At 38.4% G+C, this 72089-nt stretch overlaps 4 protein-coding genes and 1 pseudogene across 11 annotated transcripts; 2 read left to right on the forward strand and 3 right to left on the reverse strand.

The window, feature by feature from the left end:
• The first annotated feature begins 14909 nt into the window (after positions 1 to 14909).
• Positions 14910 to 20417, forward strand: LOC107811126 (cytochrome c-type biogenesis CcmH-like mitochondrial protein). Its single transcript, XM_075256278.1, has 4 exons — positions 14910 to 15067; positions 15278 to 15478; positions 19703 to 19834; positions 19934 to 20417. Exons 2-4 carry the CDS (start codon positions 15335 to 15337, stop codon positions 20132 to 20134), a joined length of 477 nt encoding a protein of 158 aa, XP_075112379.1. The 5' UTR covers positions 14910 to 15067; positions 15278 to 15334; the 3' UTR covers positions 20135 to 20417.
• On the reverse strand, positions 17485 to 19695 carry LOC107770806 (squamosa promoter-binding-like protein 3; annotated as a pseudogene).
• Positions 20418 to 20839: 422 nt separating the features above from the next.
• On the forward strand, positions 20840 to 23792 carry LOC107811125 (protein PLANT CADMIUM RESISTANCE 8-like). The gene is made up of 4 exons (XM_016635997.2): positions 20840 to 21153; positions 21636 to 21707; positions 21807 to 22019; positions 23593 to 23792. The coding sequence occupies exons 1-4, from the start codon at positions 20988 to 20990 to the stop codon at positions 23673 to 23675; spliced, it is 534 nt and encodes a 177-aa protein (XP_016491483.1). The 5' UTR covers positions 20840 to 20987; the 3' UTR covers positions 23676 to 23792.
• A 5113-nt stretch (positions 23793 to 28905) lies between these two features.
• LOC107785189 (ASI1-immunoprecipitated protein 3-like) lies at positions 28906 to 36147 on the reverse strand. 7 transcript variants are annotated; one of them, XR_012711093.1, is made up of 9 exons: positions 36009 to 36147; positions 35244 to 35306; positions 32855 to 33616; positions 32614 to 32745; positions 32365 to 32443; positions 31460 to 31514; positions 30070 to 30103; positions 29933 to 29996; positions 28906 to 29339 (listed from the first exon to the last, which is right to left on the reverse strand). XR_012711093.1 is itself a non-coding variant. In XM_075256283.1 (9 exons), exons 1-8 carry the CDS (start codon positions 36021 to 36023, stop codon positions 29952 to 29954), a joined length of 1212 nt encoding a protein of 403 aa, XP_075112384.1. In that variant the 5' UTR covers positions 36024 to 36147; the 3' UTR covers positions 28906 to 29339; positions 29933 to 29951. The 7 variants fall into 7 exon arrangements, 6 of the variants coding, with proteins under 6 accessions (XP_075112384.1, XP_075112385.1, XP_075112386.1 ...); XM_075256283.1 differs by having other exon boundaries at positions 29933 to 29988; positions 32365 to 32478; XM_075256284.1 differs by having other exon boundaries at positions 32365 to 32478.
• Positions 36148 to 40835: 4688 nt separating this feature from the next.
• On the reverse strand, positions 40836 to 46488 carry LOC107785192 (uncharacterized). 2 transcript variants are annotated; one of them, XM_016606432.2, is made up of 3 exons: positions 45802 to 46488; positions 41367 to 42049; positions 40836 to 41218 (listed from the first exon to the last, which is right to left on the reverse strand). In XM_016606432.2, the coding sequence occupies exons 1-3, from the start codon at positions 46062 to 46064 to the stop codon at positions 41169 to 41171; spliced, it is 996 nt and encodes a 331-aa protein (XP_016461918.1). In that variant the 5' UTR covers positions 46065 to 46488; the 3' UTR covers positions 40836 to 41168. The 2 variants fall into 2 exon arrangements, with proteins under 2 accessions (XP_016461918.1, XP_016461917.1); XM_016606431.2 differs by lacking the exon at positions 40836 to 41218 and having other exon boundaries at positions 41236 to 42049; positions 45802 to 46486.
• Positions 46489 to 72089: the final 25601 nt, after the last annotated feature.

Here is a 72089-nt window from a genome sequence, read left to right on the forward strand (position 1 = left end):
TTCTAGACTCTTCTTTGGAACAAAAAATAAATAAAAAGACCCTAAGGACTTAACACAAAAAGACCTAGGGAGTAATTGGCAAAATACACAAAATATAAACCTAAAACCCCTAGACTTGAGGACATCAGCCGCAGAACAAAAAGAGAGGAGACTCCTCATCGCCATTTTTCGGCTTCCCTTCTTCAACATCAAGAACAATAGCGTTCCCCACCCCTCTTTCTGATATCTTCTTTGTTCTCAAAATCAAAGAGACACACACACAAGATGTGGACAAAAAGAAAGCCAAGAGGGAAAATGGGTTAGGCTAATATAGTGATAACATAAACATAGGCCCTTTGGTTATTTGTTGATGGAATCGGAAAGGAGGAAACAGTAAGGTTTAAAAATATTGATTTCAATCTTCTTCACATCATCTCATCTCCACCATTAAAATACCTTATGAACCTCCATTAAACAAGCTCCAAATTCACTGCTGCGGGTTTTTGGATTTACCGATGAGATTTTCCGTTTGAGATCGTCATTCACTGTTTTCCAAGTTGAGGTCTGTCCGGCATCCGTGGTTCAAGTTTCGTTCTTCGTCTCTCGTTATAGCGATTCTGCATCTAAACATAAATTGTAAAGTTGGGAGAATCTCATTAATAGGCGGTATTCTGTTTGAGGTCCACTTATATTCCCTTTCTTTAATTAATTCAAGAAGTTTTAGTGTGCTACTGTAGTACTTTTGGTTTGATTGAATTTGCGTTCTTGATGAGTTTGTTGTTATCTTTGGGTTAAATTTTCATGTTATCCTAAACTGCATCAATTTCAAGAATCACTTCATCAGTAGCTGCAACATCTATTAGACACTAGAAATACAGGAGAACGTTTGAGCATTACTCGTTGAGTTAGTTCTTTGGTTGCAAACAGACAAGTCGGTGCTTACTATAATGTGTTGTTAATTATTTCTTGTTTGTCAAATGCTTTTTGCTGAGAGGTGAAATATAGGCTTTCATATTGAGGAGTAAATCACGTTCTAGTATTCTTATTTGGTTGATGAAGTAATATGGAACTTTTAGTCCATTTGTAAAATTGAAGGGAGATCTTATTTTGGAACACATAATGCTATGTTTCACCTCCTTGCATATTGCTTAGATTTTTGAATTATGTTGATTGATTTGCCATTTGGTTCCTTGTATTTCTTAATAAAGCTGTAATTCTTCATGTAATGCACTAGAAGTACAATGTGAAAATCTGAGGTTATAGGGCTTCCATCTAAATTTTAGACCCCCTCCCAAAAAAAAAGAGAAGAGGGAACAGAACGATTCCGGTGGTGCGGAAATAGATGAACGAGGTTTTCACTTTTCAATGGAAGGGAGCAGGGTGTGCATTTCATGTGATCCGACTTCTAATTTCCAACGAGGTTAAATAGAATGTGACGTGAACCACGGGTGCATTTCATGTAGCATGGCTTGCGATGTGTTTTAAATAACCTTGAAATAATTCCTTAAATAAATAAAAGTGGTTTTAAAGTTAAAATGCACATATATTTTTAAAATGTTTTAAAATCTGATAATTAGGCCAATAATAATAGTTTGAGCGACCGTACTAGAACCACGGAACTCGGGAATGCCTAACACCTTCTCCCGGGTTAACAAAATTCCTTACCCGGATTTCTGTGTTCGCGGACTGTAATACAGAGTCAATCTTTTCCTCGATTCGGGATTTGAACCGGTGACTTGGGACACCATAAAATTATCCCAAGTGGCGACTCTGAATTTGATATAAATAATCCCGTTTCGATTGTCACTTAAATTAGAAAAAACTCCCTTACACCCTTTCGGGGGTAGTAAAAGGAGGTGTGACACGTGGTGTAGCCAGAGCACCCGCGTGAGCTCCGCCAAGGTACCACCAGCAGTTCCAGCCAGAGTTCAGGCACCTGATACGCCTACTGCTACTACTACTCCAGCACTTCAGGAGACTCTGGCACAGTTCATGAGCATGTACACCACTTTGGCTCAGGCAGGGTTGCTTCCCCTTGCTGCAGCTACATCTCAGACCAAAGGAGGAGCATAGACTCCCGCCGCCCGCACTCCTGAGCAGTGAGTGCATCAATGCAGGTCCCTAAAATTATTCCTGTACAGCCTGTAGCCCCAGGTCAGCTCGAGGACAGGGCAGTGGCTTCAGAGGATGAGCAGCGAAGACTTGAGAGGTTCAAGAAGTATGATCCTCCTGTATTCAGTGGGTTAGCCTCCATTGATGCCTTGGGATTTCTGGAAGAGTGTCACTGTATCCTCCGCACCATGGGTATATCAGGATCGAGTGGGGTTTCTTTCACTGCCTTCCAGCTTTGAGGAGCCGCTTATAAGTGGTGGCGCACCTATGAGTTAGACAGTCCAGACGAGGCAACTTCACTGACTTGGACTCAGTTTTCAGATATGTTATTGAGAGATTTTGTTCCTCATAGCCTTAGGGACGCATGGCACGCAGAGTTTGATCATTTGCGCTAGGATGCTATGACTGTCACGGAGTATATTGTCCGTTACACTAGCTTGGCTTGACATGCCCCAGCCTTGGTTTCTACTGTTTGCGAGAGGGTTCGCCAGTTTATTGAGGGGCTTATTCCCAGCATCAGGTCTAGCATGGCTCGAGAGTTGGAGATGGATATTTATTATTAGTAAGGTGGTGAGCATTGCTAGGAGTATTGAGGGTATGCATACTAGGGAGAGAGAGGAGAGGGAGGCCAAGAGGTCTCGAGAGTCGGGCCATTATTCTGGTGCTCTTGCCCCAGCAGCAGGTCGTCATGGTAGGGGTTATATGAGTCTCCCCATTCATTCAGCTCTTCCAGCAGCCAGTGGTGTTCCAGCTCCTCCTAGGCCCTAGAAGCCTTATTATGAACCTCCAGTATTTAGTGCGCTTCCTGTGCGAGGTGCTTTCAGTGGTCAGTCCAGCAGACTTGACCCGAGCCAGTCATAGCCATCACGTCCTCCCAGAGCTTTTTTTGAGTGTGGTGATACACGCCATATGGTGAAGGATTGCCCCAGACTTATAAGGGGTGCACCTCCACAGACTTCTCAACCATAGTGTGCCCTATAGAGTTCTTAGGCTATGGTTACAGCTCCAGTTGCTACCCCACCTACTCAGCCAACTAGATGTGGAGGTCAGGGAGGTAAAGGTCACCCTAGAGGGGGAGGTCAGGCCAGATACTATGCCCTTCATGTTTGTACCGAGGTTGTTGCTTCCAATTCTGTCATCATAGGTATTATACTGGTTTGTCACAAAGATGCATCGGTTCTATTCAATCCAGGCTCCACTTACTCTTATGTGTCTTCTTATTTTGCTCTGTATTTGGGTGTACCTCGGGATTCTTTAGGTTCCCCTATTTATGTTTCTACTCCTATGGGAGATTCTCTTGTTGTGGACCGCGTTTATTGGTCATGTTTGGTTGCTCTTAGTGGTTTTGAGACCAGAGCCGATTTATTGTTGCTCAGCATAGTAGATTTTGATATTATCTTGGGCATGGACTGGTTGTCGCCCCATTTTGCTATTCTTGATTGTCACGCCAAAACCGCGACGCTGGCTATGCTAGGTGTCCCGCGTGTTGAGTGGAGGGGTACTTTAGATCACACTCCCAATAGAGTTATTTCTTTCCTTAAGGAACAGTGTATGGTTGAGAAGGGGTGTGGTGCGTATCTAGCTTATGTGAGAGATGTCACTATTGATACCCTTTCAGTTGATTCAGTCCCAGTAGTACGGAATTTTCCTGATGTATTTCCAGCTGCTCTTTCGGGCATGCAGATTGATAGAGATATTGATTTTGACATTAATCTGTTGCTGGGCACTCAGCCTATTTCTATTCCTCTGTATCGTATGTCTCCTCTTGAGTTAAAGGAATTGAAGGATCAGTTGTAGGAATAGCTTGATAAGGGTTTTATTCGGCCCCGGTGTATACCTTGGGGTGCTCCTATTTTGTTTGTGAAGAAAAAGGATGGTTCTATGCATATGTGTATTGATTATCACCAGTTGAACAAAGTTACAGTGAAGAACCGTTATCCTTTGCCTCGTATTGATGATCTGTTTGACCAGCTCCAGGGCGCGCGGGTGTTTTCTAAGATTGAATTTCCCTCTAGCTACCATCAACTGAAGATTTGGGAGCCAGATATCTTGAAGACTACTTTCAGGACTCGGTATGGTCATTACGATTTCCTTGTTATGTCATTTGGGCTGACCAATGCCCCAGCAACCTTTATGCATTTGATGCATAGTGTGTTCCGACCGTATCTTGACTCGTTTGTCATTGTCATTATTGATGATATTCTAGTATATTCCTAAAGTCAGGAAGATCATAAGCAGCACCTGAGGACAGTGCTCATGACTCTGAGAGAAAAGAAGTTATATGATAAGTTCTCAAAATGTGAGTTTTGGTTGGATTCCGTGGCATTCTTAGGCAACGTGGTATCGAGTGAGGGTATTCAGGTGGATCCGAAGAAAGTAGAGGCAGTGCAGAGTTGGCCCAGACCATCCTCAGCTACAGATATCCGCAGTTTTCTTGGCTTGGCGGGTTACTACCATCATTTTGTGGAGGGGGTTTCATCGATTGCAGCCTCTATGACCAGGCTGACCTAGAAGGGTGCTCCGTTCCAATGGACGGAAGAGTGTGAGGCGAGCTTTTAGAAGCTCAATATAACTTTGACTACAACCCCAGTTTTGATATTGCCTACAGGTTAGGGGTCTTATACGATCCATTGTGATGCCTCGAGGATTGGCCTTGGAGCAGTATTGATGTAGGGCAGTAGGGTGATTGCCTACACGTCCAGACAGTTGAAGGTACATGAGAAGAATTACCATGTCCATGATCTAGAGTTAGTTGCCATTGTTCACGCCCTGAAGATCTGGCGCCATTATTTGTACGGTGTTCCTTATGAGATTTATACTGATCATCGGAGCTTTCAGCACCTGTTCAAGCAAAAGGATCTTAATTTGCACCAGAGGAGGTGGTTAGAGTTGCTGAAGGACTATGATATCACTATTTTGTACCACCTGGGCAAGGCCAATATAGTGGTCGATGCCTTGAGTCGACGGGCAGAGAGTTTGGGGAGTTTGGCTTATTTGCCAGCAGCAGAGAGGCCCATGTTGATGGATGTTCAGGCCTTTTCTAGCCAGTTTGTGAGATTGGATCTTTCGGAACCCAGTCGGGTTCTAGCTTGCATGATTTCTCGGTCTTCCCTATTTGATCGTATCAGGGAGCGTCAGTATGATGATCCTCTTTTGCTTGTCCTCAAGGATAAGGTTCAGCATGGTGATGCTAGAGATGTGACTAATGGTATTGATGGGGTATTGAGGATGCAGGGCCGGATTTGTGTACCCAATATTGATGGGCTTCGGGAGTTGATTCTAGAGAAGGCCCATAGTTCGTGGTATTCCATTCATCCGGGTGTCGCAAAGATGTATCAGGATTTAAGGCAACACTATTGGTGGAGGTGGATAAAGAAAGATATAGTTGGATTTGTAATTCGGTGCCTCAATTGTCCGCAGGTGAAGTATGAGCACCAGAGATGTGGTGGGTTGCTTCAGCAAATAGAGATTCCGGAGTGGAAGTGGGAGCGGATCACCATGGACTTTGTAGTTGGTCTCCCGCAGGCTTTGAGAAAGTTCAATGCTACTTGGGTGATTGTGGATTGGCTGACCAAGTCCGCTCACTTCATTCATTTGTGTACTACTTATTCTTCGGAATGGTTGGCGGAGATTTATATCTGAGAGATTATTCGTCTGCATGGTATCCCAGTTTCCATAGTTTCAGATAGGGGTACTCAGTTCACATCATGGTTTTAGAGGGCCGTTCAGCATGAATTAGGTATTCGGGTGGAGTTGAGTACATCATTTCACCCTTAGACGGATGGACAGTCCGAGTGCACTATTCAGATTCTTGAGGATATGCTCCGTGCATATGTGATTGAGTTTGGAGGGTTTTGGGATCAGTTCTTGCCATTGGCGGAGTTTGCCTACAACAACAGCTATCAGTCCAACATTCAGATGGCACCGTATGATGCTTTATATGGTAGGCGGTGTATATCCCCGGTGGGTTGGTTTGAGCCGAGTAAGGCCAGATTAATGGGCACAGACTTAGTTCAGCATGCCTTGAAGAAGGTTAAGATGATTCAGGATAGACTCCATATAGCCCAATCCAGACAGAAGAGCTACGCGGACCGGAAGGTTCGTGATGTTTCCTATATGGTTGGACAGCGGATTCTACTTCGGGTTTCGCCTATGAAGGGCGTCATGAGATTTGGAAAGAAGGGAAAGTTGAGTCCGAGGTTTATTTGCCCTTTTGAGGTATTGTGGCGTGTTGGGGAGGTTGCTTTTGAGCTTGCCTTACCTCCCAGCTTGGCAGGAGCTCATCCAGTATTTCATGTTTCGATGCTCCGGAGGTATCACGGGGATCCGTCGCACGTGTTGGATTTCAGTTCAGTCCAGTTGGGCAATGATCTATCTTATATTGAGAAGCTAGTGGCAATATTGGACAGGCATGTTAGAAAGTTGAGGTCAAAGAACATTGCATTAATAAAGGTTCAGTGGCGGGCTCAGCCAGTCGAGGAGGCGACCTAGGAGACCGAGCAGGATATGCGCAGCCGTTACCCACATCTTTTCACTACTTCAGGTATGTCTTTATGCTTGTTCGAGGACGAATGAATATTTAAGTGTGGGAGGATGTAACGACCCGACCGATCGTTTTAAGAATTTATGCCTCGATCCCCTATTAACTACTTTTTCCGTGTTTATTTCTACTATTTTGATTTGTCGGGATGTTTGGTTTTGAGTTTCGGAGAGTTTTGGGACACTTAGTCCCTAGATGAGAGCTTAAGTTTTGAAAATTTAACCGTAGTCAGAACAATGTGAAGACAACCTCGGAATGGAATTCTGATAGTTCTGTTAGCTCCGTTGGGTGATTTCGGGCTAAGGGGCGTGTTCAGATTGTATTTTGGAGGTCCGTAGCTAATTTAGGCTTGAAATGCCGAAAGTTGAATTTTGAAGTTTCCGATTCGATAGTGACATTTTGATCTGAGGGTCGGAATGGAATTCCTGAAGTTAGAGCAGCTCCGTAGTGTTGAATGTGACGTGTGTGCAAAATTTCAGGTCATTCGGACGAGGTTTGATAGACTTTTTTATTGAAAGAGTATTTTGAGAGTTTTTGAAGTTCTTAGGCTTGAATACGATGCTAATTGATTGATTCGATGTTGTTTGAGGTGGTTGGAAGATTGGTACAAGTTTGAATAGTGGTATATGACTTGTTTGTATTTTTGGTTGAGGTCTCGGGGGCCTCGGGATGATTTCGAGTGGTTAACGGGAAGTTGGAAAGTTGGAGTTTGCAGCTTAAGTCTTTGGGCTGTTGTCATAACCGCATCTGCAGTTGAATGGCCGCAGATGCGACTCCCGCAGATGCGGAGTAAAGCCGCAGAAGCGGCCAAAGGAGAAGTAGAGCAGGGACCGCAGAAGCGTATGGATTAACACACCTGCAGGACCGCAGATGCGGCATCTGGGTCGCAGGTGCGGAGATGGAACTTTTAAGTGAGAACCGCAGAAGCAGTTCCACCAACTGTAGAAGCGGTATCGTAGATGCGATGGGTGGACCGCAAATGCGGGATTGCTGGGCCGAACATAAATAGTTGTCTTCGCGAATTTGAGCTATTCTTTCACCATTTTTATCCGGGAAGTGAGCTTTTGGGGAGGTTTTTGAGAGGGAATTCAAGGGAGCTTCGAGGAGGTAAGATTCTTGGAACCTAAACTCATTATTATAGTGATTTCTATCATTCTAAGCATGAGAATTTAAGGAAAATTAGTGGTAATTTGGGGGTTAGGGCTTGATTAATTAGAGACCTTTGAGTGATAATTTGAGGGTCCATTTGGGGTCCGATTTTGGTACTTTTAGTATGACTGAACTCGTGAGAGTATGAGAATTCTGAAAATATAAATTTTACCTGATTCCGAGATGTGGGCCCGAGGGGCATTTTGGTCATTTTACCTAATTTCGCGTAGTAGTTTAGAATTTCTTTGTAGAATCGGTTACTTGAAGTGTTATTAATATTATGCAATTGAATTGAATAGATTTCGGCCATTTGGAGTCGAGTACTCGTGGCAAGAACGTGGTCTCGGGTTGATTATTGAGTTGGTTCGAGGTAAGTGGCTTGTCTAACCTTGTGTGGGGGACCTTCCCCTTAGGATTTGGTGTTATTGATAATTGAAATGCTTTGTACGTGAAGTGACGAGTGCGTACTTGTGCTATTTTTTGAAAAATCTGGTTTTCATTAAGTAATTACTAGTATGTTTCCTTCCTATTTATATTACTTGCAATTTAAGCATGTTGTTAGCTTAGGAAAGCATGTCTAGTTGACTTAATTGTCTTACTTGTTCAAACTGCCTTATTTGGATTACGTGCAGCATGCTAGGTTAGAAATACCTGTTTTACCTTGGTATGGAACTTGAATTTAACTGTGTACTCTTCTTGCTATTGTTGTGTGTTTACTTTGGGACTACGGGACGGTATCCCCGGAAATCCCCCTGTATGTTTATTTTGGGACTACGAAATGATATTCCGGGAGATCCCCCTGCACATTTACATTGGAACTACGGGACTGCACCCGGTAGATTCCCCCTGTACTGAGTATTTACATTTGGGACTACAGATCGGTATTCCGGGTGATCCCCTCGTATTATGAGTTGGACTACGGGACGGTATCCCGGGAGATCCACTGGATTTTTTTTATATTTGGGACTACAGGACGGTATCCTGGGAGATCCCCAGTTGTTGTCTTTGTGTTGAGCTGTATTTCTTTCTGTGTTTACCTTGCCTTTATAATAGTTGTTGTTGCCATTTGTATATCCTGTGTTACTTTGACCGCTGTATTTATATATACTATTCTGTGCTACACTGTCAACTTTATATATTATTTAACCTCAGTAGGGCCCTAACCTTCCTCGTCACTACCCGACCGAGGTTAGGCTTGACACTTATTGAGTACCGCTGTGGTGTACTCATGCCCTTTCAGCGCATGTTTTTCATGTGCAGATCTAGGTACTTCTACTCAGACTTATCACGCTTGAGACGAGGCATTTGAAGAGACTCCGAGGTATATCTGTCGCGTCCTTAGACCGAAGAGTCCCTTTCTACTCTCCATTTATATTAGCCCTTCTGTATTTTTGTTTTTTTGTTAGACATTCTGGAGTTAGATACTTGTAGACATTCAAAGGCTTGTGATCATGAGATTCCGGGTTTTGAGAAAAAAAAATGTATTTAGCTTTGATATTGTGTATGCCGAGCGACACTTTTAAACACTGTTTTATTTCACTATTTCTGTTTTAAATTGTTTTTTTTTCGCAAATTGGTTTATCTTCCGCATTTTAGGCTTACCTAGTCGTAGAGATTAGGTGCCGTCATGATGGTTCACGGAGGACAAACCGAGATCGTGACAAATATAGACCACAAAAAAAGCCAAAAAATCACTTAAAGTGAATAGGGGAAGTACTACGTAGTTACTTTTATTTATGATTCATTTATGTGTTCTACGTATGTTCATTACATGTATTTGCGGAAAATTAACTAAAGAGAAAAGACGTGCATTTATGAAGAAAATACATGTAATTTTGACTTAAAGGAGAAGGTTAGCTGAGGAAAAGTAGATGGGGAAGTGGGGGAATGTTAGTTTTGGAAGACAGGTGAAAAGTAACTATCAAAAATAATAATGGTGAGGAGAAAGGCACTAAAGTTGATAATAATGAAACACAAAAATAAAGTGTAAGAAAACAAAAGGTCTCATGATATTGTTGGTTTGTTGAGTCGAAGACAAGAGAGAAATTAAAGATATAGGGCCCAAAAAAAAACCTAAAAAGAGACTTTGATGAGTGTCCGGACACTTTCTTTTAATGTGGTTCGTTGATGAATGCCATTGCTTGTTAAATCAGTTTAATGTATTGACAAATTCAATACCCATTTTACAGATTATCCCACTTCTATTTGTCTCTTCTCCCTTATTGATTGGGGCGAAGTTGCAGTGTTGTTATTGGGTTCGGTTGAATCTAGTAGCTTTTGTTCGAACTTTGTATTTGTATTCAGAAATACAATAAATATATATAAATCAGTAACTTAAAATGATTTTAATCCCGAATCAATAAGGTTCAAATTCTAGCTTCGCCTCTGTTTATTGAACCGTCCCTAAAAAAATTTCAACATATATACTGCGTTCTCTGCCTATCTATTTATCCATCTATCTATCTATTTGACACATTATTTATTTCAGGCTAAAAAAATGTCCCAAATCCAGACTGGAGTTATTGAATTTATTATGAATGGACATAACCCGACACTCCAAAAATGGATGGGATATTTAAAAAAGAAATTAAGAAGAGAGAAATTATATAAAAACTAATGTTCTACATTGAATAAACATTTTACACATGATTTCTGATTTGAGACACGTCTAGTTGTACACACACTTCTCTAAGTTTGGTAAGTTAGTATTTCATATTGCTCCAGGGTAAGTATTGTTTTCTAAGATTTTTGCTCATTCATTTAAAAGTTACTTTCTCCGTTCACTTTTACTTAGCACGTTTTGACTTTTCACGTCCTTTAAGAAATAATAAATAAAATGTATAATTTATCATGATACACATATTAATTGATGCATATTTTATTGGATTTGAGAAAATGATTTGAAATGAGTAATATATACTGTGGGTATAACAGAAAAAAAAAATTGTCTTCTCTTGATATGCGTAAAGTGACAAGTAAAAATAAAAATTTATTTTTAGTATACATGCCAAATAAAAGTGAACAAATGTAGTATGTAATAACATTAATCATAACCGTTATTTGATTAAATTACCTTGGTTCTCCTATTACTTTCTCTCTCCTGAGATTAATTTTTTTAAAAAAATCTTTTTTCGAACTTTTTTAACCATTTCTTGAAACAAGGGTAGAATTGAAAAAAGATAACATTTCTTAATTTTCAATGGCGATAATTATTTTGGATCAAAATCTTTTGGCTCAAAGACACTTATCTTGAATTCATAGAGACTAATTTTTTATGACACAACTTCCCTTTTAAACAATTGTCAGCATCTTTTTTTTCTTTCTTTCTTTTGTTTGACAACCAACCGGTAGAATTACATGAGAAGGTATCGATTTATTTTCGAAAGTGAAGGATGGAGACGAGTGTGCTTTTATTTGTGCACGGATTGCTAACAGAAAGTCATGTTTCTATGCTCATTTACTAAGAAAATATAATGTGTGCACTAGTGTACAAAGGAAACCGACAAATCGCATCAACCTGATAATCCGAGCCAAATTGAGAAAAAAAATCCGATTATGGTTTGGTTTGATTTGGTTTGGTGTTGGAAAAAAACCCGACCATAATTGGTTTGGTTTTGTTTTAACTAAAGAAAGTCGAACCGAAATCAAACCAATCCGACATTACATATATAGAAAATTTAGATATATTTCATATATAAATATACTTATTGGTGATGTAATTTATAAATATTTCTTAAAAAATTTCATAATTTTATCTTTTAAGGTATTATTTCAAGGTTGGACTTAAAACTTTTGAATGTTCCAATAAGTTTTATAGCCATTAATATTAGTAAATTAAATAATGCTAACAAAAGCCCAAACCAAAAACAAATCAATAGTAATGTTAACAAAAGACATTCAATTCAATACTACGAACGGGAATGTATTGAATATCTATTTTTTGTTTTGCAATAATTTAGATAAAAATACATAACCTATTTTTATTTTTTCTTTAGCGTTTAGTCATGTAACTAATATTCCCTTATTAGTCTATTTATTTTAGCATGACTTAGTACTTTTAGATTATGTTTATTTTTATTATGGCTTTTAATTAGCAATATTTATATTACATAATTTTGTTGTCTTTATTGTTGAATATTTTAGGATAATGTCATGACAATCTTATATTTTGTATTGTTTTCTTGAAAAATACTTTATATAGTTGTATCTTACTAGGATTAAAGAAATATTTTCAGCACAAGTTATACGTTTTATTTTACGAAGATTTTGTCGGGAAAAAAACCAAAAAAAAAAAATGAAAACCCGAGTTTTATTAGTTTGGTTTGGTCTTTAGATTTAATAACCCGGCACAATTAGTTTGGTTTGGTAATTGTAAAATCCGAATCAACCCGACCTATGTACACCCCTAGTGTGCACTATACTCTAGAGTAAAATTTAATATACCCAACATTTACATCAAATAAAAAAAATTAATTTTAGAAACTAAAAATTGATTAACAAATATACTTATAAAATTTTTGAGATGAAGTACCGGCCGAAAGTGAAATCCCGAAACGCCAACTTGTGACTTGAGATAACAAAAGTAGTACCCGGGGCGGATTTAGGGGCGGAAGGGTGTTCATCCGAGCCTTCTTCGCCGAAAAATTATACGATATATGTAAGGCAAAATCTATTTTTTATCTTTATATATTATGTTTTAATTTTTTTAACACAGTTCAAAAATATAACTTAGTGATTAAGGGTGATCAGACCTTTTGTAAGGTCATTGTTCTATTCTCACTAGCTATGATTTTCTTTTTTAACTTTTTTCTTTTCGTGGGATCTACTTTTCCCATTCTTATTTTCTTCGTATTTACCGTATCCACTAGCAGCCGCTGCGTAGTATGAGCTTTCGGGCTTTCTCCGGAAAAAAGTATTGAGCGAAAGTGTAAATATTATTACGGGCAAGCCACTTTGTGCAGTGGTCTTTGAAAAATCCGGTTTTTTAAAAACCAAAAAAACCGAAAGTTCGAGAAAAATCGAGATTGAAAAATCCGAGTTTTATTGGTTTGGTTTGATCTTTAAATTTAATAGCCCGACATAATTAGTTTGGTTTGTTAATTATAAAATCCGAACCAACCCGACCTATATACACTCCTAGTGTGTCATACTAGTAATTACTTAATGAAAACAGAAAGGAAACCTACCCAGTTAGATTTGACTCCTCTCCATTTCTCAATTTCTCCATTTTCCCAAGTCTCTGTTTAAATTTGTGACACTTGTCTTAGTTACATATTAATGGTCCAGATTTATTAACTGGCTCATAGCCTTAATCATAGTTAATATACCTTTATTTTAGGGGGGGAAAATACTCTCTAACTTAAGGATGAAATCGCCATCTCCAAAAATAATATTTAAAAAAATATAAATCCTAGATGAAGATAATCATATATAGCTTCTTTTTTTTCATTGGCGGAGGTTTTAGCCACAAAAGAAAAAGGTTGAATAAATTGCTGCGATTTTATAAGAAATTTGACACTATCATCTCTAGTTTGTTCTTGTTTTTGCTGTTAACAATCTCACCGGTTGTATACCATTGCATAAAAAATATAAAAGTAGGTAATTTTGTGAACAAACAGAAACTGAATGGAAGTCCTCGCCATATATTAACATAAAGATTAAGTGTATAAATTTATTAAAAGCCAAAATCTGTGTTTCTCTATTTTATGCAAATTCTTTAGTATTACTAATATTTTTGGAGATGAAGATTTCTTACTGTAGTTAGAGAGTATATTCTCCTAAAATAAGGTATATTAGCCATGGTTAAGACTGTTAGTTACTCAAATAAATCTAGACCATTAATAAGTAAATAGGACAAGTGTCACAAGTCCAAATAGGAACTTTGGGAAATAGAGAGAATGAGAAATGGAGAGGAGCCTAATCCATTTCAAATTATTTTGCATCTACACCCATTTTTGTCTTAAAATAAGTTCAAAAGTACTACTTTTATCTTCGTCCCTAACACCTTTGGGTAATTTATTGGGCTCAGTTATTTCGCATAGGCCCATATATTCTAACAGGCCTAGCCATTGATAAAATCGTAAAAATTGCACGGGGCATCCTATTTGGTTGCCATCATTTAATTTATACACATTTTTTAAACTTTTAACTTGTACTCACTTTTTAAACAACTTCAGCCCCCTTTTTCCTCCTCCTCAAAGTTATATCCGCCTCTTCTTTCTCAAACTTCTCCTTCTCCCTTTTCTGCAAAAGTAAGGTATCAAACGGGTCGCATGAGGTTATAAATAATCCTTAATAAAAAGGACTAAGAGATAGCAACGAAGATCCAAGTTGATATACAGTGTTCTAACACTGTGGTTGCACCATTTCTAGCTAGAGAATGATACACGAGATATTTGCAGTAGTTGTGTTAGTTGGATATGAGACGAAGGAGATTGCAGATTATGCTATGAAGCTTTTCTCTGGTTCAGTGACACTCTACAGTAGAACATAAAACTCTGCTATTTCTAGACCAAGGCCTTATCCTGTACCTTGTACCTGTCAGGAGATCATCCACCTCTTTCCACTGACGTTGCCACTTATACGCTTTCAAGTATCCGTTGGACTCCAGTTTCATATATTTAAAGCGGGCGATAATATAAAAAGCTTATTTTTCCAGAAAAAACTTCAGCTCTAGAGCTGAAGTTCGACAGTTACAAAACAAAAACTTCAGCTCTAGAGCTGAAGTTCGATAGTTAAAAAATAAAAACTTCAGCTTTAGAGCTGAAGCTTACAAACAAAAATTTCAGCTCTAGAGCTGAAGTTCGATAGTTAAAAACAAAAACTTCAGCTCTAGAGCTGAAGCTACAAACAAAAACTCCAGCTCTAGAGCTGAAGTTCGGTAGATAAAAACCAAAAACTTCAGCTCTAGAGCTGAAGCTTACAAACAAAAACTTCGCCAATTACAAACAAAAACTTCGATAGTTACAAAACAAAAACTTCAGCTCTAGGCCTGGCTACTAGAATGCTGAAGTTTTGCGCGATTGTCTTTGCTATTTCAGCCCGTATGTTGAAGTTATGCGAAAAAGCGGGTACGCTTACAATTTTTTTTGCAAAACGGGCACAAATTAAAACGTGACAAAAAAACGGGTATAGATGCAAATGTACCAATAAAATCTCGATATTTCCTAACGACAATTTGGCCCACAAACTCTATAACAGTCGAACGAAATAGAATTGGGCCAACTTCCACCACACAGCTCGTGAGTTCGCTGTGATTGCACAGTTCGCAGTGACTCCTCCGCAAAGGTATCAGAATTCTAAAGCATTCTTCCCTTCACTCCCTGTTCGTTCATCTCGCTACTGCTATTACACTTGCTTGGTTGCCACCCTAGAAAAACGACGTGTTCCTAGTTATGTTTTGCACGTGGGGTGTTCGATGAAATGCTTAGCTGAAAATTTAGGTGTTAGACGTCTTGGATTTAACACTTAAATGGTTTCTCCATAACTTGTTTGCAGCTTTCTTTGGGAAATTTTGGTGTTGAGAGGAAAGCTTAACTTATCTGAAGACTATCTATGGAGGGGGAAGAGGATTCGGTGAAGAAGGAGAGGGTGGTAGAGGCAAGAGCAAGAAATATCAGCCACAATGTCAGGTGTACAGAGTGTGGCAGCCAGTCCATTGAAGACTCTCAAGCTGACGTTGCCATTCTCCTCAGGAAGGTATATCTTCTGTCTTACATTTTCACTCCTTTGAATCACTAGTTTCCACAACAACAACAATTCTAAGCTAGTTGAGGTCTAATTCTCACTGATAATGTCGCTCCATTAGGCCCTTATCTGTCAAATATTTAAAAGTTATGTTCTTTATGACCTATTTCCACAGTTCTACCAAAAATAAATTTTAAAAAAAAAATATAATAACAAACTAGCTCTGACCAACATGTGTGTGCTGCTGATGGGTATTTAGGCTAGTCGAGTTCCTGTATCCGGCATTCTGCATATTCCTACTCTCTTGCTGTTATCATTGGCTGTATGTGATGAGGTAATTTGTAGAAAGAAAATGCAGCCAGATGCACTTTTTAAAGTTAGTGGATTCAGAGTTAGTGCATGCAACCTTATATATATAACTCGAGTAGAAGGCAGTGCACGTAAAATTATAACGGTTTGGCATAGGTTGATGCAAGAGCTAGAGTTAGGTAATTATAAGTTACAATGTCGAGGATTAATTTTCATACAGAAGATACTTGATAATTTAGGTCTAGTTTCTATTTAGCAGTTTTACCAATCATTTCAAAAAAACAGTCAAAGAACAATTTTCAGCACAGCTCTCCATAAAACTTCACATACAGTCCTTAACAATCAAAAATAAAAATAAAAAATCACATACAAGCCATTATACTCCCCTCCTGCCACTATATCCACCTTTTATGCTTCTCTATTTCATAATAGATAATCAGCCATTTCAGGTAGAAGAAAAGGAAGACAAGACAGTTATGAGCTGCATCCTGTATATCTTACGTTACTTTTAATATTTCTTTAGTTTATTCTCCTCTTAACAGAAATATCTTACCAAATATGTGCAGCATTCACTGCTCAATAATAATGACACCCTCTCCACTTCCACTAACTGTTCATAAACATGAATTTTTATCTACAGAGTAATGCTATGTGTCTGTATCCATTTATACATATCACCACTACACATAAAGAGACTGTACATAGGAATCAGTAACTTCTGTGTTCCAGCAAACAGAGTTTATATTGCCTGATTTTCTCTTTTTGTTCTTTCCCATCAAATTAAAGGTATTTTCCAACTTATGTCTTGCATGTAAATATAGTCTGGACAGCGTTCTTTTTTTTTTTTTTTTAACGCTGAGAGTCTATCGAAAATAGTCTCTCTGCCCTTCCAGAGTAGGGGTAAGGAAGGTAACCCCCCTCCCCCCCCCCCCCCCCCCCCCGCGTTAAATAGGCATGCATTATGATAGGAATCCCCAATTCTCTTTCAAATACAGCTCTTTTAATCATTTCTTAGCATGTACCTGCAATAGTATTCAAGTTCACGTTGCTATGCAAGCTTAAATACGGCTGAGCTAAACGAAGAAGCTATGTATGGTATTACCCTTTTGAAGGTGTCCTGTTCTTCGTTTTACATTTAAGACAATAATAGGTTTCCCATATTACTGACGTTTATTTTTTCCCCTTGTTCTTTCCCCTGTTCTCTCTTAATGAGTAAACTGACTCTTTCAGTTGGTCTATATCGCAATTGACCTCCTCTGCGGGTCTAGTTTCTTGAACCGATTGAATTTGCTATATTCTGGATGTCCTTCGTTTTTGAAAGAAAAAAGCTCTATTCTGGATTGTCAAGTAACTATTTCGTTTGTGTTATAGTAAATATGCATTTATCATCTCTTCGATGAGAGGGGGATAGCAGGGAGCCAAACACAGAAAACAGCTTCTGCATGGTAGGTTAGTCTTTTTTGTTTTGTGGGACTAGTTTTTGAAGGAGAAAGAGTTAATCCTGGAGCAAAAAACATGACTTCCTGAGTTTGATGGTTGATATCTTTTTTTTTTTTCCAGTCAGAAGTCGGGGCCTGTGCAGTTATGTTCCAAGTTGCAGAATAAAGGAACTACAGTTCTTAAGAACCCTTGTCAGTTGTCACTGCCTAAATTAAGCAAACAAAATTTACTGCATAATTCAGAATTTAAGACTTTGTTGGAGTTTCAAAGGCCAACCTATATATTATATACCAGTACTAATTTAAGATGGCAAACAAACTGCTTGAAATAGCCTACTAATAAACCTCCTGCTTGATCCAAGTTTATCGTGTCAAAAAGCAAAAAGGGGATCTGGCCAAAGTCCTGAAAATCCACTAAAGACATCAGATGTTGGCTTCAGTTCAATGCATTAAGATAAAAGTCAGTGTCAAATGGAGGTTTGAACAGCTCGATTCGCTGAAAGCTACCGCAAGCATGACTATTAGCAGCCAATGTATGGTCACGAGGATCGGATGAAGGTTGTCCACCCTGCCAGTATTCACAGGACATAAGTGGCACACCTTGTGGAATTGCCTGCATCATCTGCTCGGGCATGCTGCTCTGATTTGCATGTGTTGGGTGGTTCAGTGAAACAGTCTCAGGCTCGGATGAACCCCATGAATTAGTTGACAGAAGAGAGAGAGCACGAGGAAATTCCGGTCCTGTACCCATTTTGAGCATGGATTCCTTGGCACGTCGATTGAAAACCTCGGCTGTGTGGCCCTTGGAGGGCAAGAGCAAGCAATACATTACTGTGTGCACCCACGGCCCGTGAAAACTGGATCCCCGGCAGTAATGACTGCCCATTTGTACTGCCAGCTCTTTCAGGCTTTGGAGTAGACCCTCTTGTTATACTGAACTTAGTTTCTTCAGTGCTTTTTGCAGCAGCTCTAGAGTGAACCAGTTGGGTGTGGTTGAGAACAAGATTCATAGGTTGCCTGCTATCATAAAACAATGAAGAAAGCCTTGCCGAGTTGAACTGGACGTGCATTGTGATCAGAGAGCCTCCTGTGACAGCTTCTCTTCTTTTCATCAAATTCAGACAAGCTATGGAACCTGCTACATTGTTGACAAAAGCGGCGTGCTACACCTGCTATAGTGACCTTTGGGCATTTGGAATGACTGTCACAAACTCGATGCTTCCAGTAATATTCAAAGCTGATGAAAGATTAAGGTTGCAGCCTTCAACCTGACAGCGAGGAGTTGGCGCATTTTGAGTAGATGATTTTGTTTTCTTTGCTGCAGCAGCAGATGATACGGGGTTCTCGGGGAAGGATGAAATCTTAGCACCACCGATGGTCTCAAATGTCCGCTTACCAAGTTTCAGACCTATAAGTGGTTCAACAGAGCCTACCAAAGCCTCCATGGGGGGTGAATTTCTAGACCAAGGTTTCACTTTCTTACTAAGATCCTCAGGAGAGCCATCGAAAGAAAAGTTGGATGCTTTCAAGCCCTCCTTTGGTGAAGAGTCAGTAGAAGCTGATATTGAGCTCTTGATCGAAGAACCACGCCCCACATCAGAGACATAACCACCTGTACCACTACCACTACCACCACTCGACAAATTGAAGGATCCAGCATCAAGTTCTCCATCTTCTTCAATTCCCCAATCTGTTAATTGTAGTTCTTTTGGACTTTTGGCGGCCTTTGAACCAAACATTATCAGGTTTCCCCAGTCCCACTTTGCATTCCACTCCGTCTTGGGAAGAAGCTACGAGATGGCATTAGTAAAGTTCCACACTCATGGAATGCAAAAAAAGTAACTAGGACTCAGATCTTTATCAAACAGAGCTGTTGGATTCCAGTAACAGACAAAGAACCACTAGTAGACAAAGAAGTATATTAAAACTATTCAAATAACAGAATCAGAGCTCAAGCCCTTCCAATCCAAGGCCACAAAATGCATCTCCCCATCTATCGCATCCCTTAACTCCACCACATCATTTTCAGCTACTTGTTGTTTCCTCACCTATGAATATGATAGAGAGAAAGACAATTTTCTTGGAAAACTTTAGAGAGTTTACACTTTACCGACGGTTGATATCTCGTTTTTTACTTAGGTTGGCTCCTTTGTGAGTGTTATATCGTAATTCTACTGTCTTCTGGAGCAACTTACTAATTACTTTGATTGTCATACTTCAGTAGAATGCTATGCACACAGAACTGCATTTTTACCTTTAGAAGATATGCCACAAGTCCTTGTTGCTTTGCATCATGTGGCTATGGGTCTTTTCATTTGTCTAATCCAGATATTCTCTTTGCTAATTGTATGTTTGTTCTACTTCTCAAAATTTTAAAAAAAATAAATGAAAAAATGGAGTATATATATGTTCGTCTAACTTTCCTTGCATCCATGCCTAAGTTATTCCAACTTTTGCGCGTGGTTACTGACTTGGGTCTTCTTTTTAGCTAATTAGGGATGAAATTCGAGATGGGAAGTCTGACAAGGAGATCTACAGAAAGCTTGAGGATGATTTTGGTGAGACAGTACTTTATGCCCCCAAATTTGATATGCAGACGGCTGCTTTATGGCTCTCTCCGGTCAGTTAAAGTTTGCTCTCTACCTCTGCCTTGCTCTTTCAAAAATTATATTTTAATAGACAGAGGTGCTAAATTTGTTTGAATTTTTTTTTGACACAGCTACTAGTTGCTGGGGCTGCTGGAGGCATGTGGGCTTACAAGAAGCACAGGCAGAAGACTAACGTGCACATTATGGCTCTGAATCTCGTTCGAGGAGTCCCATTAACGCCAAAGGAGAAGGAAACTATGCTCGAAGTCCTCACACCACCTCCTGGAGGAACTTCGTCCTCCAGTTGGTGGAGTAAATGGTTTCAGCAGTGAAAGTTTCTTTAACCTACCATAACTTGTAGTCTATTTTTCTGCTGTAATATCTCAAACTGCCAGCTAGTCGAGATGCCACCCTATCCATGTCATTTTGCATTGGCGTGTTTGAATTGGTCATTGTGATTACACATTTTTCTCAGGGGGTATTCCCTGAAATAAGTGATCGACATCTTATTGTACAAAAGGTACAAATTGATCATGAGCTGACTTCACAATAATGCTGCTAACATGGTGGTTTGTGATAGAGTATCTTAGTATATATTATTCCATTTGTCTTCCATTCCTCTTAACTGCAAAATAATCTCCTCTATCAGAAGTTGACTTTTGTATAACCAGCATTTAATCGCAATCTCTAGATGCTGTTGGTCTTTCAACTACTACGGAGATATTGAAGTTATTCACATTCACGCTACGGAGTGTTAGAAAGAAGTTGAAAAAAGAATGTAGTCGCAGTTTCTTGCTCATCTCTAAATTATAAAATGAGCAAAACAAAGACTAATTGACTTAATCATAGCAACGACTTTCCAGTGTGCACTTGCCCAGAAAAATCGGCTAGTTGCATGTGACCTTAGCCAACTTGGCTTTAAAGATTATAGTAATAGCATAGTGTTGATTCGAAATCAATACAATGGAAATCCTTTTCCAATTCGGTGATTAGATAAAAGTCTAAATGGTAGTATAATTATGGTGAGTGCCATTGACTACAGCGGATTTGAAGTGTCTAATCGATTAGTTTTTCAAAGTCTACGTAAGCTTTTTTCTTGCTTATCAAGTATATGACCAAATCCTTCAAAATATATATGGACTTCATTTCTCTTCTTCTTACTCAGACTCCAAAGCTTAAGATACAATGGGTAGAATTGATTCCTCTAATGAAGTTGAAAGTCCTCAGCCAGTGGCCGATGTGCCAGCTGCCTCGTATCCTGCAAAGTACCAAGGAGCTGTACACACACCAACACCAACAGGAGCTCCATGGAGCACTGGCTTATTTGATTGTCATTTGGACCAAACTAATGGTAAATTATTTACACTTTTCTCCTTTACCATGTATAATCTTAGTTTCGGAAACAGCCTCTCCTCCTTCTTGAAGGTAGGGGTAAGGTCTGCATATGCACTACTATCCCCAGACCCCATTTGTGGGATTACACTGGGTTTGTTGTTGTTGCATGTATAATCTTAATGTCAATCAAGTCTTACAATGGAGTAGTATATCATCGTAAAACTTCCTCTGCCATAGGGTATGGTGGAATGATAAGGATTCCTCATAGCTTAACCAGATGCCTCAGTTCGAGTCCTAGGAATGGGGTTCTTTTTGGTAGGAAGCGCTAATTACTCCATAGTGGACTTTTAAAGCACGAGTTTGGATTGGTCGGACCAATGAGTACCGGATGTCCGAAGGCTGAAGCAAAAAAAAAAAACAGAACTTCCTGGAAAGAATATTAATCTCTCTTTATCTGGCGGAAGTAATAGCGATATTAACATTCTTGTTTGTGTGCAGCTACAACGACATCATTTTTACCTTGTTTGACATTCGGGCAGATAGCTGAAGTTCTAGATGCAGGAGAAACAAGTAATTAAATCCTCTTAAAAATCCATTTGAATTCTGTTCAATTGCCTTGTAAAAGAAGTGTGTAATTAACTCTTTATGATTTCTGGATGGTGGTTGCAGCCTGTCCATTGGGGACTTTCATGTACCTCTTGATGATGCCTGCTGTTTGCTCTCAATGGGTCTTGGGCTCTAAGTATAGAACAAAACTGAGGCAGAGGTACAATCTGGTGGAAGCTCCCTATTCAGATGTAGTTTCTCACATCTTTTGTCCATGTTGTTCACTTTGTCAAGAGTTCAGAGAGCTTCGGATTAGGGGACTTGATCCAGCTCTAGGTATGAAATCATCCTTCCTATTATGGTTCTACTTAGTCACAGGCCAATCTAGGAACTAGAGTCATGTTCCCAGTGAAGTCAAAATGAATGTGTTCTAATTATGCATATGCATTTTGGATGCTTTTCATTATACATAATTCAGGTTGAAAATACTGGTTCACTTGAATCCACATAACCCGTCCTAATAGAGGCGGATCTAGGATTTCAAGAATATGGTGCACTATTACAAAGAGGTGAATTTAAAAATTTTACGGTTCAATCTTTTGAGTTCTTATCATAAATTCATTATCATTTAGAAATTACAGGTAAATTAAAAAATTTCTTGTAATTTTAGTGATTTTTAATATACATACTTACACTCTATATAAAAAATATTGAAATTATTGTACTTGTTGACTATATGCTACATCATCCACTGCTATGAGTTTTATAATAGATATTTGGTTTAACTATATAAGATTTTGCGAGGACAAAAGGAGAACAAGTATTGTTAGATTTAGAGATTTTGAATCAATAAACTAAATAGAACAATAAACTAAATAGAACAGAAGAAAAAAAAAGTACTGCTTAATTAAAACACAAAAGGGTACACTAGACATGCCTAAAAATATAGAGATTTGAACCCCGAACTACACTTAAAAAGGTGCACCTAATATGATTGCACCATAGGACTTTTTGAGCTTGGGTGCCCACATTTATATTTTAGTACTAGATTTTAAGAAACATAACATTATTATACATAGTATACAAAGAGAAATATGAGTTTACGTGCACCATGCTCCTTCACATAAACAGAGGCAGAACCACGTGGAGGGGCATGAGTCACGTGCACCCATGCTCCCCTCCTTAGGCTGTATATCACAGGGATGTTTTTCAGATAAAGTATTTAATTTTTCGCGTGGGAACCCATGGTCAAAAGAGCATTTGGTGTAGTGGTAGCTTTGTGCGTCATTGACCCCTAGGTCCAGTGTTCAAATCTCGCTTCTATATTTTCCATCTCTTATCCATTTTTCTTTTCCTTTTCTATTTCTCTTTTTCGTTCTTTTCTTTTCTGTTCTGTTCAAATTTCATGCCCTATCTTTCTTTTCTTTTCTTTTTCTCCCATGCAATTCTTATGTTTTTGGGTTCACCCTTTGATATATCCTTGAATTAAATTTTTATTTTTATTGGATTCTTTTCTGTGTTTTCTTCATTCTATTTTTTAGTTCAATCATTGAGTTTCGAAAACTATAAAAAATAAAATTTAAATCATTTTGAATCTTTTCAATTTCAAATTTCCTCTTTTTTCATTTATCACTCTCTTTTTGATTAGTTATTTAATTTTAAATATATTGAGCTTTAGTACTTGTAACTATAAATAATGATGCTATTATTGATAGTTCTCCAAGGTAAGTTTTAGAGAACCAAATCAAACGGTGGTCGGATAGTGGTGCACCCATCCTTCTGAAATCCTGGATCCGCCTCTGCACATAAACATGCCTTTGCGTCCTAGATTTGCCTATGTGCATATTACAAGTAACATTTAAAGAGAAGCAAACAATTTTTTAACATGTGTGTGTAAAACTTACTGCAGGTTGGAATGGCATACTTTCTCAGCAGCAGTATGGGAACCAGCAAATAAATCAAGCTCCCTCAGTACAATCCATGTCCAAGTAAATTGAAGAGTGATTTGTTATTGTTTAATTTAAGTTTGTAGTTTTTAGTTTTGACTCCTTGTTTCCAAATTCTATTCATGTTTGAAGTTTGTATCCGTTAATTCAAGCACATTTGCTATTGTGGTATTTTTCCCATATCAATTGGATTCTTGATTTTAATGAAAGAAATGCCTCTATTCGTTGTGTTTGCAAACAAACCATGTTAAATGTACTAAGGCCGGGCAAAGCAAGGTTGTGACCAGTGTTTTAAAGGGCTTGGGCGTAAGGCGAGACATTTTACATATTACACCCTAGTACGTCGTAAGTCAATTAATATAAGCTTGAAAATAAGATCCTCTTTGAAAGTATATAAAGTGATCTAATGTTCCGCATCACATGAATTTTCTTGTTAAGTCGAGAAAATTTATGGATAGGTCAGATTTTTCAACTTTGGTGAGTACGCAGCTGCCATCGCCTATAGTCTATAGATAAAGATTCCTGCCCAATTCGTCTATTTTTTCTTCACGTTCCTTGATTGCACGTTCTGATAGATTGCATGAATGCATGTCCAAAAGATGGACCAAGTCAGTAAGGCACGTAAAGCAACTGTTACTCCACATAAATCACCTCACGTTAAGGTGAAAAATAACTGAAACTATAATGTAAGATAACACACATCAACCTTACCCTACACTTACAAGTGTGCAGATTGTACAGTTCTTAGAAACTAATGCTGTATTCTGGCCCGGGCCCGGGCCTTAGTGGGCCTAACGGGCCGGGCCTTAGTGGGCCTAACGGGCCGGGCCTCGTGGCCCCGGTCTTCGTGGGCTCAATGGGTGGAACCGGCCCGTGACGGGCCTAAGCCCACATGGTCTTGTGCTTAACGGGCCGGGCTCGTGGGCTTTGCGGGTCTAGCGGTTTTTTTTTAAAGGCAATTTCTTGTAGTATCATGGCTATATTAAAAATATATATGTAGTATATATGTATATCTAATTATTAAAGTGCTTGACGAAAAAGAAAATAACAAAACAATAGTAAAACACTAAATTGTCATGCATAATATATTTTCTTGTAGTATATTATATTGTATCTTATGTATATATATTTCTTATATATTTTTTTGTAGTATATATATTGTATCTTATGTATATATATTCACATAATATATTTTCTTGTAGTATATATATTGTATATTATGTATATATTTTCGCATAATATTTTTTCTTGTAGTATATTATATTGTATCTTATGTATATATATTCTCTTATATATTTTCTTGTAGTATATATATTGTATATTATGTATATATTGTAGCATAGAGTGTGAATATTTCTACGGCACAATAGAGTGAGACTATCCAGTTAGGAGTTAAACTAGGAATGTCATTGGTCGTCTATTGACGCAAGGCTTTACCTTCTAGTTGTATTATACCGGCCATCTATTTCGTATTTCGTATTCTGTATTTCATATTTCATATCTCTTATATATTGTTGTTATTTTTAATACGCATTTTTATGGTACTAATATATCATCTCCTATTGCTTTTTGAGCCGAGGGTCTCCTGGAAACAGCCTCTCTACCCTTCGGGGTAGGGGTAAGGTCTGCGTACATATTACCCTCCCCAGACCCCACTTGTGGGATTATACTGGGTCGTTGTTGTTGTTGTTTTCAAGAAAATAATTAAAAGAGAAAACTCTATATTATGTATATATATATATATTCGCATAATATATTGTCTTGTAGTATATATATTGTATATTATGTATATATATTCGCATAATATATTTTCTTGTAGTATATTATATTGTATCTTATGTATATATATTCTCTTATATATTTTCTTGTAGTATATATATTGTATATTATGTATATATTTTCGCATAATATATTTTCTTGTAGTATATTATATTGTATCTTATGATGGGTAGAAGCAATAAATTTTATTACCAAAAAATGACATATCTTTCTTAGTCATCCTTTCCCCAATGGAATGAGCACAACAAGGTACTAATACCACCATTAGAAGGAAAAAAAACTAAGGAAGATGTGCCAAAATACAAGTTACATATTATTCTATGTATTATCTCTAACAAATCTCATAAATCCTTCAAGGTTCGGAGGAGGTTGCGTTGGTGGTGGTGGAAAAGAAGCTTGTTCATCACCACTTACGGGCGAAGCCGAATCCTCCGCAAGTTCCGCTATCATTTCTTCATAAGCTTCATCTATCGCCGGTTGTGCTTCTGCAATTCCAAAGTTTCTTCTTTCCGAGCGGATCCAATCTCTAAACAATACTGATTTTTCCAAGCTATCACTCATAGACGCTCTATGATCACCTATTTGCAGTCTTGCTTGACTGAAAGCGCTCTCTGATGCAATAGTTGAAGCTTGAATTGATAAAATATTCCGAGCCATCCTTGCAAGAACAGGAAAATATTTTTCCCTTGCCTTCCACCATTCCAAAAGATCAAAAGAGCCGTCTGGATTCTCCTTTTCAAGTCTCTGAGACAAATAAACTTGAAGCTCATTTAGATGTGAAGTTTCATCATAATTTTCACCTTGAGACCCCCTGAACTCCGTCCAAGATTTAAGAGCTTTTAAGCCCGCAACTCTTTTAGAGGATTGTGAGCTAGACGAAGTAGGGGTTGGAATAGTTGGCCTAGCATGCTCTAAGGCAAGTTGATAAGCATTATAAACTGTTTGAGCATTAATCTTAATTGAAGCTTTTGCATCTGCAAGTGTCGCAATTTCCTCATTTGAAAGATCTAAAGCCTTATAAATATTTGAATACCAAAAATGAGGACCTCCCAATTTCATTGTAGGATTTAGCATTGCAGCAAGACCATAAATAGGAGGGATAGGAAAAAAATATTTTTTAAACTTTTGTTTCATTTCATTTATAGCAAGTTCATAAATATCCCCACCCTCACTAAATTCAACAAACAAATCAGATAGTGCTGCAATATAAACTAAACAGTTTGAAATAGTAGGATAATATTGCCCAGAAAATGCATTTGTAGCAATTTGAAAATGTTCTAAAAAATCTAAAAGAATTTTAACATTAGTTCAATCTTGAGTGGTAAGTATTTCATCATCATCCTCACCACCTACCCGAGAATTAAACGTTGCATTAATTGGGTTTCTATATTCATATGCTACTACTAAACTTTCGTACATACAATTCCATCTAGTCGGGCAAGGTTTAGGAACTTTTCTTTCTCTAAGGCTATATTCATCACATTTTTTAAAATACTCTCTAAGTCTACTTCTACGGTTTGAATAAAAAAGCCAATTAAGAGCCATTCTAACCTTTTCGATTTCTATGTTTAATATTCGCATACCATCACCGACAATTAAATGATAAATATGACAAATACATCTAACATGGAAAATATTAGTAAATGCAGGATTTAGTGTTGTTGTAAGCATGCCTATAGCACTGGTGTTACTAGAAGCATTATCCATTGAAATTGCCATTATTTTATCGCTAAAGCAAAAATATCTACAAATATCTGCAACAGTGTTAGCTATAAACTTACTTGTGTGACGCGAATTAATTATTCTATATGCAATTATACGTTTTTGCATTATCCATTCCTCATCTATCCAATGACTTGTAACAGTTAGATAATCACAATCATTACCACTTCTACCAATATCAGTAGTAATAGAAATTCGATTAGGTATATGAGTAAATAAATACCGCAAATATTGTTCATATTCATGTTTGAATTTATAAATATCACTCTTAACTGTTGCGCGAGGCCAACCTTTATAAGTAGGATTAAAAACTCTTCTAATATAATGAACTCAATTAGGATTAGATGCAAAAGTATAAGGTAAGCACATAACAGTAATCATCTTTGCTAATTCTTCACGATCTCTATTTGGATCGTAATATAAAATACCTCCGGTGACAGTGTTAATTCCTGGTTGAACTAGATTTGAACCTGTACTAGGGTTAACCGCAGAATCTACACTTGTCCCCTCTAGTTGCGCTTTCATTTGAAAAAATCTAGCCTTATCTCTAGGGTGTGTTTTTATGTGCCTAGTCAAACTACCCGTGCCGCTACGGTCTCCAGTATATTTATGCACCATTAATTTCCCACAAGTTTTACACTTAGCCTTATTTTGTTCTCTTACTTGAGTAAAAAAATTCCAAACTAATGATGTTTCTAGGCGTTTAGCAGGTTCTCTATTAAAAGTAGGAGTTTCTACAGGTGGGTCGACCGGTGCATCAGTTGGGTTATTAAGAGGACTAGTAGGTGTATCATCTAAATCCGGTGCTTGGGTTTCATCATCATCCTCATTTTCCTCATTATTTTCTAAGATGGTTTCATTAGGATAAAGAACATTCATAATTTCATCATCTAATCTTTCACCTGGTGCAACATTATGATAAAATTCACTATCGGTAAATTGAAAAAAAGGGTGATCACTATCCAGAATTACGGAAGGAGGAGGACGTCTAGGTTGGCGACTACTTTTAACTTGCTTATCTTTTCTAGGTCGGGGAGCCGGGGGAAGGGTAGTTGGTTGGCCACTACTTTCACCGGTTTTATCTTTTCCTTTACCAAACATTTTTTTCAAAGTAAATGCCATATTAATTATAATTATGCAAACTAAACCACACAAAAATATATTCTAAAAACGTAAGAGTTGAAACGAGTTTACCAGATTGCCGAACAACTTCTTGAAAATTGAAAATCGTTGAACACTTGAAAACTTCAATTCAACAACTTCACAATTTTTCACGAAATTTCAACAATAAATTAAGTAATTGTAGTAGAGAGATTGAGAGAGATTGAGAGATATTGAGAGATATTGATGAATTGGTGAATAAAAATGAAAGAATGAGGGGGTATTTATAGTTGAGAAATGGGGAAAAGTGTAATTATATAAAGTTTGGGGTTAAAATAAAGTTTGGGGGCCAAATGGCCATTTTTTAAACTTAAAAACGGTCATATTTTCAGCCCAAACGGCTAGATTTTAAATATGGCCGTTGGAGAATTTTAAATTTTTAAAAAAAAAAAAAAAATAGCCGTTGGGCCCGCCAGGACCGGCCCAGGCCCGCCTGACGGTCCCGGGCTCGTGGGCTCAAACTTGAAGACCGGCCCGTGACGGGCTCAGGAGGACCACCAGGACCGGCCCACCAGGACCACCAAGCCCGTTAGGACCGCGGGCCCGGTCCGGTCCGGTTCAGGCCCGGCCCACCGAGCAGCCCTATTAGAAACAGAACAACCCATACCAAGTTGTCACAATTGAATTTCTGTCTACACTACCAAATTTTCTAATACCCCCAAGTAAATAAACTTACGAAAAACTGTTTGAAAAACTATGTATGTAGTGTATCTATTTACAGGAAATGGCTATGTCTAAAGTGAACTAAAAACTAGCAGAAGAGTCAGTCAGCATTGCTAGTGGAAGTATTATCTTCAGTCCTAGACTTGTTAAATGATCTCTGGCTGTCAAGAACTGGCATGTAAGCTTCAGTTGTCTTCTTCAGAACATCACTAGCTCCTTTATCAGCTCTTCTAGGGCTTGTTAAATTCTTCTCCACGTCTTCGAACTTGGCAGTTGCTAACGGTTCTGTTCCAACACTCTTCGTAAAATTTGGCCCGTCTAATGTTAGGCTAGCAGCTTCGTCTCTAGAAGCATACCAAGTATTGCCACAAGCAATACACTCCAGCTGAGATAATCAAAAAATAAATAACACAGAAACAAGAGGCAGTCAGTGCAGCAACCAAAATATTCGAGGAAGATCGGAGATAACACGGCTAAAAAGTACATAGGATTCTATTAGAAAAGTTTCCCAATGGCGCTTACACGATATTCAATCTGTTTTTTTTCTCTTTAAATACAAGAAATTCCAAAGTGACTACATAAAATTTAAGACACATGACAGGCAAAAAAGGTCCTTATGCAAGGTAATTCCCTTCAACATTTTGCATGATAGTTCAGTGTAATGGCAATCATGACATGGGGGAATTAGCTTTAGCCCGAGAACAGAAAAGAATTCAATAAGAGATCACATACTGTCACAACATCGAACATAATATTTAAATATCTTCCCCACCACTATCAACATATAATCAAAATCCAATCAACTATTTGAAGTTTCGGGTGCGGCAAGGAATTGCTAACATAATAAGCAGTTCTCCACCCCTCCCCGCAAAAGAAAACGAATAATAATAAGAGAGGACAAGAAATAGCCAAAGAAAAACATCATGGTGTATCAACGAACAAATATATCTCAAACAGAAAAAAGCTGCAAGGACAAACCTGGTAACGGTCTCCATGTCTAGCCTGAATAATCTACATGAGCCGCATTTTTTTCTCTGTGCATCTTTTGCAACAAGCATCAGTCATCGGTGCCACAAACCAATCAGAAGTGAGCAACAAGAAACAACATACTCAACCTGTGTAAAGTTTTCTGTAAGAAGCATCTGTCATCTGTCACACAAAAAGAACATAATAAAGCAATAAGATATGTTGTAATGAAATGTTTCCCAGTCTTATAACATGATCACATTAATTTTGCCAATTAACATGGCCAAATTTCTAAAACTTTTTTTCCAAGTACTCAACATGAAAAGATGATTCTTCAGAATTAAAAGGCTTTCAGTACATTGAGAAGCTATATTCAAATTCATCATAGAAAACAAAAACATACGCAGCTTTCCTCCCTGAATACGAGAAAAATATTCGATCACATTTAATCTTATCTCAAACGGATACATGTAGCTGGTGATCTGAATCAACGACCAACTCCATCACCAAAGTACTAAACTAAAGTTTGCTATGGTTAGTTAAACTAAATCCTGGTTAAGACTTGAATGCCGAAAAATTACCAACATTGTCAATACCCAAAAGGAGCACCTACAAGGTGCAAGAAAATTTGGCCCCATCTGTATCGGCTTATGCACCTCTCCAGAAAGGAAGATTTTATTCACCAAAATCTCCATCAGAACACATTAATGCCCTGAAGCTATTTGTAAAATTTCAACTGAATATATTCTGAGTGCATGCTCATCATGAGACTAATTCTTCAAAGTAGCTTCACAAATACCATCATATCTACCGGACGAGCAGTAATAATATTCTCTCTATTTCAATTTAGATGAGGTAAAAAAAAGGACTTTTGAAACTTGTGAGCTTAAAAATTTAAGGCGTCAAAGCTTTGTGGGGCCATGATATTTGTGTGGTTATAAAAGCTTCTCATTAAGGGTAAAATGGGTAAAATAAAGAGTTTAAAGTTGAATTATTTCCAATTGTAGAAATGTGTCATTCTTTTTGGAACGGACTAATAAGGAAAGTGTGTCATCTAAATTGAAATAGAGGGAGTAGTATATAAACACGATTTTTTTTATTGAATTTCTTAAAGAATTTCGAATAAGCATATAGTTGAGCTCACAATGAAGCTGAAGTTCATTTACTCCATTGAGTCGACCTCAGTTTCATGTTGAAACTTATCTAGTATTATAGCCCAACAGAGCTGAACGCTTGAGTAATTTAGATGCCTACTTAGGCTATAAATTTTTGCCATAGAAGTAGTGTCCAGGCAAGTTTGAGCGCACCACGACTGTTCCACCAGATATTTGCTATCTCCCACCATCACAGGTACCGGTTAACCTTGCCCACCAAAACTTAGGCTGATGAGAAAAGATCACCTAACGTTTTTCTTGTTTGTTGGAATTTGAACTTCATTAACTAGGCCATAACATCTTCCTCCATACAAAGAGAAAAAGGAAGATGACTGTTTAATATAGCAACTAAGCTTCTTCAGGAACAAAATAATATAGTATAAACCTGTATGGGCTCCGGCTCTTCGGGCTCCCTGCTTGCTATCTCTTCTGCTGTTAGACTTTCCCGAGACAGAAATGGAGAATAACATCAAATAAAGGAAAGCATAATCTGCTGGGACAATTTTCAAATTCCACAACAGAAATAAGAAACTACAGGTTTTCAGAGGAAGATTAATAACTTATAATCTCCGTATAAGGCAGACATTCCTCTCAAGAAACCAATCTTGTATTTGCCAAGTGTGGATAAAAATCCAAATGAACCATCCACCAAAAGATATGAATATTAAGCAGAAGAAATTGCTTTTCTTAAATTCTTAAACCCAAAACCAAACTACGAGGCAGGTTTGTACAGTCTTCTACGTAACCTAAATTAGTTTCTTCTTGCAGGGAAGGAAATGAAGATACCTTCCACATTTCAAGCACCCTTTTGACTTATTTTAGGAGCACATGCAATTCCAAAATGTGTACAGGTAACTGCTCAACTTCTTCTTTTGTATGAATTCTCCTAGCTCTTTTTCCTTTTTTTTTTGGGGGGGGGGGGGGGGGGGGGGGGGGGTTGAGTAAGCCAATATTTAATTCCCAAAAGGTCTCAAGGGACATTAGATTTTACTTTATTGTGTGCATTTATTTGTAAAAAATGCTCAATAATATTTTGGTTTCCAAAATCAACTTTACTTTATTCACACCTGAACAATATTTACATTTCATGAACTACAAGTAAACCCATTTAGGTTGCACATGGTGGATTTAAGAACGGTCAGTAAGACCACCAAAGCAAGACCTACCCCATCCATAAATCAACAAAACACAGACGGACTATTATTTCTAGCATTTTAGGATATTTGCATATGAAGCGAAAAACAAAAATTTAATCGACAAATTGAGTAAATTATTTTCCTGGGCTCATACCTTTAGCTCATTGGGGGACATGTTCAGTATCTGTGAGGGATCCAACTCCCCATTCAGAAGACAGCGTGCTACGAGTGAGCTGTTCAGGAATGTTTTTGATAAATAAGAATTATTCTGGAAATAGAACAACAACATCGAAAAACTGGACAATTAGAAGGTAGAAATATATTTCACACAGAAAATTAGAAGAAAATCAAATAAATTCACGGACTCATACCCCCATCTCCTCAAAAGAAAAAAGGTACTAACCTTAAGATTGAATGTTAACTGCCTCATCTTCTGATTGTACTTCTGAAAATCATATGAGAGAGACTCGTGTGCAGCTTTCTCCAGAGCGACTACAGCAGGGACAGCACTGTCTGGCCATCGAAACTTATCACCCTGAAAATAGTCCAGGAAAACACACATTTCAAGGAAAATCTGAATAGAGACTAGCATTCTATACATAAATTCTGTCAATCATCAAAATCATTGGAAAGCGAATTCTTACATTGGCACCATTGTCTGGAGACTCATTCACATGCTTTGCAGAACTGGCATTACCAGTAAGATCAGTAACATCTGGGCCCCCTTTTTCTTTACCATCATTTTGTACATTATCCACAGGATTGCACAGAAACTGAATTGACTGCAGCAGTTTTTCCAGCCATTTGTCACGCTGTGTTTCACCAGTCTGGACTTCGAAGTTTGAAAGGATGATGAAGTATTCTGATGCATTATTGGGACAACTGCCTGGAGTTTCTGCTTTAGATTGACCAAATCTAGTTGGTGCTTCATCTTCTCTGGTAACATCCAAAGGCGTCATGCTCTTCTTCCTCAAAAGTCTTTTACTCTTCAATTGGTCTTCCTGACTAACAGGAGCTGCAGAATTATCCTCAGTTTCAATGTCCGGAAGATGCCTGACTCGTGCTATAGTCTTCTGAACAAGCAGATCAATTTCCTGCTGTTTGGTATCTTCATAATCCTTGTCTGTTAACTTGAAAAGCTTCATCTGCTCAGTGTCATATACCTTTTGAAAAATATAACCAGGATGCTCTTTGCCGCCCGGAATCTGCTTGTTTAACGGTATGAAGTGCACCACACACTTGTGCATGACTGACTCTGCGGGAACTTCGGCCCTGTGAAAACTATAGAACAATTCCCTTGTGTCTCGTGATTGCCAATTTCCACCATTTCTTCTTTGAGCTTCCTCGGGTCTGTGAAACCACTGTCCTGTGACCATCATGTTCCCATCCTTGGTCTGAGTAATATCCTATTAGGGGGAAAAACCCAGAAAAGAGAATAGAGGTGATTACCACAATAAATTAACATCCAGAGAAGCAAACATTACCGATAATTTCATGCCAAACTAGAAAAGTAATTCAGGATGCTGCGGATAAAATGCTGGTCACTTTTTACCAAACAAAAGATTGTCATATGTAGGGATGTTCATAAAAACCCGAAAAATCGAACCAAACCGACCAAAAAAACCGATAATTCTTAAGTTTGGTTTGGCTTTGGTTTTGAATTTTAAAAAACGATCAAATTTAGTTTGGTTTTGATTTTAATCAAAAAATAACCGGAAAAAACCGAACCAAACCGACTATAAAAGTAGCTATTTAAATTTATTATTACACCTATATATATATATATGTATATTTTTATATAAAGTTTCTAAAATTTTATGGTATATATTAGTCGTTTGTATTTTTATTCTAGTTCTTTGCTATTATAATTACTAATTATTTGCCTTTACATTTTAGTTTGATTGGTAGTTTAAATTTATTTCATGTTAGAAATAATTAATTTTTAATTGAGTACTTAAATTATTCATATTATCATCAATATATCTTGGTAAATGATAGATTTTTCAAAGAGAAACTGGTTAAATAGTGCTAGGTTGAAAACGTAGTCGCCGAAATATGTGTTTGTTAGTGTATGTCTCATATTTAAGAAAAAACCGATAAATAACCGAAAAACTGAATCGATACAAAACTGACTTAATTGGTTTGGTTCCAATATTTGAAGAACCAACTTACTTGGTTTGGTTTCTTTTTTGGGTAAAACCGAACTATGAACACCCCTAGTCATATGGATAATCGATTCTCCAAGAAACGGACTACCTATTTAGAACTATTTGAGGGAAGAATCAAAACGGAGACTCGTGACATGTTGTCTTCCCTCTATTCCTAAATTACTTGCTAAGCCAAAAAACTAGAGGCTAAATGAATCAAAAGTGACAGCGAAACTCAAGCAAGTTTTCCTCCCCCCAAAAAAAAAAAAAAAAAAAAGGAACCTGCATGTTTCCATGTCTAAACTTATAAGGGTTCAACAACCTTCCTTTCTGTCAAATTTAGAAGACATGAAACACGAATGTGGCATTGTTGCATATGTTCCACTTTCACTTCAGTTCCTCTTCCATTACCTACCAATCAAAGGAAAAACTTACCTTCCAGCAAACCTCCTCTTTTCATCCTAACTTTAAATAGATGCCAGTATTTAAGTGCGAGCAACTATTATCTTTTTCTAGACTAGTTATTTTTCGTCTGCTCTTTCCTTCTTACGCTACAATTTAATGCTTTGCTTCTGTTTTCTTCCCTTCCCTTTTGTACTCCAACTCAAGGAGTTCAACTCAGACTTTCAGCTGCACCAAATAGAATATTTTCTAATATTCTCTGATACTAGATGAGGCAAAATGCAGTTAAGATCCAGGTCAAATTGAGTGCCCAAATTTGCCAGTATAAGCTTCTGAATAAGCTTAGTTTGCATGCTACAACCAAACTAATAATGCAACTGACCCGATTCCTCATAATCAACTGGAAAATAGCATATGCATTCACATAAGTTGTGCATCTATTTAATTTCCAAAAGAATCATGTATCTTCCTGAAAAAGAATTACCTTGATAATTGCCACATAAGGCTTCTGATTTTTTGCTTCTGGAACCAATAGCACGGGATCCTCCTGCAGAAGGACAAAAGTTAGTAATAAGAGCAACCACTCTGGAGAACAGTAACTATAACACACTTAACAAAGTTCCGAGCCAATGCAATTACAGATAATACTGCTCAAAGGGGATGAAACGACCAAGTAAAATTTCATGGAAGAAAAAAACTAGAGTTGATATCCATAGCACGGAATCTCCCGAGCTCTCATACCAACATCCAGGCACACCAAACCAAGCCTCTTCTACTATATTCAAGTTGATAAGAATGGACCTTGGGCATAACTCAACCCCAAAAGCTAGCTTGTGAGGTGAGAATTGCCCGAGACCATATAAGGAGACCAAGATACCCATAACCCACCGATGTGGGACACAACTCAACCCCCCCCCCCCCCACGCCCAGGCCTGCAACTGGAGCGTGGACAATATAAATGGGGGCCCAACATCGGTAACAATAAATTGGGATGGGTCTGGCTCTGATATTGTGATAAGAATGGACCTTGGGCTTAACTCAACCCCAAAAGCTAGCTTTTGAGGTGAGGATTGTCCAAAACCATATAAGGAGACCAAGATACTCATAACTCACCGATGTGATCCTCCTGCAGAAGGACAAAAGTTAGTAATAAGAGCAACCACTCAGGAGAACAGTAGCTATAACACACTTAACAAAGTTTCGAGCCAATGCAATTACAGATAATACTGCTCAAAGGGGATGAAACGACCAAGTAAAATTTCATGGAAGAAAAGAACTAGGGTTGATATCCATAGCACAGAATCTCCACGAGGATATCCCTGAGCTGCATAATATTCCCTGCGATGAACAGTAGCGACGCAACAGTTCACCGGCCATAAATCCATATTCCGGCAGTGGAAATTCACCAAATTGGTCTCAAAAGAACCACCCTCTTCTCTTTGCGAACAATCCCCAGTTGGTTTCATCCTCAAATCAATAGCCAGTTTTTTCAGATCTTAATTTTCATTTCACGATTACTGTAGCGATTACTGTAGCGCGCAGAAATTTTATTAAATTCATCTGCTTCTTCACGCCAATGGAGCCTTGAAAATCTTCATGAATTAATGTGAAGTTTACTGTAGATCGCAGGATTTGTGTTTTGAGCAGCCATGGCTGCCATCGTCTCTCCCCAGCTTCCAGCTGTGGGAGAGCCCAATCCAAATCGTAGTGAGCATATCCCCAACAACAAGATTCAACAAACTTACGCCTCTCAATTACTTACAAATAATTCTGCTTCAATCTCCACAAAACTGCTCTTAAAACCTGTCCAAATTGTTCATAGGGAACCTACAATTCAATTCACAATAGAGGAAAGACAAACTTTTGCTATTGAAAAAGGATTGCATCAAGCAGTTGTGCTGAAGTTATCTCCAAGAGCGCCAGATTTGCAGGTTCTAAGAAGCTTACTGCCAAAAATACTAAGCATAAAAGGCCATTGCTTGATTGGTCATCTTGCCCCACGTCAACTACTGTTATGATTGGATCAACCAGAGGATTTTGTCAACGCACTAGCCCGAGCAGTAAATTCTTTTTCGCACAGTGGCGAACAACATCAGTATAGGGTCTTCCCTTGGACAGTTGGATACAATCCTAAGGAAGAAACATCAAAGGCTGCAGTTTGGATTTCATTACCAAACTTGTCTCCAGAATTATTTGCTCGACAATCACTGTTGTCAATAGCTAATGCAGTGGGTAAACCAATCGCTATCGACAAAGCAACACAGGTGAAATCCCGACCTAGCACTGCTAGAGTTAAGGTTATTCTCGATCTCTTAGACAAACTGCCAACGCGTATACGTTTGCAGCATGTTAATAATGCATCTGGAAAGATTGTCGAGGTGTTTCAAGAAGTAATATATGATAACCTCCCGGTTATTGTATCTATTGTAACGGCAAGGCCACGTAGAGGAAATGTGTCGACTGCTTTTAAAGAATAAGATCGACGACGCCGAAAATTTGGGCGATGACATGTCCAGTGTTGATAAATTAAAAGGAGATGCCAGGGACTTCCTTAATGCCAAAAGATCTGGCCAGTCGGTGGACGATGTTGCAAAAGAAGTTGGCAACTGTAATGTGACTGAAACAGCTAATGGAGAATTAAATAAGGCTAATGCTGGCCAACAGAGATCTGCTGAAGGAATTTCTGATGATAATCGAACAGGATCAAAGGTTGTTAATGGTCAAGCTAACATAATGGAAACTGTAACAGGGGCATTGCAAGATGCTACTGATCATGAAAAGCAGACTGTCAATGTAGAGGCTAAATTTCCAAATGCTCAAGCTGAAAGAGAGCAGGGATTTGAGCAGGGGACTCTGGCTCAGGGAACTGCTGTTGCACCTGTTAAACCAGTGGACAAAGCAGCAGTAGAATGTGCTGAAGGTGTTGGTCAATTCAGGACTGCTTCTAAGTCCCCTTCAGTTACTGGACAGGTTAATACACAGCAGAAACAGTCTAATGTTCCGCAAGTATCAGGCCCAAAGGATGTTGTTGATCGAGGTGAGGTATCTGCACAATTTGGCAAGGACAAGGTTGGTACTGGTGCTTTGCAAGCTGCAGCTAATGCTAAACGTCCTGATGCTCGAGCAACCAATGCCAAGAACCTTGCAACTAATGGTGCTTTGGTCACATTAAATACCTCTGTATTTGATGTTCCATCACAATCAGTTGAAACCTACGACGACTTTGAAGGTGAAGCTGGGCAGCTTTTTCTATCAACTGGAAACAATGATGAATTTATCCAAGCAAAAGTGATCAAATCTAAATTTTGGTTACAACAACGTGAAGAGGATGACGAATACGAGGATTGGGGTGATGGTCATGCAGGGTTTTCATCTGAAGAAGCTGATCAGGAGGTCGATCAAGAGAGTGCAGGTGAAGATCTTGACTGTCTAGCAATGGCAAAATATGATGAGGGACCAGCAGCAAGTCATAGGAGCAAATTGAACATCAACGCTCCAATATTTTTGCCCAGAAATTCTCCAAATGGAAGCTTGAAGCGAACTGCAACAACACATACAAAGCAGTTAGTCCCAGCTGAAACTGATCAAACAGCTGCTACAATAAAATCTGGGCAGCAGCATATTGTAACAGATAATCCAATCTTCGATGCAATGGAGCAGCAGCTTAATCAAAATGATCCAGTTATTAAACCTACTGCTGATTGCACATCAACAGTAACAACAATTTCTGGGAAACAACAAATTGTGACAACCACTGCTACTATTACACCAACGGAAAGAAAGCTATTGGATGCAATGGTAAGCTCAAAGCCTGCTAGCTCATTAAATCTTACTGCTTTAAGCACTGGTCGAGTGAATTATAGCAGGAACAAAATGCAAAGCATATTACAACACAAAAACAAGGCAGCGTTGGTTAATAAACAGGATGAAAACAGTGTGGTAATTCAAGAACATGTTCAAGACTTGCAAAATCAGGTGCTTGTGGGCAGAGATACATATGAAGAAGGTGAAGAAGATGATATTCTAAATCAATGCAGGGCAGAGGCAGCAAGAAAAGGTGATTTGTCACCTATGCATAACGGAAAAAATAGGAAATCTCATACAAGGAAAAATAGTTGGGACGACAAGGTTAGTGATTTTTTAAATATTAGGCGACTCCCAATGAGAGTTGCCAAACAAAAGAAGGTCGCGCCAACTACATCTACAAAGTCCAATCGTTCAAAAAAGAAATCATGAATTTTGAATACATCTTGAAGAATTGGGATTGTGATGAAAAAGAGTTACAAATTGAAGAAATTACAAGTTCGGACAAGAAGGAACAACATTTTAATTCCTTCATCATTTTATTCTACCATTATATTAGTATTCTCATTTGTAATATCATCACAGAGTATGTTATAAACTCTGTGATGATCATTGAATATTTGGTAATTTCCAGCTCTTATTTTTTACATGCATGCTAGTAGGTGAACTTACTTAAAGCCTCAATAGGAATAGTAAGGTAAGGTTTAGCCCGGTTTGTGTTGCCTTGGTCCTATACCTTTGGAAAATATCCTCAAGGCTATGAGATTATATGCCCTCGTGAGACTTTGCCGGCAGTTACCCCATGAATCCTCTACATGAGGCTGCCATCATAAGGCAATGTGAGGCGCAGAGGAGTGATTGATTATATAGCCAAGGCATATGGGTAACAATACCGGTGCTATTGTCCCCCTTATTTGTACTCTTCCTAATTGTTGTATTTTTCTTTTCTCTTGTTAATAAAAAACTAGCCCTAGGCGCTTGCCTAGCGGATTGCCAAAAAAAAAAAATAGCACAGAATCTCCTGAGCTCTCATACCAACATCCAGGCACACCAAACCAAGCCTCTTCTACTATATTCAAGTTGATAAGAATGGACCTTGGGCATAACTCAACCCCAAAAGCTAGCTTGTGAGGTGAGAATTGCCCGAGACCATATAAGGAGACCAAGATACCCATAACCCACCGATGTGGGACACAACTCAACACCCCCCCCCCCCCCCCCCCCACGCCCAGGCCTGCAACTGGAGCGTGGACAATATAAATGGGGGCCCAACATCGGTAACAATAAATTGGGATGGGCCTGGCTCTGATACCGTGATAAGAATGAACCTTGGGCCTAACTCAACCCCAAAAGCTAGCTTTTGAGGTGAGGATTGTCCAAGACCATATAAGGAGACCAAGATACTCATAACTCACCGATGTGACACAAGTCATAGTGATATACTTCTACGAGGAGAGATACTAATTTAGATTAATCCGCCCTCTCATTTCTCCAACTCCTTACAAAGTAGCCATTACTACATCAAATGATATTCATTAAATCAAAGTGAATCCAAATCTAATCTAGCTGTTTGCAGTATTTTCTTATGTTGAAGTAAAAAGCATCCAGAAACCCATTTCCTATATCATGATACCCCATTAAACTTTAACAATAAACCAAACAACCAGAGACTAAGAAGCAGAGTGACCCATGAAATCACCTCCTTCAAACATTATGGATGAAATGTTTCCAAGGAAAATAATCTTCATGGAAAGTGTTCTATCAGAAATCATTTTCCAGATTATTTTCCAATGTTTAGTCAGGTACAAAAGCGGATGCCATATAACAGTTCTACAAGGTGAAAGAAATGGTAGGAAGATAGTGTTTGGTAATATTTTTTTGGATCAAAAGTTGAGAAAAATGTAGTGTTGGTTGAAGCTAGCAATAAGGAGTACTAGTTTTGTATATTTGTGAAGGAATATGAATTTCCCTAATAAGCATCAGAAAAGGGGATATATTATCCTAAACACTACTAGGTGATTTCTTTCCATCCGCCTAAACCTTGGTGAGCAGAGTATCTGTGCTGGTGGGCAAGGTAATGTACTTTGCAATTTCTATCATTCCAAATGCAACCTATGAGTGATAAGTAGCATTTTTCGAACCCTAATTTTAGCTCAAGACTCAAGTCATGGAAAAAACCGTAATTTTTCCAAAACACAAACAAAATTTCAATAAATAACATTTCAGAAGCATTTTTCGATGAAAATACCGCAAAGGAATGAAAACTCACAAGTTCAGGAAAGCATAAGTCACTAATATAAGATCAATAATGTCTCAACAAGATCAATAGTGTCTCAATAACAAAGAAAAGGAAATATTTTCACTCTAAATTTTACAATAGAAAGATCTTTTTCTTTTCGGATCATCAAATCCTAATCTATGTGTTCTCAATTATATTTTAGTTTAAGGGAATATTTTGATACTCCTACAACATAAAGGGCAGTATGATGCATAAAGCATCCCGCATTCACGTACGGTCTGAGGAAGGGCCGCACCCCTAAGGGTGTGATGTCAGTCCACCCTAATGCAAGCATTAGTCGTTGCTTTCACGGTTCGAACCTGTAACCTATATGTCACGCGGAGACAACTTTACCGTTGCTCCAAAGCTCTCCTTACCTAACATAGAAATGAGATTTCTGTTAAGAGTATGGATGTATCAACATTAAACACTAAAGGGTTCTCAACAAACAGTAATATAGTTATTACAATCAAAGAACAAATGAAACAGATATGTTGGAGAACTTTCTGCTATTGCTACCCTCACTTTCAGCAATTTCCTTCAAACTAGTCCAAGACTTCCTCTTTCGCTTACTGGATGTTGGGACGGTTTCCTCAGCATCTGTCGCGGATGAACCATCCTGAGGTTCAACTTTCTTCTTGGACCCTGTTCTGTTTCTTTTCTTCCTCTTAGAATCCAACAAAGAAGTAACTGTTACTGTCGACAATGGAGTTGCAGGACCAGCAGTAGGATCATCTCCAACTATTTCAGATGAAACCATTACATCTGCATTATTAACTCTATTGGCACTATCCACTGAAGTATCAAACTGTTCAAACTTTTGGGTTGCTGATTCAGTAAGGTCAACTCTTGTCTCATCGATATTAGCCAATAACGTATCCAACTGTTCAGATTTTTGCATTGCTGATTCAGTAGGGGCGACTCTTGCCTTATCGATACTGGACACTACCGTATCCAACTGTTCAGACTTTCGGGTTGCTGATTTAGTAGGGTATACTCTTGAAGTTGTTGTTTTGACAGGATATAGGTCATTCATATAGCCACTCGGAGTTCCTCTCTTCAGATTACGATGTGAACAGAAATGGCACTCATAGACAACATAGTTCTTCGGGGGAATACCAGGTTTCTTGAGTCTATTTTGTCCCTTTCTTTTGTTCTTCTCGATCCATAATGAACAATTATAGCCAGACTGAAGGATAGATTCACACCTGCGGAATAGCTAATACAAGTTAGTATGCAAGCCTCAATTTTCTCATAACAAAAGGGGGTGAAAAATCAGCAATGACTCATTCAAACATGACAGTTGTGAACATTGTTCCCTAAACAGTATATGGTGCAGGCTGCAGCCAGTTATCGAAAAAATCTGCCCATAATTGCATCTTGAACTCAAACATAACCAGCTTTCAGAGAAATCGAAACAAAAATAATTATAAAAATGGTGTCAGGGCCAGCTTTCGCGTATCTTGATTATTTCACCAGGTACTTGCTACCTCCTACCAGGACAAGTATCGGGTGGCTTTGGCCACCAAGACTCAAGCAGATGTGAAGAAATCACCTAGTATTTTTTGTCTTCATTGGTTTTGCTCACTTCATTCGCTATGCAACACTCCTGGGTACTAAACAGAAAAGTTATTTTGATAGAAAAGTATCTTTATTGATACCACACCACAGTATCTATTGGACCAAACACTTGCTTTACGAACAAGGATTATAAAGTAACAAGATTACGTAAAGGCGTTGCTATAAGGTATGATGTTACTATCAGTGTTTACACCGTGGATAGACAGAATTATATAGTCCAATAAACTGCCTGACAGGCATATAGTGTAACATAAAAACTTATTACTGTTGGTAGACGTCCGCCACATTTGGGTGTCTTCCTCATCCAACAGTTCTTGTCCTATCTCAGAAATTAAAAAGCATAACAAATAAAATTCTAGCTCTTCTAATTTTAATTACACTCTTGAGAATTAACAAGTCTCCATCCATATTAGATAAAGAACATAATATTATAATTAATGATGTCAAAGTACTTCATAAAAAACTATGTCAAAGTGTGGCAAGAATTTAAACATACTGCGATAAAAATAAAAATAAAAATAAAAAAAGTTATTGAGCAAAGTGAGAGAGCATATACACAAAACAGTTGATGATCTGCATGAAAAAAACTACTCCAAACTACCATTCTAATGTATCTCAGTTATGCCACCTTTGTAGAAGAGGATATAAATCATTAAACGCCAAGACATAAGTACAATCAAGGATTCAGCCGGAATCTGATTCTTTCTCTGTTTTCCAAACCAGCGTAAAATTCTTAAATCAGTTCACAGTTAGAGAAGGTCAACAGAATGCTGACCTTGTTCGTTTTCTTTTTTGATTTTCTGGATAAGCTTAGTGTTAGCCATCATATGAATTTACAGATATCTAATGGGAAAATATGAAGGGGAACCTTGGCGTAACTGGTAAAGTTGTTGTCATGTGACCAGGAGGTCACGGGTTCAAGCCGTGGAAACAACCTCTTGCAGAAATGCACGATAAGGCTGCGTACTATAGATCCTTGTGGTCCGGCCCTTCCCCGGACCCCACACATAGCGGGAGCTTAGTGCACCGAGCTGCCCTAATGGGAAATTATGCAGAAAAGTCGGTCCATACATTTTATTATGCTTTAAGCTCAATCATAGAATAACCAAATGACATAAAAAGTTAGTTAGCTATAAGAATATCTAGAATCTGAAACACATAAGACATTGGCATATCTTCTTTATCATCCTAGCATTATCTTGGAGTTGTTTCCTCTTTAAGAAAAATAATGAAGTAAATTCCTACTTTATTATACTTTGCTTCTTTCGCTTTCTTTGAAACCTTTGATGAAAGAATCGTCTATCCTGTTTCAAGCCATATAAGAACAATCTATGGAGAAAGATGTGACTGACATCAAAGAACCATTCATCTATGTATTTTGCCACATAACACAAGTACCAAGCAAGTTCAATAAACCAGATATATTAAAAGGAACCAAATAGTTCTAGACTTCAGGACATTTCTGCAACATAGCATGTTCCTTATATTTAGAAATGTTTCAACAACTGGTATGGGTCTAGACCCCATAGGTACCCTTGTCAAGTGACCCTTTTGAACTTTTCTTTGATGAACAATCCGTCACTACCAAAATCAGCAAAAGACAACATATTCAGATTTGACAGAATCTTGGCAGAACATGGGCAGTTCAAATGGTGTTTACTATAATCTCTGGAACCTTCTACTCATATTTTTAATTTTTGATAAAGAATTAATTAGCCAAGTACTGTTAATGAGTATTGTGTTATTCTGTCAGTAAGACCACCATATGTACTAAATGCCTAACATGTTTCAGCACTATTCTATGTCATACTATTATTCAATTCCTACAATAGCACTGTATCTTGATAATAAATTGGAACACATCCATTATTGTTTAAGAATGTAGACGACTATACGGACAGATATTCTCATCATTTTTTAGATGAAATTTATGATGTTAGAGTCTTCATCCAACAAACGAACAGCAATGAATAAAGGATCTCCATAGAACTCCTAATGAAAACTTAACGAGATCCCCGTCAGCACTGTTGTATCTACTATGAAATATGAGTCCTAGATTGGCTGTAAAATAAGCTGAGCATCTAGAGAGCATATATTGATTAATTTGGTATTCCGAAAGCAAAGGTGGAGGCTGGGTATCTATAACAATGAATGTAATAATAATAAAGCTGGAATAGGTATTTCCAACAATTGAAAAGTTATTATAAAGGCATCAGAATGAATCAAGTCGAGTAAGATAGTTATATAAGACTAGAAAGTAAAAAACCCTCAACAACAAGGCCAGTTTTAACTTTTAATCTTCTACTTTGCAATTTGTCAATACAATTTGGCAATTTGCAATTATAACTGAAGGGTAATCTATAACACCATCGAGATTGGCTTTGTCTGGAATTATTAGTGCAATGAGCTTGCCGCGTGCTTAATTCACAAGACAAAGTATCTTGCGTTGAAGCACTGGACCGTTAATATAAAAGATTGAGCAGGACATTTTTAACAAAACGTGATGAGCAAGGGGAGAGAGGCCTCTACATTCAATCGCGAATAGCATATTAGCATATAAACGGGACATGCCAAAAATAGTACTTCATAATCTCAATAAACATGCTCCTATAAATGGATACGGCCAAATGTAAGGCAAAGATCAACTTAGCAGACAATTTTTTTTTTTTTTTTGGGGGGGGGGGGGGGAGGGCAACAACTTCAGTTAAGGCTGAAAGAGAAAACACCAAATTCCAAGTAATGATTCTTAATGCTTAAACACCAAAATTCCAAGTAATGATTCTTAATGCTTGCTTGAGTCCTCTAATTCGCGTGGTAATGCTTACCATGCAAACAAGGGGGCAAGATCAAAAGTATCACAATCGAAGCTTCAACATAGAAAGTTGGCAAAAAATAAATAAAATTAAAGTTTAAATAAAACAGAAGCTTCAACAAAGCACGATTATTTCTTTTTCAGCTAAATAGAGCTTACAAATAATGCTACAAGCAGGATTAAACGGTTTCTTCAGGATAAAAATTAATTTTATTGAGATTGTGAGTTGTGGAGGTGCGTGTAAGATTCTCCAAAAGTAGTGTATTTTTGGAGAATCCGACATGGTGCGACATTATTTCGGAGAGTATGCATAACATAGGACTGAAAGTCAACTCAAATAACACTTTTTGATATTTTTAATTAATACTTACACTGCTATCACACTTTAATTCAAATAACAGTTCCATCACAGTGAACCAAGATCTAATTTTTAAGCCACCGCCAAATTAAAACAAGTCTCTAAACGCAGTAAAATAATTCATTAATGGTTAAAAAGGGAAAAAATTAAGGAAAAAAAAAAATCAACAACAACAACAACAAAAAAAAAAAAAAAAAAAAAGAGCAAACCTTTGACAAGAAAACAAAGAGGGATCCGGAGGAACACCCAAGGATTCAGCTGAAGCAGCTAATCTCTGACCAAAGAATGCACCAAGTGAATGTATGGGAGTTTCACCGCTAACCCAGGTAGCAAGATTCTTTATATGTTCCAATTTAAGCATTGATTTTGCATTTACATGATTTTGTTTCTCCTTCCCACTTAGCTCCTCTCTCAATGTTACTGACCCAGATGTTGTACCACCTCCTTTCTTTCTTGATCCTTTCTTACCCATTAATTTTTGCTAAAAATTCATTCTTCTCAGCAGTAGATAAAGAGAGAAAATTCAAATAAATAGAAAAACTTTGACGCCGCCGTGCCGTCACCGTCGCCACCACCGGGAATTGATGTGGTGTAAAAGACTTGTGAATAGCTTGGTTGGGCTGGCTTTAGTTGAGCCCATGCTCAAACCCGAATTTGCTAGAGCTGAAGTTTTTCACTGTCCTATTTGGATTCTTTTTCACTGTCCCCTGCATCATGTAAATCTGCTTTCTTTTATCGTTTCTTATCGCTAAATTTTATTTGGTATCTCCGCTTTTTAATTGTGCCAATTAGAAAATGGTGTCTTTTGCTACTGCAATGGCTTTTTATAGACTTGCTGTCATTCCCTAGTCGTTTAATTGTACAGCTCTTCCATTGTCACTTTTTTCCCACAACAGAAATCTCATCAAATTCGTTAACTTATACAAGTCCAACGACTTGAGTGGATTAATTGTTATCTGCCCAAATGGAAGAGTCATTTGTCCCATAGTTATTTATAAATGTTAAAACATTGAGGAGAAAGGGAGCTGAAATTTTTTAAAAAGTGGGTATAAGTTAAAAAAATTAAAAAAAATGGGTATATGTTAAATGGGGGCGACCAAATAAGGCGCTCCGTGCAATTTTTACCTCTACTGTTGCGGCCTTTCTTTCACTTTATTGGAAGAATGAGATGAAAAATAGTTTTTAAGATTAAACAAAAAATATGTAATTAAAGGGGTTCGAGGGTCAAATTAAAAATAATAAAAGTGTGAGTAAATATTAAAATTTTCAAAAACTTTAAAAGACTACATATTCAAATTATTTCAAATTTTTATTTCCCTCTTCTTTTTCCTCTTCACTTCTTTTTAGGAATGGCAATGGGGCGGGAAGGTTGTGGGCGGGGCGGATTTAAGCTTATACGGGGCGGGTGGGTTTAAGCTTATGCGGTTGCGGGGCGGGTGGGTTTAGGCTTATGCGGTTGCGGGGCGATTGCGGAGCAAGTGCAAACATTTTTTAAAAACGTAATGCGGTTGTGGGTGAAGCACTCTTGATTAGTACCATCGTGAATTTGCTGCTTTTCTCTACATATATAAATTGCTTTTCTCTACATAATTTGACGTTCAAAAGCATATTTTTGCGAAATTGGTCTAATATAAGTTGCTCATCTAATACTAACAGGAGTATTTTTTTAAAAAAAGTGATTTAGCTAAACGCAAATGGTAGTCTCACGCAAGTAGTTTCTGGAAACTCTCTTAAAGTAAATAAAAATTAAAAATTTTGCTAAATAGAGTATTACTCTTCTCGAAACTTTCTCATAATTTTTTGTATATAAATAAGAAAGGGAAGCTTTAGACATAGTATAATAATAGGCTAAAATTACTCATTAAAATTGAAAAAAAATAGAAAACTTTTGTTATGCATGGCGGGTTTATGCGAGGCGAGGCGGGGCGGGTTGAAAACTGAAAATTTTGTCATGCGGGGCGGTGCGGGGCGGGTTGAAATCATCGCGGGTTAAGGTTGAACCCGCCTCGCAACCACCCCGCATTGCCCCATTGCCATCTATACAGTTCTTCTTCTTTCTACTTGCTATTCCTCATTCTCTCATTCTTGTTCTTTACTTTCTTATTTCTCTTCAACTTTTGTTGTTGCTTGTTTACCTCGAAAAATGTGAGTAACAATTAAAGATAATTTGTGGGTCTAAAGATATGTGATATATTCTAATACTGGCGATTATACAAGTAATATTGAGCTTAAGTAAGAAGGAATAATGAACCAAATCAATGTTGTTGAAACAGTAGGGATCTCGAGCTCGTCTATCCAGGGACCTCGAGGTCAGCTAAGACCAATAAAGTATGAACAAATGAGTAAATGCAATAAAACTGAAGAATAATTGCTGAGCACGTTAAACAAGAGAAGAATAAGAATGTTCTATTGCAGTGAATGATCTGATCCCTTTACAAAATGATTGGGGTCCCCTTTATATAGGAGGAGAAAACCCCAATATAGCATCTTGCTTATAGAGGTAAAGAATTCTATTGGTACAGGTGTATAACGGCCTAGTACGGACCTGTAGCATTTCGTACAACCCTTATCCTATAATTAATGCCCAGCTCCACGTGTCCTTGAGAAATTCTCGCTCTTTCTTGATTGATTTCGAGATAATGCTGCCCTCAATGTAGTCCATGCTGGGCATTCGATCATCTTCCTTGAGGTAGGTGTTCCTTAACCGGATACGACACCCACTTTGAGTCTTACAGACTCGAGTCTATAGCCCGATTCAAGACTTCAAAATCATACTCCTTGATTTTGACCGTATACAGATAGTCCTCGTATTTCTTAGAATGAAATGATATGAAATGATTCGAGCCTCGATTTTCCCGAGCCTTTGGCGATGATGTCATGCTTATGACGTAGGCTTTTGAAGTGAACGAAATGTCCCGTCGGTTCGTTTCCCCAGAAGCGTTGAATGTACCGCTGGTCCATTTCCCCAGAAGCATTGAATGCGTCGTCGGTTTCATCGGTGTCTTTCTATAAATAAGGGGTTACTTGGCTGAACAAATCTACACTCATTCTTTCTTCATCAACTTTTAGCCTTTTCCCTTCTCTATATCCTCCTCTAATCACCTATTTTTATGGTTCAAACTTGTGACCACAAGGTCACATGGCAGCAATTTTATCAGTTATGTCATGGCTCCTTTTTTCAACGTTTTTTCCCACTAAGTGGGATTATACTAAGTTGTTATTGTTGTTGTTGTTGGCTCGAAACAACGAGAGAAGGGCACCGAATTCTTCTCGTATCAGAAGATACGTGAACTTTACTCTGTTGCTCATCTCTCTTAACTTCAACCTGGTGTGACGCTTCATTCCCCTTGCTTTCCATGAAATGAGGTGGCACTATCATCTACTAAATTTTGCATCTCACACCGGTACAATGTCTCAAGAAGTGGCTTCAAAATAGTTGTGCTGACAAGACCCATACTCACCAAGTTTTTCACCAGGCTACAATTTTCTCTAAAGATCGAGATAGAGTCCCCGAGGAGAAGGTTTTCGAAGATGTCGTTCTCGAGGATATGCTCCCAAAAGTAGATTAGGTTTTTGGCTTTTGTTTTTGCTTCTTTGTTTCTATGTAAAGTCCCCTTGTGGGCTTTGTAAACATCTTTTGTCAATATAAGAATTTCTTTATTTCAACTACGATTCGTGTTGGGTTCCATTATGCCTTCGTTTGTGAAAAATCTGAGTGTATAACTCAAGCGATTAGTCCGAATACTGGACCCGGAACATAATAAACCCTTAGGTTTTAATCGACTAATATAACACCTGTTAAGGTTCTTTGTTAATCCTCGAGCTAGGCTTAGGTTGATTTGATGCGAGCTCGGGACACTGGGACTCCTGAGTTTGAGTTGAGTGGGAGCAAGGTCTCGAATTTGAAATAAAGTTAGCCCTTTTAGGCTTCGTAGATAGCCCCTCGAGTGAGAATTTTCTCGAACTCGAAATAAAGTTAACCCTTAGGCCTCATAGGTAGTCCCTGAATGAGAATTTGCTCGAACTCGGGTAGCCCTTGGGGTTAATATTCGGGTGGACGTTTGCTCGTACTTGAAATAAAGATATCCTTTAAGCTTGATGGATAGTCCCCGAATGAGAATTTTCTCGAACTCGGGTATCCCTTCGGCTTAGTAGTTGAGTGAGCGTTTGCTCGAGCTCGAAATAGAGATAGCCCTTAGGCTTTGTAGATAGTCCCAAATGAGAATTTTCTCGAACTCGGGTAGCCGTTGGGCTTAATAGCCGAGCGAGCGCTTGTTCGAACTCGAAATAGAGATAGCCCTTATGCTTTATAGATAGCCCCGAATGAGAATTTTCTCGAACTCGGGTAGCCCTTGGGCTTAGTAATCCAGTGAGTGTTTGCTCGAACTCGAAATAGAGATAGCCCTTAGGCTTTATAGATAGCCCCGAATGAGAATTTTCTCGAACTTGGGTAGCCCTTGGGCTTAGTAATCGAGTGAGTGTTTGCTCGAACTCGACTTGTAGGTTGTCCTTAATAATTTTTGACTAATTAGTTTCCGATGCCTTGGTCCTGATGCCAATATCATGACATAAGTGGTTGAAGTGACTGAAAAGTTTCTTTTTGTACGATTCCCAAAATCATTAATTGAAGGCGGCTGACGGTCGGCCTTTTGGCTTCCTCAGCACGCTTAAATAATCTTTATAAATAGATAGATTCCACAACCTTTCAAACTTTATTCCCATATTGTTTTCAAAGCCTCATTATCCTTTTTTTTAATCTCCTTGAACTTTCTCTTCTCTTTTCTAACAACATTTTTCATCTTCTCGGATCCTCCACTTAGTGATGGATAAAACTTCTAAATCCGTTCCTCAAAAGGAAAAAGCTCATTCATCTTCTCGATCGACTAAGAGTAAACTGGTAGTGCCCCCTCGCATCGAGGAGCCCCTCGCATCGAGGAGTGTATTTGCGCTCCATGTGAAATTATATCCCATTTTAAAATCGAGAAACCTGTTTTGACACCAGGTCGATGCGAGCCCATGTCTCGATATGTTTGTCTGGTGACCAAAGCTGAGCTCAAGCAAGTAAAGAAGATTGTAAGTGGGACAATAAAGGAATAGTGATTCCTTCCTCCGAGGAGGACATCACCACGTATAAAGCAGGGTACCTGAGCGTATATACCTACGCTTTTATGTTGGGTCCTACAATTCCGGCTCAGGGTCCTATAGATCTAGTTATTCTTGATTTTTGCCAATGATACCAAGCGACACTCAACCAAATCTACCCCTCCTTCTGGCAAATCGTTTACTTAATCAGGTTTTTTAACCAAATCGAGGGGATTTCCTTTACCCTTGATCATCTAATCAGACTGTACAGTCCCCGACTTTTATCGTGAGGGCTTGATAAAATTGCAATGTCGATCCTTAAAATCTCTGTTTAATAGTATCGATGAGGACAAAGACCATGGGTGGATGAGCCGGTTTGTTCGAGTCAAAACCTTCGATCTGATTCCTGCTGATTGGATGTCGTTCCCCGAGGAGTGGAACATGAAACGTGAGTATCCACTGCCTTCTTTTCTTTTCCCTGACTTTGTATTTTTCTTTGATCTAACCTCTTTACGATGGTGTAGCCGCTGCTTGGTTCCCCGGTGGGGTCCCGGACCTCGAGGGCTGGGTCCGAAAGCTCCTCTTACTCGAAGCGTTGCTGGCAAGATCTGGCCAAGGGTCAATGGGAGGTCAAAAATCACGGTGAGTTCTCTCGTTTGTTTTCTTGTACTTCCGTTATGGGATACTTACCTCGGTTTCATGTAGGTCTTGGAGACGCCATTGAGTTGCGGCTGGCCCCCAGTTGGTGAAGTGGAGGCTCCGAAGCCTCCCAAAGAAAGAAAAAGAAGAAATGAGACATCTGAAAATCCCCCGAAGCCAAAAAAGAGCGTGGCTCGAAGGCCTAAGGCCGATACGACGACCTTATCTCTGGAAACAGCCCAACGCCTTCGGGAATAGGAGGAAGAAGAAGATGATGACTGCTTGTTGGTAAATCGTAAAAGAAAGAATGTTGATGCTTCGAAGCCCACCGAACCAATGGCGGCTGATGATGCCTACTCTAGAACTGAAGAAATCTCCGAAGGGAGTTCAAACAAGGTCCCCGAACCATTGTCCAGAAAGAATGCGCCTCGTTTAGGGGATCATTATGAGGGTGAGGGCAAACGTCCTAACCCCAAGCCTCTCCAAATAAAAGAAAATGCCCCGAGCAGATCACTCGGGGTGATCAATGTGGATGATTCTCCCCCTGGCCCCGAGTTCTCCGAGGGGCAAATCCAGGAGGCTGTGAATATGAGATCTTCTGGAGTGCAAGTAAGCCATGAAGGGAATGACATCTTTCAAGAATGCCTCGCAGGGCTTGAAGACGGCCCCGACCCAAATGCTTTCTTCATTTTTGAACAAGTAAGTTTTCTGTTTTTATGCCTGCGCCGTTGTTTTAGCTGTTTTGAATGTTCTTTCCTCCCTCTTTATGAAGGCTACAATTCTCCATAAAAGCGCATTTTCCAAGTCCCGAGACGATCTTGCTCGATGCAAAACTTTGGAGGAGAAGGACGCTATCAAAGCCTTATATGCTAAAAAAAAGTTGGAGATCCACAATCTCCGAGTTAAGTTAACGCAGGCATGCCAAGGACGGGCCGAGTATGTTGAAAAGATAACACAACTCTCGAGGGTTTGTTATGCACTAGTTTATATTGGTGATTGATACTTTTAATTTCGCAGTTTCATCAGAAGTCCGACTTGGAGGCACAACTTCGAGAGGAGCTTAAGACGAAAGAAAACGAGATCCTGGGGTTGAGGCAAGGTATGGACAATTTCGCCTTCGAGAAGGAGACTCTAAGAGAGCAGTTAGCTTCACTCAAACGCCAGATCCAAGGTGTGAAGGAGGAGAGACAAGATCGGGGCCTCGAGATCGAGGAGCTTAAGGCCAAATCTGTTGTTGAGCTTGCCAAGGCTAAATCTGATGTTGCGACAAAAATGGCTTCGTATCGAGCCGATGGCGAAGCAGCTAATGCTCGGGCAATTGAGATCTCTTCTACAACGGAGGTTAAGTTATCAAGTTCCCTTAACCATGCTAGGCGACAATCTTGGAGGATGACCCTCGAGGAGATACATGCCCGCGGCTTCGACCTTTCGGCCGATATTAAAGCGGAGAAGATTTTGGAAGAAGAGGCGGTCGTTCTGCTTTCTGATGACGATGATTCGGCCGGTGTTTCTGAGAGTGAAAGAGATGGGGATGAAGTCCCCGAGGGTGAGACTCTTGAAGATGCGACTCATGAAGATGCGGATGTTAAGGATGTGACCCTGAAGTAGTTTTAGGTCACTTTATTTTGTTTCCTTGTAAGCCTTTCTTGTGTAAATACTTCCTGTAATCATCTTTTGGAAATACGAGGGGAACTTTTATCTCGTCTTTGGCTAATGCTGGTTTTAACATGGCCTGTATTCAACATTGCCTTTATTTATGGAAGACTTCATTTGAATGACTGGTTCGAGGATTGATTCGGGATATTATAAACCCTTAGATAATTTTCGAGCCGAGTTTAAATCAATTCGTAGTGGGCTCAGGATATTATGAACCTCGAGTCCGAATTGAAATGAAAGCGGAGTCTCGATCTATAAGTTTTAGTCCCTTAGGCCTTTCGGGGTTGGCCCTTGGGCTCTTATATATCGGCCCTTAGGCTCTTTTAAGATTGGCCCTTAGGCTCTTATATATCAGCCCTTAGGCTCTTTTAAGATTGGCCTTTAGGCTCTTATATATCGGCCCTTAGGCTCTTTTAAGATTGGCCATTAAGATCTTATATATCGGCCCTTAGGCTCTTTAAGTTGGGCCGATTTAGCCTCTTAGAAAGGCTATATAATTTTTCCCTCATTTCGGCTTAAAAGACTTAGTGAAAATTTGATTATGCCTTAACATGTATTTTTTGCACCCGTAGGTTTTTCGAAGGTTCAACATATCAGAACCTTATTAATGATTTATTTGTGCAAATGTAATCGAACACCTCTTGAGGTGTTTCTAAGGGTCGATGTTATTGAAGCCCTTTGCATTTAGATTTTGCCGAGGGTATCCTGATTTAACCGATTTTTACGAAGTGTTTGAAGGCCTTTTAATTTATAGCGGAAGTCGGACGTCTCCGAGCCACATTATTTAGTTGTAGCCTTTATATGGCCGTAGTCTTTTATTTGGTTGTAGACATTATATGACCGTAGTCTTTAGTATGGCCATAGCCTTTGGGTATGTCACTTGGACTTGTTACCCAATAACTTTCTGAACTTTGTTCGAGAAGTTAAACTCCGAGAAAATTGGCCTTGGCCTTTGTTTCGAAGGGGTGCCTCTTTGAGGTCTTACTAATTCGAATTTTGATGGCAGTCCCCGAATTTTCATGGTGCTTCTATGTCTTGGCTTTTAAGTCGTTTCCCGTAGGATTGTAAGTGTAGAGCTTGTATGAGACACAAAATATGTTTGATATAACCTGAATGCTTCTTCAAATAGTCGATATATGCATACATGTTTTGCTGCCGGGGCTCGACTATTCTATATGGACATGGCTCGTTTGACCGGTTGGCCCATTACAAAGCTTTCCTATCGAAACCCTCTTAATCGTGAAATATATTTCCCATAAATGTAACCTCCGAGGGTGATGCCCCCCAATATTCGAGGTTGATTGAAAAGAAACCTTGAATACTTGTTGATCGTTCCTCGGGTAGCATATAAGTGTTGTCTCGTTAAAAACCTTGTTGGTAAAACCCATTTGGGATAAAATCCGAGCTAAGGGAAAAAGAGTGCAACACATGCTTTGCGACCTACAGCTTTTGTGCGGTAAGGGGTATTCTCGAGATCACGGGCCTTTGAGAGCTTCCATCATGCTGAGCCTGTAAGATCCTTTATCAATGACTCCGAGGTCTTGCTATCCGCGACCATGACCTCTCTTAGAGCCTTGACCTGGTACCACGAAGGCCGAGAAACTCAGTCGCGCCAACTCCGAGGGAATGCTTCTTTAGGTTCAGCTTCGTGTCGTATTAACCCGATATGTTGATTATTTCCTGCAAATGAATTAAAGTGTTCATCTGTGCACAGGGACTTATCCGACCATATCATCAATATAAGTTTTAATTATTTTACCTGTTTATCCTTCGAGCGGAATCCCTGTCATATTTAAATAGGGCAAAGCAATGCGATCTATATTATCAACACAAAACTGAATGAGTTTTTTCCTGAGAGCGGGGATTAATCCCACTCCCAGGTGTACCTTTTTTTTCAGCGGTTGGCTTAGTAGCATTGGGCTTTTCGGGAACAACAAGGGTTCGAAGATCTGGGGAATTCCTTTCTTCACCTTTGATTACCTGTTATTCTGCTTCCGTCGAGGCTCGGAGCTGTGACTACTACTTAGCCACCTACTTACCTTTGGAGGTCGATGTCTCCGAGGTCAAGGGTTCCGATATCGGCACCAATTCCTCGATTACGAACATCTCTTTTGCAGCATGCTGTTCTCCGTGGACTGTTTTCAGTCCTTCCTCTGTCGGAAACTTCATCATCTCATGGAGAGTAGAAGGACTGCCCTCATATTGTGTATCCACGGCCTCCCGAGGAGTGCGTTATACCTCATGTCACCTTCGATGACATGGAATCTGGTGTCTTGTATGGTCCCAGCTACGTTTATAGGCAAGATAATTTCTCCCTTCATTGTTTCACTTGCCATGTTGAAGCCATTCAGCACCCGGGATGCAGGTACAATCTGATCTTGCAAACCGAGTTGTTTCACGACCCTCGATCTGATTATGTTCGCCGAGCTACCTAGATTCACTAAAACACGTTTAACTTGAATTTTATTCAAAAGCATAGAGATTACCAAGGCGTCGTTGTGAGGCTGGGATATGTCTTCTGCTTCCTTGTCGCAGAATGATAGAGCGTCCTCGGGCACGTAGCTCCAAGTCCGTTTTTCCTTTGTGATGGACACTTTAGCACGTTTGAATGTATGTCCTGGGATGTCGGCTCCACTGATGATCATGTGAATGACATATTGAGGTTTTTCGTGTTCATTATTCCTGTTTGCATCTCTTTCTCGGAAATGGTTTTTGGCCCGGTCACTGAGAAATTCACGAAGGTGTCCCTTGTTGAATAGTCGAGCTACCTCCTCTCTAAGCTGTCTGCAATCCTCGGTCTTATGCCCTTGAGTACCATGGTACTTACACATTAAGTCGGGGTTTCTTTGAGAGGCATCTGTCTATATGGGCTTGGGCCATCTAGTATCTTTAATTTTGCCAATGGCTGAGACGATATTAGAGGCATCGACACTGAAGTTGTATTCTGGTAACTTGGGAGCTTCCACTTGTCCTGAGCGCCTGTCGGACCCGATTTTGCCCACGAATCCCCTAGAGCTCTGGCCTCGATCTACTCTTCGATTATTCTGAGGTACATTACGCCTTGAAATATTCCTTCTATCTTCGACGTACGGTTGATATCTTTCCTTGTAGAATCTTGATCCCCAATCTGTGTCTCTCGGGGGCTTGACTGTGAATATGTTCGGGTGAACTGAGACCGAGGGGGCTCCCAACTGGTCATCATCGACCCTAATTTTTGACTGATACCGATGTGCACATCCGACCATGTCACAGCTGGATACTCGATCAAGTTCTGCTTTAGCTGTCGAGATGCTATCGAGCTTCTTTCATTCAAACCTTGCATAAAGTCCTGAACTGCCCAGTCATTGGAGATCGGGGGTAATTCCATCCTTTCCATCTGAAACCGGGACACGAACTCCCTTAGTATTTCGTCGTCCCTTTGTTTAATCTTGAATACATCTGATTTTCTTATGGCCACTTTTATGGCCCCGACATGGGCTTTTACGAATACATCCGCTAACATAGCAAATGAATCAATGGAGTTATGAGCAAAGTTATGATACAAGATCATATCTCCCTTTGATAGTGTTTCTCCAAACTTTTTTAACAATACTGACTCGATTTCATCATCATTCAAGTCATTTCCTTTAATTTCACAAGTGTAAGAAGTAATATGTTCATTAGGGTCAGTTGTTCCATTGTACTTCGGTATATCGGGCATGTGGAACTTCTTAGGAATGGGCATCGGAGCCGCACTCGAGGGAAAAGGTTTTTGTATGAATTTTTTGGCATCTAGGCCCTTCAAAACTGGAGGTGCTCCCGGTATCTGGTCTACTCGGGAGTTGTAAGTTTCCACCTTTTTATCGTTGTCTTCTAACATCTTTTCTCCTGACTCGGTCCTTTTAGTCAGTTCTTCGAGCATTTTCATGATCGTGGGGTCAGTCCCCGAGCCGCTTTCATTGGGTCTTTCAAGCACTGGTTTGTGTTATGTGTTTACTGGTTCGACTGTGTTAGGAGTTCTGTTATGACTTTGGAGCTGAGTGATGGCGACTTGCTGAGCTTGCAGCATCTCGAATATCACTTGGAGGTTGACTCTTCCTTCCTCCAGTCCTCGTGTTTCCTGGCCTCCGGCCTGGGCTTCCCTGTGCTCATTCCTTACGGGGTCTGTGCCTGCGTCCGTGTTTAGAGCATTGTGTGATTTGATATCAACCGGCTCCACGTTATGCACTCCCCTAGGGTTTACGGGTGGCATACCAAGCCCTATGACGCTATTTTCTCCTAGACCTTCGTCCTCGTGGATGGGTGCATTCTGTGTGCTAGACATGATTAAGTCTGAAATCAAAGAATTTTTGACAAGAAAAAGTGTAAAGAATAACGTGTGTTATCAGAAAACTAGCACTAAAATAATCACTATTATCTTCGGCCCCATGGTGGGCGCCAAACTGTTTACCTCGAAAAATGTGAGTAACAATTAAAGATAATTTGTGGCTCTAAAGATATGTGATATATTCTAATACTAGTGATTATACAAGTAATATTGAGCTAAAGTAAGAAGGAATAATGAACCAAATCAATGTTGTTAAAACAGTAGGGGCTCGAGCTCGTCTCTCCAGGGACCTCGAAGTTAGCTAAGACCAATAAAATATGAACAAATGAGTAAAGGCAATAAAGCTGAAGAATAATTGCTGAGCACGCTAAACAAGAGAAGAATAAGAATATTCTATTGCAGTGAATGATCTGATCCCTTTACAAATTGATTGGGGTCCCCTTTATATAGGAGGAGAAAACCCCAATATAGTACCTTGCTTATAAAGGTAAAGAATTCTATTGGCACAGGTGTATAACGGCCTAGTACGGACCTGTACCATTTCGTACAACCCTTATCCTATAATTAATGCCCAGTTCCACGTGTCTTTGAGAAATTTCCGCTCTTTCTTGATTGACTTCGAGATAATGTTGCCCTCGATGCAGTCCGTGCCAGGCATTCGATCAGCATCCTCGAGGTAGGTGTTCCCTAACCGGATACGACACACACTTCGAGTCTCACAGACTATAGCCCGATTCAAGACTTCAAAATCATACTCCTTGATTTTGACCGTATACATTGCTGCCAATGGTTCGGATATGTCATCTTCTTCTTCTTCATTTTCTTCTTTGTCCTTTTCTTTTTTCCCTCTTCATCTCATTTTCATCTTCTTCTTCTTTCATTTTTTTCTAGTGGTTTAAAATATATGAGAGAAAGAGAAATATGAAATTTTACAAAGTGAGTATTTTGCAAAATACCCTCGAAATATTTTTGATACATCCCCATAAATGAATATTCTATTTGAAACATCTCCCGGGATGTTTGAAACATCCATCGGGATATTTCTTCTGCTTTTTTCTTTTTTCTAGTGTTGTCCTCATTGATCTTTTTTTCACATATGTTCGAAATATCTTCCTAAAATGTTTGAGGATTAGGAATGGCAGGGGATAGAGAGGAGCGATGCGAGATGGAGAAACAAGGGGAGGAGTAGGAGGGGAGGAGTGGGAGGAGGAGGGGATGTTTTGTAAATAAAAAAACTTTGAGGGTTTAAAAATTATGTCATTAATCTTATTCTTAACATTTTTGTCTTAAAAGTTGATATAAGTTTTGAGGTGTCTTAAAAATTTAATCCCCACTATCTTCAATGTTACTTTTTTGGACACTTTTTTAGGCGCATTCAAGATAGTGAATTTCCATATATAACCTTGGGAAAATGACTAATGTAACTTGATTTAAGGATAATCTTGGTAAAATAAGGAGGGGATTTTAATATGTTATGTTATTTTACTGGGAATAACAAATACTGTTTTCTCTTTGCTCTTTCTTGCTAATTACTTATAATAATATACTAATAATTTTTTTTCAAATATAATATAGGACAAGATTCTTATGATCAAGGTGATTACTGATTCCCAATTTAAAATAATCTTTTTCTATATGGTGAATTGAATGTAACAGATTTCAGATCCCTCCAAAGATGTAATTACATTCATGACCCTTGATTCTTGTATATATTTGACAAGTTTGCCCCTTAATAAAAGAAAATTAAAAAAAAGGTACCCAAGTTGGTAAATTCATCATTTGAAATTATATTAGATTGATTTAACAAAGATATTACTGACCAAAAATAGCATAGAAAAAAATCAGCTTGAATATATGAATGATATATACTATATAGTTTTGATTTGGAAAAGAAAATCATATTAGGTGCTAAAATAGTAAGCACAATTAGTACGTTGAATCATGTGTTGAACCATGTTTTTACGTGGTGAAAGATAGTTCTAAGAGCTCGTTTGGTACAAAAGATAAGGAATAATTAATTTTGAGATTAAATTTTAGAAGAGTTTATCCCATATTTGATTGGGATAAAATCGCAGTATAACTAATTTCGGGATTAATTATCTCGGGATTGTAGTATATCCCTATGAAAAACGAGATAATGAATTCCGAAATAATTAATCATGAGATAATTTTTTTCCCAACCAAACGACCCCTAAAATGTAGAACTTGACGGTAGTAATTGTAGTCTATAGGGTTCCTAGGCTTGAAATTTTGGTTCATTCGCAAGAGAGGACAACCTGATGCACGAAGCATCCTGTATTCATGCAGGGGTCCGGGAAGGTCGTACTCAAGGGGTGTGATATAGGTAGCCTACCTTGATACAAACATCAACGACTGATTTTAGCTCGAACCCGTGACCAATCAGAATGGAAGGTCCTACCTACGTGTATGATTGATAGAATCACCACAGGCGCGGTCAACTCTGATGTGGAAGAGGCACTCATAGCCCTTCAACTTTACATATAAGTCACATGGAGAGCATCACAGTATAACACCGAAAGTCTATGTCATTATTAATTATTATTAAAATAATATAATTTACTTTTTGAACAATTCATTCATTTTACTATCAATCATAAAATGGACTGGAAATTTTGAAGTGAAGTTCCAGCAAAAAACTTTAATGGGGACAAGGACAACTGCAGATACACCGATAAAGATTTGGTTGGGAAGTACTTTAGTGGATACTTTCCAGAGATGGAACAATTTATTATTCTACAAGTGGGCAACCTCTATACAGAGGCGGATCTAAGATTTCAAGAATATGGGTGCACTATTACAAAGAGGTGAATTTTAAAAATTTTACGGGTTCAATCTTTAATTCTTATCATAAATTCAATATCATTTAGAAATTATAGGTAAAATTAAAAAATTTCTTGTAATTTTAGTGATTTTTAATATACATACTTACACTCCATATAAAAAATATTGAAATCATTGTACCTGTTGATTATATGCTACATTATCCACTACTATGAGTTTTAAAATAGATATTTGTATAACTATATAAGATTTTGCGAGGACAAAAGGAGAACAACCATTGTTAGATTTAGGGATTTTGAATCAATAAACTAAATAGAACAAAAGAAAAAAAAGTACTACTAACTTAAAATACAAAAGGGTACACTAGACATGCCTAGAAATATGAGATTTGAACCCCTAACTTCACTTATAAAAATTGTATTAAGGACTTTGAGCTTGAGTACCCACATATATATTTTAGTACTAGATTTTAAGAAACATAACATTATTATACATAGTATACAAAGAGAAATATGAGTTCACGTGCACCATACTCATTCACATAAATATGCCTCTACTTCCTAGATCTGCCTATGTGCTTATTACAAGTCACAATTTAAAGAGAAGTAAACAATTTTTTAACATACGTGTGTAAAACTTACTGCAGGTTGGAATGGCATAGTTGCTCAGCATCAGTATGGGAACCAGCATAATATACTGGAGATCGGTGCACCTGTGTATTAACTTTCAACATATAATGCTGGAACTCTAACACGCTGAAAGTTCCAGCATAATATACTGGAGATTGGAGCACCTGTGTATGAACTTCTAGCATATTATGTTGGACCGGTATATTATACTGGAACTCCAATATATTATGCTGGAAGTCAAGTATTGTCACGACCCAAACCGATAGGCCACGACGGGCACCCGGTACCTTACTCAATCGACTACCAATGTAACATATCTTTCATATCATACTATTATAGGTAAATGAATTGGAAAAGCTATTGTGAAATAACTAGAGTAAAACATGAGGTAATACTCTATATAGGACGACCCAACATGATATACCAACTTATACATATGACATACATGCTTATAAGGCCGATATGATCTTTTGTATACTTAAAACATAGGCCGACAAGACCTTACAAGTATCCATATGCATAACATCTATCTACAAGCCTCTAAAAGTACATAAATGTCACAAAGGTTGGGACAAGGACCCACCATATTAATCAATACGTGTCTAAATCATACTGACCAAATAGGCAACTCCGCAGCATGTGGAGTGCACCAACACCTTCCGCTGAGTTGATAGCCTACTAGGAGGACTCTCAACCTGTCTATCGAGACTTGGGAGCATGAAACGCAGTGTCCCTGGGAAAAAGAGACGTCAGTACAAATAAAGTACCGAGTATGTAAGGCATGAAAGCAGTATATAAGATACACGAAGGAAAATAGAGAAAAGAACTCAACCTGCATGTCTTGCATATGCGTATAAATGTCATATCATGCATAGGTATATGCATACATAATATCACCAAGCCTTCGAGGTCATCCCATCATATCATCTCGGCCACTATGGGCAAAATCATCAACGTATACCAGCTGATCAGGTGGTGGTGCGTATATAACGCCATAACCTTTTATCATATCATATACATATAATATACGCGTATATAACGATATATAGTCATGGGTCAATGTACATGTATAAATGAATGAAATGCATAATGAAGTAAGTCAGTAAGATTTCTCGGAATGTCATAAGATCAATATGCCTTCAGATAAACTTTAGCAACTTACGTATTTTTCTGAGACTCATGAATAGGAGGTATAATAATAGGACATTTGGGGAATCAAGGACATAGGCACCCCTAGTACTTCTGTGAATAGAGTTATTTATGAAAGTTGTATGTTTGTTCGTTTCGTTTGTATCATATTGATCATGCCAAAAAGAAAGAAGGGATAGACTTAACATACCTTAACTCCATTGAGTCCTTAATACCTTCCAAGCAATTCTTCAAACAACTCAACTCAATCTGCCATAACATAAGGAGATTCAAAATCAGTGTTGAATAAAAGCTTACTCCGCAACTTAAACTAGTAGCTCGTTTATGTAAATTTGGGAAGCATCTCCCCTGTAACAAGAGCCTCATACAATACCATATACCAAAAATAATGACCATATAAATCTAGCAATACATAATTATCAATAACAAGGCACCATATAACAACAACAAGTCACAACTACTTCACGACGAGCTACAAGCTTCAATTGGAATCCGTATACCCTTTATCACCCCTTATAGACTTCTTAATTTAACTTAATAGTATCATTAACATGATAATGAAGTCATTAATAAATGATTCCAACCTTATACCATATATCTATAACCAAGAAAATAATCCACAACTCCAATTATCCTCAATTAGCAACTTTATTCACTAGCCCATGTCTAATCCATCCATTTAACTTAATCAATGTCAAGATACCCTTAAGAACATGCAATAACACAATATAATTACCTCATATAATGGATTAAAGTTGAAATCCATGTTATATTTAGCTTATAACAGCCCAACATACTCCATTCACTTTATAGCTAAAACGACAACTATAGTAGCGTCAAACACCCCGAAAATATTACAGAGAATGATTAATCCACCATTTTGCCATTATATGGTGTTTATCCACACCATTTCTCCTCCAAAAACTCCATTAAATAACAGCAAAATAGACAGCACGAAAGCAACATGAAACAACCCACAAAACAGTCCACTACAAGTCAAATAACTCGAACTCACAGCTTCCGATTACCGTCCCGTGAGTTCTAACTATTAGGAAATGAATGTATCAACCTTTTATGATATTTAAAAGCTTAAATACAGAAATTAGGCATTTTCTTAACTAGTAAATACCTTCCAAAATTCAAACTACAAAGAAAACGAGAGGCGTTATAGCGATACTTACGCCGTAGGGATCGTTCTAGTGTTATTGCTTCTTGATGTCGTTCCCGGGATAATAATCTTGTTGGAATCTTAAAGGTGAGGTTAGGGGTGTTATTTGGTCATGCTCGGGAAGAATAGAGAAAGAGACGACATAAGGAGATAAATTTCTATTTTGTTGAAAAGTCAAAAAGGTGATACTTGGCATCCTATAATTCGCCCTTCTTCCAACGCTTATACCTTTTTATCCGGATGTCATATGAGCAAACGGTTAAAGACGTTGGAAACTACATTCCAAGACCTTCAACATCACATTGTTACGGCGTGCAACTCGATCCAAGAACTTGATACATGTGAAATGTATCAAGTTGTTTCACAACTCACACGACACAATATAGTATTACATGAAATAGCCGCGACAAAACGACATCCAACATCTGAATACTCCTCCATAAGGAGCTATGCTGAAATGAACACATCCGGCCTGATATAGAACCCATATTCATATTTAAATCCATCCACGGACCTCAAGCCGATTCTGATTGCACCGTACTAGAATATTAACCTTTCTAGGGTCCATAATAACCCCTTTCTCCTATAACACACAAGAACAACCATCATAACCAGAACAAACTTCCACAGTGCACGGCCAAATGAACCGAGAGCTTTCTAGGCATAAGTTCTCAAATTAGCGATATTACCACAATTTTCCTATTTGGTTTCAATTCTTCAATCAATCAAGTGACTACACGCCACACTTATACAATCTTCCCATGGGGTACACCCCCACGACCTTCCGCACCAGGTAACAATCTGCATACTCATACCACCGGCCACACTATTGCTGTAAAGCTAATCAAGGATCCGCAAATCAATACACGAAGTCTCTGACACATGACACCTATCTCAGGTGACGCTGAAGATAATAACAACTTACTCTAATCGTTTGAATCCTTTGTCCCTACCCGTCCGAGCTCGTGACATCCTTGTCAACACCGAACCGCAACTGTGATCCTCACTTTGAAATTTCATAATGCTCATTGCACTTAACATGCCAATATGTGATAGGATAAGAATTTCTTCATAACTCCTAAACCACTAGTGGGGCAAACACTTCATCATATAAAAACTTTTTACTTAACTCATTTCAGGAGAACCATAGCAACATGCGAGTGAATTCTCACAACCGCGGAACATGCAAATCCTCAAGTAGTGGTCTAAACCACCATAACCCTTCCGGGATCCGCCTACACATAATAGGCCAAAATACTTGGATATTTCCAAATAAATTGATTACGGCGGCCATCAAGCCTCGCACGTACTATCACAAATCACATGCACAACTTAATCACGCTGAAGGAACTGATCACTACCACTATTATGCCAATTCACCCATGGCTAACCAATCTAACTTCTTCTAATTCATCCTTTACTTGCCTTAGAGATAAAAATAGCTCCATTCCTTATATCACAAACCTAAATCTGCACTCATCCTGAGTAACCCCATTCCACGAGACCACATTGTCTCCAAACCCATGAACCATTCCATACCCTCCTTGTGCGCACAATCGCGTCTTCAACTGGTACGCCCATTTTGAAAATTTCTCTATGAATCCGAAGTCATTTGCTCCCATTCCTCTTAATTTACACTGCAGACCGAAGATAATATGGAACACTCTAAGCTCATTTATCATAATCCGCGGCAAAAGCTCGATACTCAACCATACTATGAACTCGAAATCCTTAAGCACCACACCTTAACCTTTGAATCCATTATGATCATTGTTGAGAGTCACCCACTCTGACTTAGTCTCGAATAAAAAATCAAACTCCAAGGCCCCGCTAGCACATGAACACCCTCTCACTGAAGCAACTGACTGAATCACCTTTCTTGCAAATCGTCGATGTACTAAGCGTAAATCACGAACCCTCCCAGAGCCTGAACATGAGTCAATAAGCCAATTATAACACACACTCCTCAAATCCTTTGCTCAATTTACTATTGATGTCCACTTCCCTTAGTTGTATTAACCTACCAATACGCCGATAACCAGAAATCTCACAAATAGACAACCACACAATGCAACTGTAGGTGGTGGAACTCTCCCACTTAACTTGAATCTACCATTGCATAACTCTAGAACCAGTCAAGATTCCTTATCCCCTATTGACATGATCTTGCAGAATCGACCCACAAAATTTCCCGAAGTCATGCTGTATACTGCTTCATATCAAGCAAGATCCTTTCTAGCGTATCCCACCTTCCTCCGTATAGTAGTCGATATTCCACATTAAGCCTGTAGACCTAGTCATTGTCCATCATGAATCCCAAATCACTCTAAACTTTCTTCAAGGAGTGTAGTCATCCTACCACAGAACACATTTGCTACTCTGTCACTCTCCCACTTTGGTCAAACTCCCTCCTTAAGCAACTACTCAACTCCTGTTTCTCACACTTAGTTTTTTGGAAACTTAACCACCGTAAGACACCCTCTAACCTGCCCTTCCTCATCCTTCGCTACCCAGTTATTGCCTCAAATCAATATATATCGCCGTAGCACTTGAACCAATAGATTGCTACTAACTTTAAACCCTTTCAAAGATCATCTTCCTCGATCCCATCAACATTAAACATATCCATCCGATTCCGAAATTTTTACACTCTGCTACCTCTGACAACCACTTCTCTGGCACCATCTCATGGATCAAATTCTACCACGCTCAAAAATACCAAGTCTCATTGCTCCAACAACCCATACTTGAACCTTTATAGGCTAATCGCCTTTCCTCCATCGGAAATAAAATACTCAACCTCTGAGTCATGTACTGAGTAAACCCCTTTCCAAGTCATTTATTGTTCCAACGCATATACAAGCATCCTACCATTACACAAACACTGTGCAATAGTGTAACGACCCAAACCTATGGGCCGCACGAGTATCTGGTACCTTACTTAACCGAGTACGAACATAACATATCTTTCTTATTGTACTTTCATTGGCAAATGGGCCAAACAGGCCGTCATGGGCTAACCAGAATAAACATAGAAAAATACCCAATATAGGACAACCCAACCTAATATAAAAACTTATACATGTGATATACGGGCCTATAAGGCCAACATGGTCATTTGTAAACTCACAACATAGGCCGGAAAGGCCATACAAGCATTTGTATACATGACATATGTCTACAAGCCTCTAAGAGTACACAATTAACATAAAGGTCGGGACAGGGCCCCGCCATACAAAAAAATACGCGTCTAAATCATACTGACTAAACAAGCAACTCTGGAGCAAATGGAACACACTAACATTTTCCGCTGAGCTGACAGCCTACTTAGAGGACTCTCGACTTGTCTATCGGGACCTGCAGGCATGAAACACAGTTTTCTCAGACAAAAGGGACGTCAGTATGAATAATGTACCAAGTATGTAAGGCACATAAATAAGTGCATAAAAGACATGGAAGAAATATAGAATAAATGACTCAATCTATAAGTCTGGATAACTCTGTAAATCATGAAATACTTATAGTGTCATGCATATGCATATGAATGTCATGTCGTGCATAGGTACATGTGTTCATAACATCATCAAGCCTCTGAGGGCATCCCATCATATCATCTCGGCCATTGTGGGCAAAATCATCAACGTATACCAGCTGATCAGGTGGTGGTGCATATATTATGCCGTAACCTTTTCCCACATCCCATATTTATATATATACATACATATATACGCGTATATAATGCCATTTGGTCATGGGTCAATATGCATGTATAAATGTATGAAATACATATGAAATACGTTAATAAAATCTCTCAGTACGTCATAAGACCATTATGCCTCTGATTAATATCATGGAATAAACTTGATCTACTTACGTATTTTCTGAGTCCCATGAACAAATAATAGAATAATGTGACACATGGGGAATCAATAACATAAACATATCTAGTATTTCTATGAATATAGTCATTTATGGAAATTGTGCGTTTGCTCGTTTCGTTTGTCGTATAGATCATGCCAAAAAGAAAGAAGGGATAACCTTAACATACCTGAATCGATTTTCTTGAGAAAGATTGTACCGTATTCACAATACTAACATAAATCCAATGCCTACCAAGTGCTTCATCATGTGTTATTTGATATTGGGGTAGGAAAATGTTATGATTTCCCTTCAATATGTTCTAACGTGAATTTCTAATGGAAAGAACAGTATGTTTGAATCTCTTGAAAGTCTAAGAGACCAAATGAATCAAAATGGTCAAAAACCTTTAAGTGTGTTTGAATGGGTGTGGGCCCACTTCAAGTGGTGACGAAGTCACTTTAATCCTCTACAATATGACATTTATGCAAGACTTTTAAGAGTCATTTTAATTATGGTGGGGGGGGGGTGCCACGTTTTTGGGCCTCTTAGGCCTTATCCCAATGTCTTAATTAGCCAACTAATATCTTATTTAACTAATTAATCCCCCAGTAACCAATAATCAACAAATTACCCACATAATTAAAAATTATCTCAACTTACTTAAAATACTACTCACTTTTAATACACTTTACATATCCTACTATCGTGGTCCTGGGATACCTTGTATGGCATTAGTCCATAAATGCCGGGCATTGTAGCTTGGACTGTATTTTATCCCAAGTCGACAACCTTCAACGAAACTCATTTTCTTTGATTCGTTTACCCTTTATCCTTCACAGCACTTACTTATCGCACGTTATAAATATCATAGATGTGTATAACCTCGAGATAATATCATCCCTGAGTCTATGTCGATTAACTAAAGACGAAACTTTAACGTACGAAAACGCGAGATGTAACACGATTAACTTACGACAAAATCTTAACGTACGAAAATGCGGAATGTAACATCTCATTTCGAGCTTATATCAATTTACTTATGGCGTACTTCAATGTATGAAAACATGGGGTGTAACAAATAGCAATACACAAATCGTCATGATAATCAAAGCCAAAGCTCGAACCTTAGGTAATACTGATACTGAGGTGAAACGGCACAACGACCTTCCACAAAGCAACGACAATCGGCCAAAGCAAATATGTAGGGAGGAACATCCTGCACCACATCTGTAGTACCATTACAATTCCTTAAATTCTTAATTTATAACAAGCGTTTCACGTCTCATAAGATTGAATAGGAAGGAAAGGAAGGCATAAGCCTCAAAGGAATCAATTGCACGATGAGGAATCAAGAAGGTAAGTGCTCCTACAGCCCTGTAGCCTCTCGAAGATAAGTACAGACGTCTCCGTACCTATCCGCGAGACTCTACTATACTCGCTTATGACTTGTGAGACCTAAGTGAACCTAGTGCTCTGATACCATGTTGTCACAACCTAAAATCCGTTAAAGGTCATGATGGCGCCGGACACCACTGCCAGGCAAGCCAACACCAAGAAGTTAATTAGTTCCTCATTTTAGTATTTTTGAAATTATTTTTTTCCTTACATTAAACAATAAATAATGAACTCCCCGAGAAAATAATAGTGTCTTTAACAAATTTAAATACTGAATAATCCCATAGTCATCCCAGAACCCGGTGTTACAAGTGCATGAACAATTTTTAGGAAATAAAATGTAATACAATAACTGTCCGAAATACAAATTGGATAGAAAAGAAAGTACAATACTCTGAAGGAGACTCTGCTGGTTGCGGGTCGTCTAGAGTGATGCAGCTCACCTAAGTCTCCGTATCAACCATGCCGCACCCAACGAGGCCACTAGACATACACGTGTGCACAACAAGTGTAGTATGAATACGAAAATAACGCATACCCAGTAAATATCCAGTCTAACCTTGAAGAAGTAGTGGCAAGAGGTCGAATTCGACACTTACTAGTGGTCCAATGATAAAATATCAATAATGAAGAAAATCATAGATTTTGTAAAATGTTTGTAAACTCATTTAATCATGAAGCAGGTAAACATTTCTTTTAATAGTAATAAATTTCCAAATATTCATAGTTCATCATTTATCAATTTATCTCAGGCTAGGGAGGCAATATCAAATTTTGTAAATCTCAAGGCAAGTAATACAAGTATGTATGACCCGATCCAACATAATAATAAAATGTGCACTGCTAGAAGGTCGAATGGCGCGAAGCATAGATGCATCTATTACCCCGCTCGCGAATCATACATGCGACGCGGTCAAATATAAATAAAAGAATTACCCCGCTCATGAATCATACATGTGTCGCGTGTACAAATAGATACACATTCAAACAGTCAATCAAGACTTCATCAGGAAAATAATTACCTAATAAAATGACAACTTCTATTTTAACAGTCAAGAAGTGATGTTTAGCATTTTAAAAATTTATTTACCAACTTCGATATGATTTAAGCCTTTTAAATTGTCAATAAAGTTATAAGTACGACAAGTAAGGATGCTTTCTGGGTCCTACACTACCCGGACTTAAGCATAATAATAGCTACACATGGAATCTCGTCACCTTGTGCATACGTAGCCCCCACAAATATGAGCACATATTCAATCATTTCACCTATGGGGATAATTCCCTCTTACAAGGTTAGAAAAGAGACTTACCTCGCTCCGAAATTCCATAACCAGCTTCCAAGCCCTTCTGACAACTCAAACCGATGTCCAACGCTCCAAAACTAGCCAAATAATAGGCAAACGAATGAAAATATACCCTAATACTCATAACAATTCAATTTATATAAATTCCCAACTATGCTCGAAAAGTTGACAAAATCGCCCTCGGGCCCACATGCCCGGATTCTGAAATTTTTTGAAGATAAACTTTACCCATAACCTCACGAACTCAAATATATAATTTATTCCAAGTTCTATGTCCAATTTCGTGGTCAAAATCCAAAAATATAAATTTCTAGGTTTTTTCTTCAAAACCCCAAATTTTCACTAATTTTCCATGATTTTTCGTGTTAAAATCTAGATATAATCAAAGTAATTAACTTGCAATAGGTGGGAATCACTTACCTTGACATAGATGATGAAGATGGAGCTCCAAAATCGCTCCTAGGTTGTCTCCCATAGAGGAAATGAGATGAAATGAGCCAAAACCATTTTTGCAAACTTATAAACTGCCAGACAACCCTTCTTCGCGTTCGTGAGCTCGCGTTCGTGAGCTCGCGTTCGCGATGAATAAAATTCTCAAAAACCATTTCCAAACTCTTCTCAGACAACCTCTAATATAATTACCATAACGTTTTGTACAAAACTCTAAATGACAAATGGTTTAATTTTTTGAAAACTAGGCACCAAGATCTACAACTTTCATGTTTTGGTCATCTCCCAATTCCTTGTATATGTTGAGATATAATCTACCAAAGTCAGCCCTCTGCAATACAAATTTCTTCTTCATCTTCCCGAATAACCTATAGTGTACCAGACATAACTTTTCGTACACAAATCCAAATGCTAAATGGTTTATCTTTCCGAAAACTAGACACAAAGGGCTACAACTTTTGTTTTTGAATAATCTCCAAATTCTTTATAGATTGTTAGATATGAGCCTCCGAAATCAGACCTGTGTAACAACGATTTTCTTCTTCTCGAACGCGAAGAACAAAATCCCAGAAGCCAAATCCTTCTTCGTGAACCCGAAGAACAACACCAGACACCAGCGTCACCTATTGCAAAACAACCCTAAATGATCTGAAACCACCCCAAAACACACCCGAGGCCCCCGGGCCCCCCATCCAATCACACAAACCAGTCCCATAACATAACACAGACCTACTCGAGACCTCAAATCATATCAAACAACATCGAAATCACAAATCGCACCCCAATTCAAGCTTAATGAACTTTAGAACTTCAAACTTTTACATTCGATATCAAAACCTATCAAATCACGTCCGATTTACCTCAAATTTTGCACACAAGTCACATTCGATATTACGGACCTATTGAGTATGCAAGCAGTATATACGATACATGAAGGAAACATGGAGAAAAAACTCAACCTGTAAGTCCGAATAGCTCTATGAATCATGAAAAAATTATAATGTCTTGCATATGCGTATAAATATCATATTATGCATAGTTATATGTGTATATGACATCATCAAGCCTACGAGGGCATACCATTATATAATCCCGGCCACTGTGGGCAAAATCATCAACATATACCAGGTAATCAAGTGGTGGTGTGTATATAACGACACAACCTTTTTACCATATCCCATATACATATAATACACGCATATATAATGCCATCTGGTCATGGATCAATGTACATGTATAAATGAATGAAATGCATAATGAAGTAAGTCAGTAAGATTTCTCAGAATGCCATAAGATCAATATGCCTTCGGATAAACTTTAGAAACTTACATATTTTTCTTAGACCCATGAACAGAAGGTATAATAATAGGACACTTGAGGAATCAAGAACATAAGCACCCCTAGTACTTCTATGAATAGAGTCATTTATGAAAGTTGTACGTTTGCTCGTTTCGTTTGTATCATATGGATCATGCCAAAAAGAATGAAGGGATAACCTTAACATATCTTAAATCCATTGAGTCCTTAATACATTCCAAGCAATTCTTCAAACAACTCAACTCAATCTACCATAGCATAAGGAGATTTAAAATCAGTGTTGAATAAAAGTTGAGTCCGCAACTTCAACTAGTAACTCGTTTATGTAAAATTGGGCAACATCTCCCCTGTAACAAGAGCCTCCTCCAATACCATATACCAACAACAATGACCAGAGAAATCCAGCAGTACATAATTATAATATCAAGACACCATATAACAACAACAAGTCACAACTACTTCACGACGAGCTACAAGCTCTAATTGGAATCCGTATACCCTTTATCACCCTTATAGACTTATTACTTTAACTTAATAGTATAATTAACATGATAATGAAGTCACTCATAAATTATTCCAACCTTATACCATATATCTATAACCAAGAAAACAATCTACAACTCCAATTATCCTCAATTAGCAACTTTATTCACTAGTTCATGTCTAGTCCATCTATTTAACTTAATCAATGTTAAGATACCCTTAAGAACATGCAAGAACACAATATAATTACCTC

This window comes from Nicotiana tabacum, chromosome 6 (genome assembly GCF_000715075.1).
Source record: "Nicotiana tabacum cultivar K326 chromosome 6, ASM71507v2, whole genome shotgun sequence".
Lineage (NCBI taxonomy): Eukaryota > Viridiplantae > Streptophyta > Magnoliopsida > Solanales > Solanaceae > Nicotiana > Nicotiana tabacum.

What these genes read in the sequence shown, in the direction of transcription:
- LOC107811126 (XM_075256278.1), top strand. Translation starts at nt 15,335, where the DNA reads ATGGAGGGGGAAGAGGATTCGGTGAAGAAGGAGAGGGTGGTAGAGGCA. An exon ending in TTGCCATTCTCCTCAGGAAG is followed by an intron (nt 15,479 to 19,702) that starts GTATATCTTCTG and finishes TCTTCTTTTTAG; the next exon opens with CTAATTAGGGATGAAATTCG. An exon ending in CTGCTTTATGGCTCTCTCCG is followed by an intron (nt 19,835 to 19,933) that starts GTCAGTTAAAGT and finishes TTTTTGACACAG; the next exon opens with CTACTAGTTGCTGGGGCTGC.
- LOC107811125 (XM_016635997.2), top strand. Translation starts at nt 20,988, where the DNA reads ATGGGTAGAATTGATTCCTCTAATGAAGTTGAAAGTCCTCAGCCAGTG. An exon ending in TCTAGATGCAGGAGAAACAA is followed by an intron (nt 21,708 to 21,806) that starts GTAATTAAATCC and finishes TGGTGGTTGCAG; the next exon opens with CCTGTCCATTGGGGACTTTC. An exon ending in GGGACTTGATCCAGCTCTAG is followed by an intron (nt 22,020 to 23,592) that starts GTATGAAATCAT and finishes AACTTACTGCAG; the next exon opens with GTTGGAATGGCATACTTTCT.
- LOC107785189 (XM_075256282.1), bottom strand. An exon ending in CTTATGTGGCAATTATCAAG is followed by an intron (nt 33,617 to 35,243) that starts GTAATTCTTTTT and finishes TCCCCCTAATAG; the next exon opens with GATATTACTCAGACCAAGGA. An exon ending in CTCCAGACAATGGTGCCAAT is followed by an intron (nt 32,746 to 32,854) that starts GTAAGAATTCGC and finishes GACTATTTTCAG; the next exon opens with GGTGATAAGTTTCGATGGCC.
- LOC107785192 (XM_016606431.2), bottom strand. Translation starts at nt 46,064, where the DNA reads ATGGGTAAGAAAGGATCAAGAAAGAAAGGAGGTGGTACAACATCTGGG. An exon ending in TCTTTGTTTTCTTGTCAAAG is followed by an intron (nt 42,050 to 45,801) that starts GTTTGCTCTTTT and finishes GCTATTCCGCAG; the next exon opens with GTGTGAATCTATCCTTCAGT.